The sequence below is a fragment of the Ixodes scapularis genome, unplaced genomic scaffold (assembly GCF_016920785.2).
Source record: "Ixodes scapularis isolate PalLabHiFi unplaced genomic scaffold, ASM1692078v2 PGA_scaffold8__174_contigs__length_109621045, whole genome shotgun sequence".
In the NCBI taxonomy this organism is placed as follows: domain Eukaryota; kingdom Metazoa; phylum Arthropoda; class Arachnida; order Ixodida; family Ixodidae; genus Ixodes; species Ixodes scapularis.
In genome coordinates, this window is record NW_024609883.1 from 79,398,608 (window position 1) to 79,469,342 (window position 70,735).

At 46.5% G+C, this 70,735-nt stretch overlaps 4 protein-coding genes across 5 annotated transcripts; 3 read left to right on the forward strand and 1 right to left on the reverse strand.

The window, feature by feature from the left end:
- The first annotated feature begins 12,000 nt into the window (after nt 1–12,000).
- On the forward strand, nt 12,001–17,595 carry LOC115331819. Its single transcript, XM_042287036.1, has 4 exons — nt 12,001–12,028; nt 12,294–12,319; nt 12,672–12,789; nt 17,464–17,595. The coding sequence occupies exons 1-4, from the start codon at nt 12,001–12,003 to the stop codon at nt 17,544–17,546; spliced, it is 255 nt and encodes an 84-aa protein (XP_042142970.1). The 3' UTR covers nt 17,547–17,595.
- Nucleotides 17,596–19,382: 1,787 nt separating this feature from the next.
- On the forward strand, nt 19,383–23,384 carry LOC8032034 (galactose-3-O-sulfotransferase 4-like). The gene is made up of 3 exons (XM_042287037.1): nt 19,383–19,468; nt 20,285–20,576; nt 22,268–23,384. The coding sequence occupies exons 1-3, from the start codon at nt 19,383–19,385 to the stop codon at nt 23,021–23,023; spliced, it is 1,134 nt and encodes a 377-aa protein (XP_042142971.1). The 3' UTR covers nt 23,024–23,384.
- A 6,520-nt stretch (nt 23,385–29,904) lies between these two features.
- On the reverse strand, nt 29,905–51,285 carry LOC8032037 (CYFIP-related Rac1 interactor B). Of its 2 annotated transcripts, none has more exons than XM_029973127.4 (10): nt 51,162–51,285; nt 47,227–47,303; nt 43,687–43,808; nt 42,677–42,782; nt 42,004–42,140; nt 40,900–40,974; nt 39,600–39,802; nt 36,422–36,533; nt 35,739–35,809; nt 29,905–32,385 (listed from the first exon to the last, which is right to left on the reverse strand). In XM_029973127.4, exons 2-10 carry the CDS (start codon nt 47,294–47,296, stop codon nt 32,322–32,324), a joined length of 960 nt encoding a protein of 319 aa, XP_029828987.1. In that variant the 5' UTR covers nt 47,297–47,303; nt 51,162–51,285; the 3' UTR covers nt 29,905–32,321. The 2 variants fall into 2 exon arrangements, with proteins under 2 accessions (XP_029828987.1, XP_029828986.1); XM_029973126.4 differs by having other exon boundaries at nt 36,422–36,548.
- Nucleotides 51,286–53,179: 1,894 nt separating this feature from the next.
- On the forward strand, nt 53,180–56,503 carry LOC120838713. The gene is made up of 2 exons (XM_040208750.3): nt 53,180–56,034; nt 56,104–56,503. The coding sequence occupies exons 1-2, from the start codon at nt 53,208–53,210 to the stop codon at nt 56,193–56,195; spliced, it is 2,919 nt and encodes a 972-aa protein (XP_040064684.3). The 5' UTR covers nt 53,180–53,207; the 3' UTR covers nt 56,196–56,503.
- The last annotated feature ends 14,232 nt before the right edge of the window (nt 56,504–70,735 follow it).

Sequence of the window (70,735 nt, forward strand, 5' to 3'; positions counted from 1 at the left end):
GGACAGTGAGAAAAAAATGAACGAAAGAAGGAAACTGATCTGAAGTCACTTCTGTAGCCGCTACTCGAGTCAATCCAAGGCGTTGGCACATGGGTGGCGACCTCGCTAGTGGTGTTCGGGTGGTGAGGGTCACGTGGTGTGCCGCCGGCGCGTTTCTGGTTGCCGGTTCCGCCGGCTCGGTCTCGCCGGCGATTGACCACTCGAATTCGCCATTAGGTGATAGGTCCCGTGACGCCACTTTCCCCGCTAAATTTAGCGGGAAATGCACGGACCGATGGACGGACGGATACAATTTTGAGATTGGGGGGTGGCTTAAAAAAAACAACAACAACATTTCATGCCTTCAAAGCAGGTGAGAAGACTGGTGGAGGAACATCAACCTGAGGAACATCAACCTGAGGGGACATTAAACACACACCTGTCCCCAGGCTCGGGAATGAACACTGTTCAAGCCCACAGGATCCAAAGGGAATAGCCCGCATCCTCATCATCGCTGTACTACCGCGGAAAATACGAGTGGAAACGGTCCTTGAGCTCTGGTCCGAACAAGCAACGGAATGCGAAGTTAAGGTCCTATACTTCGGGACTATATGTGACAAATAGATCGGATATATAGAGCTTATAGACCTTTGCAGAAATCGCCTCCTGCGCGCGGCCATCTTTGTCTGCTGGGCTGTGGAACGCCTTCCAAGGATGCGCTGTTGATCTGCTGTGGGGTATATCGGACGCGCTGCGCATGCGTCCACAGCTCAGTGACTCAGCATTTTTTGCCCGCTCGCTTCGTTCGAGACTGCCACTGGAAAGGTCTATATGTGGACAGCAGACGCAGAAAAAGGCCTAGTTAAGTGTTTCAGCTCATATTGTCCGCGGGTGTGCGCCCTTGTTCTGCCCACGAGGGCGAACGAGTCTCGTAAGCAGTCTCGTCCGACGAGACTGCAAACGAGAGACCCTCGGCTGTCAGACTCGGGAAGGCAGCGAGCGGGCAGCAGGTTACAGCCTTGTCTTGTCTCGACTTACAAGTCGGCTTCCCGCGCAGCTTAAAGCCAGCCGTAGACGCAGGTTGGGGGTCTGTCCCATCTAAATGTGACGGCTCAAAGCGATCTCGTGGGCGGACGAGGATTTGTTTCTGGAGTTTGATGGAGGGGAGAAAGAAATGCAAGTTTATTATTATATATATATTTTTTTTTTTTTTTAAACCTACGATTGTTATATTCTGTTGGCTACCCGCACGGACTATCTCTTCTCGCATCCTTCGCGGAGGTGGGTTTTGTGTTTTGACGCGGCGCGCGATAGAAGTTGGCGACCGGCGCCAAGGTCGTCGGAATTTAAAAGTGAGCCGTGGAACGGCGGCAGAGGGCGGAATAGATTTGGATGACGGGGAAGAAAAGAAATGTAATCGTAAGAAATAAAGCCTTCTCTTTTTACTCCTTGGAAGGTCGCACTGATGGCGTTCTCGTTTTCTTTTTTTTTCTTTCTTTTTTGAGTTAACGTTATGCTACGTCGTTTGTACTTTTTTTTTTCTTCTTTTTAGTTTCGACTGTCGACCTGACGACCGCAGTGTGCGGTGCTTATGTGCATGTCGGTGAGAGTTACACCAGGTATGTATTGGGGCAACGACTGTGTGGAGCAGCCCTGCTGTAATCGCCACTGGTAGTGGGTAGCGCCAGGAGTGGAGAGAGCTTCGCGAGGTCGATCCAGTGAAACGCGAAACCGCGTAACGCTCGCCATATTATTTTGTTCGCGTGCGCGTGTGTGTGTTTGTGTGTTGTCTGAAGTCACATCAACGTCGCTTTTATGTGACACGGCGGGCGTATTGTTCTAAGTCGGCGGGTGATACTACGTTGGGCGTTCGTCGTTGTTTATGCATCCGTTTCGTTTTCGCTAGAGTGTGTATGTGGTCTACATAACGCTGAAAATAATTCTGTAGCTCAAAAACAAATTCGTCCTTAGTTGTTTATACAGCAGGAGTTTAGTCCGCCAGCGGGGTACGACCGCTAACCCTTTAACGTGCACAAAGAAGTGGTCATACACGACCGCAATGCTGATTTAGATCGAAACGGGCAGGAGTGGAGATTGAATTCTGTAGCTCACTATGCCTTTCTGCAGCCATACACGTAGTCCCCGACTGAGGGAGGACGGAAGAGAAGACCTTCAGCTGCCCTGTCTCCAGAGCGCGCACAGCCATAGCCATAGTCCCCTCTATAGTTACAAAGTCTGGCAGTTTGACGACGGAGCCATAGAGTGTCCGGTCGCAGATTTGGGGCCCGAGGGTCTGGTAGCACAGCAGCGCACAGCTTCTACAGCGGCAAGGACCCGAAACACACTTGTTCGCTCGGGAGAAGAGTGTTTCGGCGTCTCGCCGCAGCGGGGCGCCAGTCCCGTGGCTCTCCTCTCATCCGTTGCCTGCCGCTCCACCTTTTCCGTTTCAGCGGCCGCTTCTCGCGGCGATCTGCCACGTCTTGTCAAAGCACGACGGAAAAGAACGAGTGCGTTCGTGCCTATTTCTGCGGCAGCAGCCGGGCGTCCGTAAAGAGACACCGCGCTGCGTGCAACCATCTTGAATGTCGTCATTACTTCTGGTAAGCGGTGAAACATGGTTTTGATCTCTCCACGCTGCTGGAAGGTGTTTACGAAGAATGCGTTATTGTCGCACATTCTTGTTTTGCCTCACCTATATTTTCTCGCATATTCCGGGTTGAAATTTTCGATTATTTTTTCGTCCCGCATACCCGATACACAAAACCACGTAACTAAAAAAAAAAAGAAAAGAAAAAAGTTTTAGAAGCGCGCGCAACTTTAGCAAGAAAAAAAAATAATCCGAAGCATAATCTGAAACGGCCAAAAATGTTAAGACAGTACGCGACAAAGCAACACGATATCGCCTCTGAGTTTTCTGAAACTGTATCCAAGGCATCGGGAAGTTGCAATTTCGACTCGTAGCGATCGCCACTAGACCCCTCGTTCAAAACCCCGTCGAGCAACATTGACGCGGTCGCCATTTTTTGAGGCACGAAGCGTGTGATTGGGTCCCGAGTCCTCACCGAACGCTGACTCGGCCCTCGTGTCCAATACGAGTTGAGCCGAGTTAACGCCGAACGTTGTCGCAGCCCTCGTGTCCAATTGTGCACGCTTCAGATATGTGCGTGCCCAAAAGGGTCTTTTCAAAAGTGAGGGTTACTTTGCCCTTTTCCATTAAATCATAATTTATTCGAAGTTATAGTTAATGGTTGGAATTTGAAGTTTCGGCTAGGTGGCGCAAGCAGCCACCCGATTGAAAGGGAGTCAGCCATGTCTATCCATTCGTACATCCATCGGGTCTACAGCACCCAGTCTACCACAAATCACCAAAATGGCGGCGCCCACAAGAAAATCGGGGGATGCAGTGCCCGCACTCTAAGCGTAACTTAATTAGTGGCTCTATATAGTTCACACACTGCGCAAAATAGTTCTTATATAAATTAATGTTTAAAAACAAAACGACCGCTACGTTTTACACCATAGCCTTGGGCGCATCGAAGGGTAAGGGTGCATCGAAAGCTGAAGCTTGTACGGATACCGCTGAGGCTGTTTGAATTTCTATCGCACCTTATTATCTTCAGGCTCGGTGAAACTTGTCTCCTCATTGCTTACAATAAAACAAGAGGAAATACTCAAACTCTGGCTTCATAAAAAAACTCCACCTCCTTACAGAGATCAGTCATCTCGGCGCCAATAATGAATATTCACTGGCTGCCAAGTGTTTGCGAGAAAGCGCGAGCTGATAGTGAGCTTTTACCACATGATGCCATACCGCCACAGCTGTTCTTGACAAACAACACCGTTTACCTACGCCAGCGACCAGCTGTGAAGTTACGAATATGTTTTGTTGATAGTGCCACACGTGGTCAGTAGCGTAAGTATTTATGCAATCCGCGAACTAATTTGCTTTCCTGGGTTGCCTGGCCTCTAATGCATGTTCAGTAATGTGATTGGCATGAGTAATATTGGAGAACCTCCTGGAGAACCTAAAAGTCAGTTTTGAAGCAGCAAAGGACAATTTTGGAGTATTAGCCCCCTTAATATTTATTCGTACCATCGCAAATATTATATGTTAAGATTCGTGTTGGCCCTTGCCTGTCAGTCAAAAGACATTGTTTACTTTGCCTTCCCACTTCCGTGCAACCTTTTGTTAGCATCAATTAAACAGAGCTAATTATCTGTTCAGCTGTGTGTGGAAGCACCAGGGACGACTACAATATGCTGATAGATTAATTATATTCCACGGAAATAATGTCAGAACAGAACACTGTGAACATTGAGCAAATTGATGTTTCAGTGAGGTCATAGAGGTTGTAACAGTAATCATTAACCGAAATGAAAACAAAGATTTTGTCATTCCATTATTAACATCAATTAGATTTTATATGTAAAGCTTCATAACACAAATCGGCATGTGCACAGTAAATGAGCCCTAAAAACAATCCAGTCGAAATCGTCAAAATTTTTCCCAAGTTTCCACCCTCCCATTTAGCTAATTTAGTTTTAAGTCACTCCGTTCATTGTGCCATCGCACAGATGAAAGCTAGGTAAAAATGACAACTACACGAGATAGTTTACATAAAAATGTAAACCTACGGACCACCCATATAAATCTCCCGCAACACGTAAGTATCCTCGCTAAATCTCGAGTTTGACAAAAGAACAAAAAAAAAAAAAAAAGCGTGGGTTTATTGCAGTTCATTATAAATTCTAGCCGCAGTCTTATTCGGTACTTCTTACTTCGAGGTAGAGTTGTTACATCAGCATTTACCAAGTTTTTTACCTAATCTTTTTATTTTATTAAATCCAGCTTGTAAGCCCAACGTCCTGCTCTGGAGGAGTGCTTTCCCCTTAGCACGCGGCTGCGCTGCGGCGAAGCAAGATCAGCCAAAATCGCAATGCCCACTCCGCGGTTCTCGCTTCACTGCAGTGCACCAGTGCTTGGTGAGAAGCGCACTCAACGAAGCCACCTAACCCACACGAACAGGCCACGGACATGAGAAATATTGAGCGACTTTCGAGTACTGCGAGCGTTTGATACAGAGATCAAATCGAGTAAAAGAGCAAACGCTATCAAAATTGAGCCAGTACATTTTCAGTTAATAAAGTGAAACTACGTAGTGGCGCTGTGTTGGCACCAATTCATTTTTTTTAATTATTTTTGGCGAAATGTATGGCAGGACGTAGCAAGCACTTTGACACAGCAATCACATCACTACATGCCGCACAAAAACGAACACGAGCTGAATAACAATGCCACTATAAACGAAAACAATAATGGTATACAAACGTGTAGTTACGTAAAAAGAGAGTGCGCTGCACCTAAGCAGATGGCAAGCTTTGTTGCTTCGCTTCACCACAAGTGCAAGCGAAGCGGAACCTACAAACGCGAGCACGCTGCCCTGAACCCTTTTTCATTGAACAAGCGCACGTGCTCGGTTGAGCCGTTCAAAGCACAGAGCAACCTATACTCCGTTTCACACGTCGCGCTGCAGAACCCAGGGATCCTGGGTTCGAGCCCCACCCCTGCCCGTTTCGATCTCGATGAGCATCGTACCGGCGTGCGGTCGTGTATCACAACTGCGTGATGCACGTTAAAGACCCCAGGCTAGCGGCTGTACCGCACTGGCTAAATTTCTCATCTACAGCTGGGAGACTCGTCGCCCCTGTGAGGCAGACCAAGTTCTAGGCTGTATAAACACACACACAACCCAATTTTTTTCGTTTCACACGTAGCGTGCAACGCTGTCAAAGCTACTGGCGCGAGCGCGTGGCTTCATCTATGGTTTTGTTTGCGCGAGAACGCGTGCAAATGATCAAAGAGATCAAGCCCCCATGCTCGCGCCAAAAGCTTTGACAGCGTTGCACGCTAAGTATGAAACAGAGTATTGTGAGCTGAGGAGCGAGGTAGCTTAAAATAATACATAGCACGAGGCGAAAAAGGAGCATTGTTCTAAATCTGTGTTGAGTTCCAATTATTTAGGAATAATTGGGAACTCTGAAGGGACATTTAATAATAATTTCCTTGGATGACGAGCAAAATCACGACTGACAACGGACGCTTTGTAGCTTGCGACATCATGCTTAGCATGGATGAAGTTTCGACGGTTTCGAAAGGCTGTTTAAAGTCAGAGGCTTTTAAAGTGCCTCCACAACGGCCGTTTCATTATGGTGGTGGTGGTGGAAAACCTCTTTATTGGTCCTGCGACCGTTTCATTATGTCTCACGTTCAAAGTGATTTTGTGCATGAAAATGGTAGAGGCGCAACGCCGCACTCCCGTCCCGGCGTTCGTTATAGCGAAGGAGACGGGCCGGTGGCGCCATCTCCCGACATATGGAAAAAACAGAAACCCGGCCCAGCGACGAGCGGCACATTTGAAACTCGGGTGACTGGCTGGGCGACCGTATGCCACGGAAAAGCAACTGTGAGAACCCTCAGCTAGATTCAAGAGAATTGAATAGAACACTTAGAGAAGTATAAATGCCCAGGAGTACGGCCCAATGAGGGAAAACAATATTTAGAAGAACCGGAAGAAAAAGATAGATATGAAGTTGTTAGGGGAATATGGAAAGGAGTCACGGTGCCGGGGTTATCTCTTGGCAATGCGGTATCGTGCAAGAAATCTGAAGTCCAGTCGAGCTTAGATACCCGGCAGAAGGGCGTGGGTAGACTGGCACTGGGGGCACATGGGAATAGTACACCAAATGAAGGAGTGCAGGGAGACATGGGCTGGGCACCTTTCGATGCTAGAAAGGCGATCAGTCAGTTGAAATTTTAACAATGGGTAGACACACTTGAAGATACACGATGAGCGAGAAAGGTACATAAGCATTTATACATGGAAAGCCTGAACACTAAATGGACAAACCGAACCCGAAATTCAAATACCAACAATCAAGTGCTGGATGGTGCAGAGCAGACAACCTCTGTGAAAAATGAAGTAAAAGAAGCCGAGAGAAATATGTGGGAGGAAAGAATACAGGGAAAATCAGTTTTAACTATGTATAGGGGTAAAAAGACAGAAAACGAAGAATGAATATGGGTGTGATAATTCACGGGGGAGCTCGTTGTCATTCGAGGCTAGAGCAGGAGAATTGAGGACTAGCACATATATGGCAAAGTATGGGGAAATGGACACGCGCTGTGCCGTATGCAGAGGGGAGGAGGAGACAAAAGCAAGTTTCAGTAGACCGTGTTTTCACCTCCGCTAGCCCTCCGCTACGAAGAAACCGCCACTGCGCCTGCGCGCCGATGGCCTTGGCTGTAGAGTTTCGGGTAGCGAAGAGGCTGAGCGGAGGGGGAAACACGGTCTACTGATACTCGTTAATAGAACATGCGGTGTTGAGGCAGAGGTCGGCATTTTAGGTCGCCCTCACTCTCACAGCCACACTCACCTAAGCCCCTCACTCACCCTCGCAGCTACACTCACCTTGAGCCCCTCACTCACCCTCAGTCACACTCACCTTCAGCCCTTCACTCACCCTCACTGAACCTCACCGCCCTCACGCCCCCGCTCACTCATGGCCCTCACGGCCCTCACCGCCCTCACGCCACTCACCGGCGTCACCGCCCTCACGCCACTCACCGCCCATTAAGAATACCAATGCACCTTTCTGAAACAGTTTATTTCCAAAAAACGATCGATTTCAAACCAGAACCAAGTCTTTCGGTGTCATCATTACCGGCACGAGGTATCACGTGAAAATTTTGCGTCCCTGATTGGATGCAGCCGCTTCAAACGTATTCGAATTGCTCCGAGTTGCTTGCTTATTTCGAGCCGGACCCGATCTCAGCAATTCGTGTCGATCAAGGGAAAGCTAGAGAACAACCCGTCATTAACAACAAAATTGCTGAGACAGATGCTCGATCTGAAGGGGGCCTCACGCACTCATGGCCCTCACACCACCTCATGCACTCGCCGCCCTCACGGCCCTCACGCCTCTCATGCCACTCACTGCTTTCACGCACTCATGGCCCTCACACCCCTCACGCACTCACCACCCTCACGCGCTCATGGCCCTCACGCCACTCACCGCCCTCATGACCCTCATACCCCTCACCGCCCTCACGGCCCTCACTCACCCTCACACTCATGAATTTTCCTGGTTCAGAAACTCACTCACCCTCACCTCACCTGTGAGGATGAGGGTGAGTGAGGGCCCTCATGAGTGAGGTTTGCAGAGGTATGTGTTGAGGTGCACAGGGCTTGATCCCGCTCTGCCGGAGAGGGCGACGGAGTTAGCCGGAGCGCTGGGGTTTCGCAGACGAGAATTGAAAAATGAATGATAAGTGCATTTTAATAACAAAGGAAAGAATGGAAGACTGGTGGAAACTATCCAGGGAGAATCGAATGACGTACAACTGACACAACTGAGGACGGGCGGGAGAGAGGAAACTTGGGACTACTTCCCACGTGGCTCTGGCCCAACGCCTCCCCCCTTCTCCCAGTCGGGGTAACGCCGACTAGATTTGACCAGAGGAAAGTTGGCGACTCCCTCACCGTGAGAAAGAGGCGGGGGGCGATGTTCTTAGTTTTTTTTTTTTTTTTGCCCGATCTCCCAAACGTCATCCTGGTGATATCCCACCCCGCCTGGTAATAGTCACAAAATTGCAGACGGTAAGCTATTTGGCGAAAGAAAGAAATCATCATGGCCTCCGAGAGCGCGCTTCGTGATCTCGGAGGCCATGGACATCATACTTTTAGTCCTTAATTTCTAGGCTAGGTGGCGCAAGCTACCGCCCGTTATGAAGGGTACAGCCGTTAGCATCCATCCAGTCGCATGGCGCTCGATCCCTGGCAGCATTCAGGCTCTCCACGGCGCTACATGGCTTACCACTTGGGAGGCCCTAACTAGTAATAATTAGGGTGTTAATGCCATAGTCAACCATAAAATAAGAACGGTAGGGAGCACCTTTCGAACGCCCGACCTTCAGCACGTGCTCCACGCCTTCTGGGGTGCACTGGCTGCGCGCGCGCGCGCTCGGGGTGCACGAGACGGAACACAAGCTCCTCCATATCGTTCTGGTTTGAACATAGAAACAAAACCAACAGTGCTTCCCAGTACAAGTCTTTTATCTATATACCCAAGTAACAAATGTAACAATCGACAATGCACGCTATACATCAGAATATAATGTTCTCTGTCGTGCGTACTAGCCGTGGTTTTATTTTCCCAAGGCAGAGTTGTCACATCAGCACGAGCTGCGGAAGCACACCGGAGGAGCGCTCTTCCCCTAAGTGTGCAGCCTCGCTGCGGCGAAGCCACACGCGCAGGATAGCGATGGCTTCTCTGCGGGTGTCACTTCTCCGGAACGTACCGGTGCGCGGCGCACTCAACGCCAAACCGACCATCACACAATGAGCGATATTGTTGCGAGTGTAGCAGGCAGAGCTAAGCAATTATCACAGCGCAGGAACAGAGTTACCCAGTCGACGATTCAGCAGCATAACAAATGGAATCTGGTACGTTATGTGAAGTGACACTAAAAAAGTCAAGAACAGAAGAGCTGGTAATGAACCACTGTTAATGGAACAATAACACACACACGCGCGCGCGCGCACACGCACACCCACTTGAAATTGGGTAAAACGTTAAAAACGCAAGCCATACACAAGCAAATGCAAGTTTTGTGGCTTTTTTTTTTGTGTGTGTGTGTGTGTGTGGGCAAGTTACAGTTTAGCCATGCATCACCTCGGCCTCTCGGAGAGGAGGGTATCGACTATCGAGTGGCCGTGGCGTCAGATACCAAGTCTACGATGAAAGCATGAAATGTAAAATGTACGCTTAATATATATATATATATATATATAAGGAACGTGATTAGAATTATTAAATGACACCACCATCGGGCATATTGAACAATTCACTTCTCATGGGCACTGCCACGGAATTTACCGATGCGAGAACGATTGTAACCGTTATCTCTTTCAAAGCAGACAAATCAATGGCGGCACAACAAACAAAGCACAACCGTGTGGCAGTATCGGCAAGTCCGACGAAAGGAAGCCCATCTGCAGCATCCTCATCAAACGAGCCACTTCCCCCTCATCGCCAAATGAAGCGACAGCAAGGCCGGCCCTATTCCACTGACGCCCCGTCGAACACACGCAGGCATGATATAAAAAAACACAGCATACAGTCACAGGGATCAACAAAAAGAAGTTGTGACAGGAATGTACAAATGGCCGGTGACAACTGTTACGTTACATCGAAAAACTAAATGACATATCGTCCGAATGCTGAACAATTATTATTATTTGCCCCTTACGATAGCTGGGCCCTAGCCACGGCTGGGCGTACGCAACAAATCTGAATTCCGATGGAGAACACGAAGAGTTAGACACCAAATGCCTCCGACGCTAAACTAAAATGTGTTTAAAAATATCAATAAGCGAAAAAAAAAAAAAGTGTTTCGTTCTTTTTGTATTTAAATACATTTAAAGCGGAAACCGCAGTTTTCGAAAGCTGGGTCCGATAAATACAACAATACGAATACAACTCAAAACTTCGACCAATCAACAGGCACGGTTAAATTTATTTGCGCAAGAAGAGATCGCACTAAAATGGGATCAACTATTGGCATGTAACATTAAAATTCACCCATCGTTAGCCAATGTAAAGTGCTATAAAAAGGATGTCGCAACCGGCTCAACTTTGAAGCATCGTGACCCCCGTACATGCATCGCACCGCGGGGGTCAATGACCCCCGAAAAGGGGTCCCAAAACGAAATGCGGCTTGGGAATCCGATCAAAGTGACTGGGACGAACGTTTCTCTAAAAACAAGGCCACAAATTAAGACTTGGTTCTTAATCTTATCAACCCAGAATTAGAATGTTTTAGAAAGAGCATCGCACAATGATAATACTACTTGATCGGGCGGAATGCGAGCACGTCGCGTAGACACCAACAAGCCACTACCCGGTGGAGCAAAACCAGCAACGCTCTCACGCGAGGAACAACTTGGAGCATAAAGCGACCACGTCGGCGAGTCACTATGTTTCCATTGTCCTCAAAGGACGCGAAGATCGCTTTTGTCCCCATAAGCATCGACAGAGACACAGCAGCCACGAAGATATGGCAACACTCACCCAACGACTTAAAACAAAGAGATCATAGGTGATCATACTGGGGCTCTGCTACACCACAAACAAGTTTGTTTCGTCGAGATCTTCGAGCCCTTTCGAATTCTCAGATGCAAGAAAACAAAACGAAACGAAGCAAGCGTCCCGTCGCGAAATTGAATATTGCAAATACGCGCCATCTGATCCAAAACAAATCCGGAACGCGAAATGCTCCTAGAATCAAACACCAGTTGCTGAGTACACTACCGCGTAATTCAACTTCCCAAGGAGGAAACAAACGAAGCCAGCATACGGAATTTCTCGCTCACAAAAAAATAGAGGGAAGCGGGGTGCGCTGGAATGTGATTAACCCTAGCATTCCGACGTCGACATCAAAGAAAGCGCTCAGCGGAATCACGCGCGCGCTCGCTCAAATATTTCGGAGTCAGTCCGCCACCAAAGCCGAGCGATAAAACTATCTGTCCGAACAACTCACCCGTGTTTGTCGCGTCCTAAACGGACCGGCGGAGATCAATGGTAATCCGTAATCCCTGGGCGGGCACTCCTCGGGCACAAGCGCGCACAAAAAACTTCCGTCAACAAACCCCCTTCGCCCCGCCGCCAGCGCACAAACGGGACCCATTCAGCGCGGACAAAGGGCGCTTTCCACATGCCGCCATTTCCTTTGTTCCCGCCTCGGCACCCACACTTGCCCGACTCTCGTAATCCTCGAGTGACTCTCGGTGGCCGCGCAGCGCTGGGTCACTGCTTGGCTCGCGGTTTTTGTTGCTTGGATATTCGAACCAGTGCGGTGTTTGTGGCGGCAAAAAGTTTGAGTAATCGAACGCACCTGGCGTGGTCTATTTTTTGAGATGCGTTCGTTTCGTTAAGCATTTCAATAGCAAAAGAGTAACCTTGATGGGCGAAAATACTAATGTGACGTCAGGTTTGCAATACATTTTGCGTTAGTGAGAGTTGGTTATTATCACGTGATCTTAGTTGAGTAGGTAAAACATTAGTATTAGTTAAAATGAAAAAAAAAAGACACAATCAATCGAGAAGTATTCAAAACAAAATATTTTGTAATTTTTAAAGTTTTGATTGTAGTAAAAATAAAACGTAAATTATAGCATGGAGTTCGAGGATAACTTGCATGGTGGCCGGCGTGGTGACGTTACATCTCGCGTACACCGAAAGCTTGTTTTGACGAGAACTCTTCGCAGTCTCCGATCTCCAGGTTAGTAAACGGCTTAATAACTTCAACAGGTTTGCCATTACATAGTAACGGTACTTTCTACAAAAGTAACGTGCGACTCTCCTTGGAAGCAACCGGCTAAAATTTTGCTGGCTAGGCGGTACACGTAGACATCTCGGCATGCCCTTTAATTCTGGCCTAAAGAAGAGCTTTCCACATGTTGGGAGACCCAGAATGCTTTATCAACTATTGGAGCGCGATCATTCGGGCCCCCTTGTGCAACCATACCATGCATTTTGGCTACTAACCTCGGCCTACAACTCGTAATTTGGAGACGCCGGTCGTGCTGGAACCGGACCGCTCCGTATCACGAAACCGTATCTCTTTTTTGCAGCACGATGATCACCGACGTCCAGCTAGCGGTCTTTGCAAACGCCCTCGGAGTGTCGCTCTTCCTGCTCGTGGTCCTGTACCACTACCTGTCGGTCAACAATCCAAAGAAAGGGGACTAGGTAAGTTTGTCGCGGCCCAGGACGAAGGCTTGGACATTGTAGTCGGAACTACAATCGATCTGTACTCTCAGGCCCAAGTTCGTATTGGGCAGGAGATCGAACTATAGGTGTTTTATGTAATTCCTCTTATTTACATCAGCATAACTGGTCCCTGCTTCGATCGAGTCCAGACCCTGTTCTCGTGCGAGTCCAGCTCTCAGTCTCGTGCCCCGTGCAAGCGGGAGCACATCATCTTCACACGCACCTGGTTCGCTCTGGCCACACCCATGGCCAGTCGCTACCACACATCCCCCTCCCCTTGGGAATGATCAGTCATCTAAGTATCGAGAAGGACGTCTAATGCAGCGTCCCGTCCTTGTGTGAGGATGTGATGCGTCCTCGCACCCCTCCTGTGGTACTTCTTGCCCATCACTATCGGCAGGAGCCGCAAAATTCGTGAAGGTCTGAGTGGTCTCATTGGTGTATGGTACGAGATGTGTACGATTTCTTCGCACGACGCTTTGGCCGGTGTCAACGAGATATGAGCGTGGCTCTGATGTTGGGCACTGCACCGTTCCCTTCCTTTGGAGATCGACAACCCATACGTCTGTTCCATCGACTATGTCGGGCAGATGGCGGACACCATGGTGTTTGTCGTAAGCCGACCGTTGCTTGAGCCGGTAGCTTGTTTCAAACTTCGCGAGCTGCTCTAGGTTTGGAGCTGTTGGCCTCAGCAGTCTGCTCGGGATGGGAAGCTTTGACCGCAGTCGGCGTCCCATAAGTAGCTCGGCTGGGCTGTACCCGTTTTTCAGGGGTGTTGTTCGATAAGACAGCAGGGTCTCATACGGGTCTCTTGTCTTATTCATGGAGCTCTTTATTATTTTCACTGCAGCTTCCGCAAGTCCATTGCTTTGTGGATAGTGAGGGCTCGAGGTTATATGTTGGAAGCCGTATTCTCTAGCAAAAGTGGCGAATTCTGAGGTTGGCACTCGTGAAAATTCGTGAAAATCCCACTTCTGACACCATGTTTTATGTAATTCCTCTTATTTACATCAGCATAACTGGTCCCTGCTTCGATCGAGTCCAGACCCTGTTCTCGTGCGAGTCCAGCTCTCAGTCTCGTGCCCCGTGCAAGCGGGAGCACATCATCTTCACACGCACCTGGTTCGCTCTGGCCACACCCATGGCCAGTCGCTACCACACAATAGGGGGCACTCTAACCCGTTTGCTGTCCTCACCCTCCGTGTTTACTCAACACGAGGCCTGTGCACATGCCCACAGGCCTTATGGGCATGTCCATGTCATCTTCAATATAGCGCGGGGCACAGTGTAATGTAAAAAATACTAACAATGAACGAAGTGCCGTTAAGTGCTGGATCCCTCCCGAAAGGTACGCGCGCAGCAGCAAGGTCCTTCATGATGGCCGCTGCAGATGTGACGTCGGAGCAAGCCATGTATGCATGTTTGCATGTACGGCTTTAGGGCGCCGCCATCTACGATAATCTGATTACGAACCATCCGATTACGATGCGTAATTGTATTATGACGCTCCCTAGTGCATTCCAACTCACCAAGATGGCGGCGCCCTGAGGCCGTATTTGCAAACGTGTGTACACCGACCTATGTTACTAGATTCGCTCAGTCAAGTAACTGCCCGTAGCTAGCTGGCAACGGACAGGCGGCACCAGTAGAGTGAGAGCCCACGGTTATACTCTGTCTCGTAACTTGGCAAAGGATGAACGATAAGCCCCACATTGCGTGCCGACGGCTTCGAGGTGTGCTACGCATACGAGTGCAGCTCACACATAGCGAAGCATGATGCAGCGAAAAGCCTGATACTTCTTTGCAGTAAAAGCCTATTTTGATGATACATAGTCTCATTCCAATTGGCCTGCCAGGGCTGTAGCTTCTGCCGTACTGGCATGTTACGCGATCACGGCTTCCTGGGATACCCAGTATTTCTTGCTTCAGACACTAGGCTAAGTGGAGCCACCAGAATAATAGCTTGCGTTTTAACAACGCAGCCCGCACTGCCAGGCATACCCAATGTTTCTTGATTCAGAAGCTAGATGGCGCTAAACCAAACAGCATTGCAGGTTGCCTATAGACGCAGCTTTCACGAGCAGTGCCCCCCACGGCCCGCCTCTCGTCGTTTGACACACCACCGTTTTGGGGATGGCTGCTATGCTAACTGCAGTGTATTCCGTGGAATACATGCGTTTCGAAGCACAGCGTCTAGATGGCGTTTCACCATACTCTGGAACACACAGTTTTGAAACGAAAATCTAGACGGCATTTCAAACGACAAGACTAAGCTGTTGAAGTGTAAGCTGTTGAACTTTCAGCAGCTTACACTGAAGAGGGTGAGGGGGGGTACTTCCCTCTGCGGGAGTTCCACAACTGAGCTAATCTATTACCGACGCCAACACGCGGCTCAGACGTCACTCCGCTGCGTCACCTGGTTTCTGTGTGCATGCAGTGCCCACACCTGCTGCAAGCGAATACTGACCTGTTTGTAAATGGCGTGTGGGTCTATAAGATCCATTTCACAACCAGATGGTCAGTGGTCATTCGAGCGAACAGACTGCACTTGCCCGTCAGTAACAACTCTGTGTACTGATCTTGCTCTGCACTGCTACAAGTGATTTGATCGGTATCGGTATTTCCCGCAGGAAACTAGGCAGTGTGCAGTGAACACTTTGGGAAATTACAGAGCATTGCTGATTACACCCAGTAGGCTGCTATATCTGGCTTACTCAGACAAGAATACTATGGGGTATATTTAGAGCGAGGCAAAACTATGACTGATCACACAGCAACCTGGGGCCCTATGTTACACAGCGGGACCGGGACAACGCCGTCTGCGGCGATTGGTCAGCGCCGCGTCGGAGACCAATAGCAGCAGAGGACATTTTCCCTGTCCCGCTTGATTCCACCGTGTAGCATTGGCCCCCGGAACAACAACATTCACCGAGAATTATTCGTGGGATGTCGCATGTGATCTGGCAGCGAACTGGAACAGTAGTTCAAACTCATTCTAGCAATTCTTTTTTTTTTATATATATACATGCAGTGAAACAGATTTCACACTCACTTAGTTTGATGTAGATGATGGAAATATACAGGGCTTAAAGTCTGCCTCCAGTCTGGGGGGGTCTCTCCTAGCTCGAACAGAGGCCCTCGGAAAGAGCGCGGGGGGGGGGGGGGGGGGGAAGGGGGCTCAATTCGTGCGCTTTTTCGGTGAAGTTAAACCGACACTTATACAGCTTCTCTCTACAGCTATGTATCCTTTCAATTTATCCAGAACTTTTCATCTCTGTTCCCCAAGCACAGGACTAAGACAGAGGGAACATAGGTAAAACGGGGGGTCTCAGACCCCCCGCCAAAATTGGAGGGGGGTCCCGGACCGCCTGAGACCCCCCAGACTTTAAGCACTGTCACTTGCAGTCAGGTAGGCCAAAAGCGGAGTGCATCTGTATAGCAGAATTGATTTAATGCTGCTTTGTTGAGCATGCTTCCACGCACTCAATGCCTTAGAAACTATTATGACAGCTTGCCAGCTGACCTTCCTTCTGAATTCTGCAAATGCCCTACTGCTAGCAAAGAAGCACTAGTGACCTGCTTGCTTTGTAGAAACCGTCTCTCGCTGATTTCTCTCTGAGGAGGCAACACTTCCTAGCTCGGACAAATTTCATTCGCGCCGTGGTTGCACCGGCCAGGGACATAAAGAGGTGGCTGATGCTCGTTGCTAAATGTTTCCAAATACCGGCTGTGACTACGAGTCAATGCCCAGGCAATTGGATCATTCGCATCGAGAGTTATTCCGACAGTTATGGTGGGAAAAGTTGGGAGTAAGCAAGGATTTTTTTAGCGTGCTCTGGCATGCTTGACAAGCTTCATTATTGGTGGAGGTACTGTGCTATGTTTCTTAGGGATACTGACTCCAAAAACAACACTAATATGCGAGTGGCCTTGCACAGACTGTCGGGTAAAAAGCCGACGAGTTCACCACAGTGCCAGATGTGGAAACTGGGCTCATGGAATAATTATACAAGTATCTCGTTTTTCAATTAATTGCTCGTCATATGTGAACGAAACTTTACACACTCCTTTTTTCACATTGTGCATAATGATCCAGCCTGCACTTCACTCCCAATAAAAGTTACCCTCAAACTGCCGTTTTTGGCCGGTAGTGCAGATCTCGCCAATGCTTTTAAGGAACTGGAAGTCTGCTTTTGACACTAATCGTACCAAATCATGTTTCGCAGTCCCGCAGGAGAAAAAAAGGAACGCAAAGTCAAAATCACGTTTGTTTTGGTTGCAAATTCCGTTTTTGAGACGCAGCTGGGTATTTCAGTTGCTCCAGGTTTATTTTCTAACCTGTTCGACAGCGCAAGTCCATATTTATCTCACTGCTGTTGGAGTTTTTCAATAAATATTTCTACTAATTCTAGGCAGTGTGCTCTAAATAAAAAAGATCCAACAATAAAAATGGCAAACGAAATAGAAAAGCCTTGTTTCAAAAAAGCAAAAGCTATCAACTGTATTACAACAATTACAAGGTCTACGCTTTTTTGTGACAAACTTTTTTTAAAATTGAGTGGCTTAATATACATTTGGCGATATTTATGTCAGTATATATTGAACACCTAGTAAATATTTGCACTGACATTGAAGAAGAGTTTTCCTTTCCAGGCACTGAAGCATGGGGCTTCTTGGGCAAAAGGCACTTTGGACTTGGAACGGGCAGAAAATGCTTGAAATCATCTTGTATTTGAAACCCTCCAGCATGGACCGGTCTTGTTGTAAATAAACTCTACCGCCACATTGGTGACTGGCTTCATGCTGTCCACGCTACGCATTGGACTTGATGAATCTTGCTTGTATTCAATACGGCAGTTTTGATATGGCAGGCGGTACTGGTTTAGTGACAAACTAAATGTGCTGGTGTATGTGATGCCAGTGTTTGCGGAGCTGAGAGAACTGTGATTAGTTTAGCTCCAAACACAGCGAAAGCAATATACCTTTGTATTGGGCGAGGTAGTTCGAAGCTATAGTTCTGGGAGTTTGCCCCTGCCAGGTTTGATATGTGTGTGTTTTTATGTCATCACTACGCCTCGTAGCGGCGAAAAAATAATGTCATGCTTTGTTAATTTACTGTTTGCATTAAAGCGCAAAACATATGTACGACGAAACCGTCCGATCTGACGGGCAAACTGCCGGAATGGCCTTCGGGGGCGAGGGTTTTCATAGCACCGGAGTGCGTTGAAACCCTCACCTCCAACCGTCGGATTGGGATGTTTCGTCGTACGTGTGTTTCGCGCTTAACACCTTACAGAAAATATATTTTCGGTTGCAGATACAAAAAGGTTGTATGCTTTTGGTGGGAGCAGAACATGGGACTAATATGAATAGCACACAAGCAAAAAAACCACGCAGAACCCAGCAGGAAACGACAGGTGGAATAAGCAATTTTTGTTTTTATTATAGCAAAAACAGGAAAATTTGTGTACAATAGCTGGTGGGTGTTTTGAGTTTGGCTACCCAAGGTTGAAATAGAAAGGGGTACGGTACATACATAAAATGCCAGCACTTAACTCTGTACTTGGAACACCCTTGAACATCTTGCGACTCGTCGGTGTTGACGCCAAGGTGCATTATCGGCCCCTTTAAAAAATGGTGCCATCCCTAAAACATTGTTGCTCCACAGTGGCCGGGTTCCGAATTTTTGTCAAGTAAATCCAACTTGCTCCCAATATATGCAGATAGAGTGATGTGAGTGCGTGAGACACTCTGGAGCAAGAGTGAGCATATTATGGAACGCTGCCAATATTACAAGCCACCCATGCCCGTTTCGATCTGGATGAGCATCGTAATTGATGCGCAGTTGTGCTACTGCTTGGGGCAAATTAAAGACCCCATGCTAGCGGTTGTACTGCACTGGCTAACTTTCTCATCTACAGCCGAAACGCCATACGCCCATTGAGGCTAACTTCCGGCTGTATAAACATGCACATATCTTTTTATATGGCAGGAAAGCCAAGGCTGGGAAATCTACAAGTATGGGCCTATCAGTATCACCTCCACAGGATAATCATGCACCACCCCCTGTGCAGTATTTTCACATCTATTCATAGGACGACATAATTTTGAAAGGGCACTGTAAGGCCCCTTTAAAGCGTAGCGCTTTTCCTTGAAGCTCTAAAAGAACTGCAATACAGTGGAACAAGGAACACCAGAAAAAACACTTCTATAACCCCACCAAATGTCCCGAAAGGAAACGGTATATAAATTATGGACTTGTCCGCTCATTCGTGTCTTGTGCATACCACTGTGCAGTATTTTCCACTCGCCCAGATGTGCATACATTTTAAAAGCACTCTTGTATTGTGCATGCAATTGGTCAATTTTTTCTTTTTCTTGTAAGCGTGACAACTAGATAGGTTAAAGTTGTCTCTTGTTGCATTCAATAATTTGTACATTTGTTCAATTACCTATAGTTTTTCACACAAATATAGAAAAAATGTTTAATGTGTCGGAAACCAGAAGAGAATGTACATACATGCATTTTTGTTTTGAACGAGTATGCCCTGGTGTCATTCCTTGTCGCAAAGATGAAGAAGATGAAGCTGTGGCCACTGTTCTTCACAACCTCTTTTGCAAGCTTGCTGGCAATGGTATTTTTCCATCATCATTTAAAGTAAGTCCTCTTGAACAGCTAACAACCAAGACAGATCAATTTTCTTTGCAGACTCTGTCTACATGTGCACCTCATCATCATCTCTGAAAATCTCCAAATGGAGTCTCCAAAGTGAAATAACGCTAGTTGCTTTTAGATGGGGCAAATAATGGTAGTATGGCTAAAGGTTTCTAGAGTGCTTGCATCTGTGAGGACAATTGGGCAGTGACCATTTAAGAGGTGAAAATATTCAAAATGAACTCTACAATCAGTTATGGGATGATTGATACAGATGGTACCGAGTATGTGGTTCAAAAAGGCTGCAAAAAGAGTGCAGCCTGCATCTAATTTCGTAGTCAACATTTCACTCAATAAAGCAACTTGTGCAGTGACAAGTGCTTGCACAAGCGATTCTCAATGACAAGGATGCTGATGAACCATCAGATTGTATGGATGAGTTGTCTGTCGTCAAATTACCCGATAAAACATTGTAGAGACAAAGCTTCATTTGGCACCCCTGCTCCTGCGATGTGGTTGCAATGCTGCTGCATGACTGCTCTTGAGGTCAACAAACGCCATTGTTGCTACCCAAACCTAAAGGACCACAGAGACTCGAGCACAAAATACACGCGAACAGGTCGCCTCCTTTTTGAACCACACCATATTTTACCAGTAGTTTTGCACACTTTCCGCTGGCCGGATTTTTCTTTCTTTGAGGGAGTCAAGACTGACGCTCCCGAGAACCGAACCAGTAATAGTCTATTGGCATAAAGGTTTTTGTCCGCTGTGTCGGGGCAGAAAGGGGAGAAGAGCAGATGAAGCTCAAGTTGATTAATCCCGCTGCGTGCCCAGTGATCTCCACCTGACTGGCTATGAACGCTGCACCCCCAAGAAGAACATAGTGTTCCTCAAGCTGCACAAATGTGCCGGCTCTTCTGTCTTCAACCTACTGATGCGACAGGCGGAGGAGCGCAACCTCCTGTTGGCACTTCCCACCGCAAACAGCCACCTCCTGGGCTATCCTCGACTGTTCAACCCCAGGATTGACCTGCTCGATTACCGGCACTGCGGGGGCAAGCCCAACCTCCTGACCTACCACATGCGGTTCAACGAAACAGCCGTGCGGGAGGTACTCGTCAGCAAGCTGACCTTTGGTGTCAACCTTGTAGCACAGTAGTGGCAATCGGTTCGCCAAACGACACTTCATTGGCAGATCTTTTCCTCGACGTTTCGTCGAAAGCCCCTTGCATTTATTTCATTGACAGAGCCTGCAATATTCTGTCGAAGGTATCTTTTTACGCACGTCACGTCGGTTGCTGGCATTCGGACAATAGCCTAGCTTGCCAAACCCTTGGCGGCTCCGACAAGGCTTGGTGCAAGCTCGAGCCTAATCATGTGCTTCCAAAGAGACCGTGCTACGCACTCTTTGGAAGCCTAGGATTACGGCTCGCAAATTTGTCTCCGCTCTATCGAAGCCTCCTGGGTGGCCTAGCTATAGTTCTGGTATACTCTCAGTGAACAAAACAGAGCCAGTAATCCAATAAACTTCGTAAAAGAAAAAATTAATGTTTTCGACGAAACATCACAGGAGCAAGCATCTACAAAATGCGTTTCCACAAAATGTTGCAGTGTCAATGAAACGGGTATTCAAAATGTGTGTTGTTGAAAAGTTGTCCACAAAATGCAGGTTTCAATTTGACGAAACGATATGAACTCACAAGGCAGGGGTCCACATAATTATACTTTTTCTAAATCTCAAGGAAAGCCCATCTCCCCTGTATGGCAGCCGAAGATCCCCTCCCGAGGCGAGATTTTGGTCAAGATGAGCGCGTTCTTGGCCTCCAATTGGACGTATTGCCATAGCTTGTGCATAATCAACCAGCAAGATTTTTTTTACCAGTTTGAGAGTCCAAAATCAAGCAAAAGTTAGGCAAGACCGTTGCACCAACTCCCAAAGAGCAAAAAAGGTGTTGCCACCTCCGATTTACTTGTCCCTAATAATACTCCATCTACCGATCAATGTCGTCTTGTGTATGGCAGCAGACCTACCTGAGGTTTGCAAAACTGCAGGTTGTTAATGGCTTCCAACGTGAAATAGACAATCAAAATTTTTACCTGCGTCTAATCCCACATTGCTACAATGCTCGGTTTGTAGCGGACGATAAATCTTTTTTCAGTCTCTTAGTGGACAACGTACGCTGTTTTTTTTGTTTTATTTCCGTCTGCGAATGGCACTTCGTAGCAGATGAACTGCACTCTTTGCTGGCTTTGGCGGACAGACCGTCTACAAATACCATCTTCGCTCGCTCTGCAAGAGGCAAATTAGATCTCGCTCTTGCTGCGACCAAAATCCGACTCCTGTTCTCGGTATTGATGCAGAACACCATGATAGCCAGCACATACTAAGGAATGTTTTCCACACAATTCTGCATCAATGAATGGCTCGGGTCTTCTAGAACGAAGCTTAAACCCGGTGAACGCTTTGCTTAGGTGCAGGGCTGCCCAAAGAAATTTGGGAGCTCAAAGAACTCCAGTGGGTGATTTGGGAAAACTCTCGCATTCCTAGAAACCTAATTTGAGAACCCATGCTGTAAAGCATCCACCCATGGTATGGGGCACAAGTCAGAAAATATGGTTCCTTCAATTCTCTCCAGAACACACGTTAGGACACAAACTGCTCTGGCCAAATTGACCCCACCTCCTAAGGAGGAAGCACTCAATACCATTTCAAAGCAGACAGACTTCCTATGCCTACGCAACAAGCACGGTTCTTTCAACCTGTCGAGTCTAACCGTGTCTCCGTGCCTCTCACCCACACAGGTCATGCCCGAAGACAGCGTCTACGTGACCATCATGCGCGACCCCACCGACCTCTTTGCGTCCATGTTCTACTACTTCAAGCTCGACGCAGTCTACGACGTCAACCTTTCCCAGTTCCTCCGCGAGCCTTTCTTCCTCGAGATCATCCGCAAGTCCCGACTCCACAACTCGATGGGATTCAACCAGATGACCTTCGACCTGGGCTTTGAAGCAGACGATGAACGAACTGAGCTCGCAATTCCCACACTAATCCAAGCCGTCGAACGCCGCTTCCACCTCGTCATGATTGCTGAACGCTTTGTCGAGTCCCTCGTGCTCCTCGGCAGACTCCTGTGCTGGGATGTCGACGCGCTCGTGACGCTTCGTCACAACGTCAGGAGCGAAGGGCGTCGCCACGAACTCGACGACGACGCCGTCGCCACGCTGCGACGCAGCAACAGAGTCGACGAGGCGCTGTACCGCCACTTTTACCGCAAGTTTGACGAAATTGTGGAGGAGTTTGGGCGGGACAAGATGCAAAATGAGGCAGCCATCTTGGAGGGCCGCATCCACTCTTGGCACTGGAAGTGCGTCGACGGGTACCGGGTGCGACGGCCCTCCGACGTGTATGAGTACGTCGGGAGGACGCGCAACCTTTCGGCGCACGAGGGCGAGACGTGCCGAAGGTTACTGCTGCTCGAACAGGTGTTCGCCGCGGAGGCTAGAAAAAGGATGCTGAGGCTGTGTCCACAAGATGTCACCTTGATGGTGGGATGATATTGAATATTGGTGGTATAACTAGAATGCACGGCAATGCTGTATCTACAAACAGACTGCTGATTTCTCGAGTTATAACTGGTAGAGCCGAAAGCTATCCAGCATCTATCATTCTTGTCAGCAATAAAATGGACCAATACGGATTGAATAGTGCCAAAGGAACATGTCTACAAAGATTGGGCGTTTCTGGAAAAAAAAAAGTTTACCGGTTTTGGTCCGCATAAACAAACAGAAAGCTGGAACTTCGTCAGAATGTGACACTAGAGCTTGTGATGGAACGCAAAAGTTTGAGAACGTTGCCTGGATGAGAAGGTAATTGAGAAAGAATTTCTTTATCAGCTGACATCCACCTAAGCCTAATATCGCCACAAGAAATCACATTGAGGGTGCCTGTAGCGTCTATTTCATTGAAAAAAAAACAAAAAAACTTGTCAGTGCAAAAGAAAGCAGAGTCTTTGTTGCCGAGAAGTGTTTTTCGCCGATGTAAATGCCGCAAGCACCCACAATCTGAGTTCTTGTTTTGACAATATTATTAGGCTTAGGTGGACATCGGCCAATAGAGAAACTTAGTACTAATACCCATGCCACACGGGCAACTCGAATGCCATTTACAACAAATGACATTTGAGCGGACGGCCAATCGGCACGCGACACTCCGGGCGTGTTGCATTCCACGCGCGACAGATTGCGAGCCGATTTGCCGATCTCACAAATGTCATTCGTCGTAAATGGCAGTCAAGTTGCCCGTGTGGCACAAGTATTAGTCTTTCTCGATTATCTTTGATCCAAGTCATGTCAAAACTTGAGATTCTATCCCAACTGCTACTGTAACATTCTCACAAATTTTGAGCTTTCTGCGACGCAAGGCTTATTTACGAGTGCCAAAAAAACATGGTTTTCTTTTCTCGCAGGACATCTGATATATCTAGCTGTGCGATGTGAAATAAAGTCGACATCATATGCACTCTCGAAGCACATTTGGGCTAATTTTCAGCTTGTGCTGCACCCAGCAACCTAACAATGTGAACAAAGACTTGACATGGGGGAAACACTGAAGTAATGGTAGTATTCTATAATAACTAAGTTGCATATAATCGGCTTTTCATGAACTGATAGAACCGTGCCACCGAAAGGAAGTAACACTTCTGGCAAAACGTTTCTGTAAACAACAATATTCTTTATTAAAAACAATAAAAGTTAATACATCAGAATGCAATAGTACTCGATTCTTTCCGCTTTCCGATGGAAGAAATGTAAGATTTTAAAAGAAACTGTACAGATCACAAAAAAAAAAAAAAGCAATATTGGCTAGTTAAAATACGATGGATGAGCGTCGCAACCTTGTGTCAGGTTCACCGTTAATAGGCAATTTAATAAGCTGCTGCAATTAATACAGCAAGTTCAGGCAAAGCTAATGTGGCTTGCTGCATGTCAATCTCCGAAAATGAAAGATGCACAGTGGACAAAATGTTATGCATAAATGTCTTAAGCAAGTCCCGTCGACGAACGTCGTCATCTTGCAGAGAAGCAAGAAATCATATTGAGTTAGTGCAACTGTGACTGTCAAGAACAGTTTATGTGTGGCCTGAAGTTAGGTTGGTTATATGGAGTTGTGACGAAGACTATAATAAATGTTAAACAAAGAAAACGGACAAGGTTAGCAAAAAAGAACCTAGAAACCAATGTACTAAGCACACTTCGAAACCAAACACTTCATCCTCTTGCAAAAGCAACGAATTGAGCAACGCAATCTCTATCATATTTCTCTTGACCATCACAACGTGGTTAAGTATCCTTCCCAGAAAGAGAGAGAATGCGCAGAAGTTTCCACGAAAATACAAGTAACACATCAGAAATTGTCTCCATTTACAGGACAACAAGTCAGGGTGGCGCGCTGTCACCAAGTGCTAAAACAAGAAAAAAAAAAGTAAAACAATGACTAGCATCTTATAAATAATACAAGAAACAAAACTATGATACGGAAACCACAAAGTTTCAGTGTTCCCATACACCTGGTGCACCGAACGCTTTACATTTGTGACAAAGGCTACATTGATCCAAGATTCGTAAATGCATGACAGAACGTATGTGACCAAAAAAACCCACACTTCATACACATGGCAGCCGGACTGACACTTCATAAAAGTTGTGACGCAAGTTTGTGACAAAAGATCCCCACCCAACATGTCCCCCAACAAAAGTTGCTCGATAGATGTGACAAAAAGCGCCGACCGTCAAAAATGGGCATGAAAGTTCATTCCTCGAACAACGCATGCAGTCAAAGCTGTGACTCAAACTCATTCTTTGTGACCCTTGTGACAAGGGCTACCAACTTTCCAACCAAATTTCAGCTCTGTGCTTTTTCTCGGACACGTGTAATGACACTTAGTTCACAGTAGTATGCAGCAGATACTTTACGAGGATATCTTCGGAACAGTTTCGCATCTGCTGCAGAAACCGATTAGGGCAAGGGCTCTCCGACCACGTGCACATTCAAGCTTGTGCTTAACTAAGAAACATCACTATGCTCACGGGATGGGCCAATTGATCGCCAAGACTTGCTCTGCATAACAACAATCCAAAGTTGTATTCCTCAAAAATAGCACCTCTCATCTCTTTCTATGCCTAGCACACCCTGCATATTTCACCAACCGCTTGCCCGAAGACGTTTGGCAGAGCGGCCATTTTGGCAGCATTCTTTCTCTGAACAGAGAGAGCCATTTCACCTGCTACAAAGGGAAGACAAAGGTTCTTTCGCAAAGTAATGAAAAGAGAACAAAAAGTATGAACTTCTCACACGTGTTAAAAAAGGTGTGCCACTGTTTTAGTGGGCTCAACATGCCATCGACGGCGGGAAGCTCGCACATTGATGTTGCTAATGCCCTACGATGGGCCAAACTTCTTTCGTCGACAAATAAAACTGAGCGAGACCCAACATATTCGTTGATTTGATCCCTCGAGCATTTCTGTTGGACGTCAGCTTTGAGAAACGAGAAATAAAAAAATCAACCACAGAGGGAAAATAAAGCTGACTCTAAACAAAACCGCCTAAAAAGCACATCTATATGCGTGTACGACAAGATGAGCTTCCCTCAAAAGAGAATGGAAGAAACGGTCACAACAAAGAAAGTGCTAAAAGGAAGTACAGACTAAAGCCATCTTTGTTGCAGTACATTCGTCCTTATTTACAACACACCCTCCTAAACCTCAGTCTTCCAAGCAACATTACATTCCTTTGACATTCCCTCGGAGGCATTCTGGAGCACAAGCTTTCCCATCTTCCACCTATACATTGCTTCATACTAAGTTGGAGGACAACCGATGTTATGGGCCAATTGAGTGGCATCAAAAGAGCACGTCACGGCCCTTCTCTTTTTGTTCGTGCCCCATCATCCACAAAACCGATCAAGCACAGTGGAATGCTCAGTGACCTTGCGGTGTTGGTATGCGCATCCATGTTTGTACGTTGCTAGCCTCCAAGTGCACTCCAACTCGTGATGAAACAAAGTCTAGTTTACTCAGCCACCTTGAAAATCTACGAAAATTTGGCTACATTACAAAGTTCACGGACACAATGAAGACATCACACACACACACACCACGAGTTTGTTCCACGACTGCGAAGAGATGCTTGCGTCGGGACGCGCTTAGGGAGCCCTAAATTTCGCAGCTAATTGTACGGAAGAGCAGTAGGTGACTGACACTAAGCTTGCTGGCACAGGAAACTTGTAATAGGAAAGAGTTTCGTAGTTGGGAGTACAATGAAATGTCGGCAGCTACTAAAGTGCTCCAACCACATGACGGTCATCTGGGTTAAGGTTGCGTCATGGTGGGTAAAGAGCCATAGTGTGCGTATCAATTTGGATGCTTCTCAATTCCAAGCCTGCAGAAACTTACAATCCTACGTGTTTTATGATCAGGGTTTCTGGTCATCGACAGGAGCTGGCGTAATAGGCTGGTGTCTATAAGTACCTGGCCTGCATACGTGCAACTCAAGTGCATAAAATCTGACAAGAATTGTTCAAAGAAGCAACCGGTGGTGTAAAAAAGCAAACTAAAATACATTTGTTGACTGAAAACGAAAGGAGCATACACCACGTCTTTTGCTTTCTGGTTCTTTCTAATTTCTTATCCTAAAAAAAGCCACAACTATTGAGTTTACAATTTATACAAACTGCAGTACCTAATCGACATCTTGTAAGCCCTGAGATGGGGAACGATAAAAAAACGTTCGATGGTTGGAACTCTCTTCGGCTCGCAAGCTTTCGTTCCTCGTGGGCTGCCAAGAAAAGAGAGGTCTTGAAGAAACAAGATTCGACGAAGAAAAGGTCAGCTTTATCGGCTTCTGTATAACGTTTTTTCAATCCTGAAAGTGTTGTAGTGTCTCAGAGTTCCTAAAGCAAATTTAAATGAAGGTCCAAAGTTTTGCCTGGATGTGAAACCGTCACGGTTTGGTTTGTGCTCAAATGTGCATGCTATTAGTACCAAAATTCCTACCCCAGTGTATAGAACGACCTTTGTAAATCAATCCTTGAGCAAAGAAATTTCAGGAGAGTGTCGGCTTTGAAAAGGGAGTTGAAAGATAATTCTGTTTGCAGTGCTCTCTGATGGTATTTTTAATGAGAGAGCCTTGGTGGCTGTTTCTGAGTCATTTGTAAAGAGTGAGGAAAATGTTGCGGTTTGAGATTTTGTTGTGTTCGTCATTTTTTTTATCGTTCCCCATCTCAGGGTTTACAAGATGTCGATTAATTACCAGCTCGCCTGCACTCTCTCACTGCTTGCAGTACCTAAATGCAAAATGTCATAAAAAAAAAATCTGGTGTCAAAAAATATTTTAGTGACCATTTTGTTTTCTGCAAAAACCTGTCCGACAAACGTCTGAATTACAAATTTAGCGAGTTTTCCTTTTTTATTCTTGAGTTGCTAAAACCGAGAAGCTCTAGCTCAACATTGCAAATTGGTTTTAGATCTCGGGTATTTATTTCGGGAAAAAAAATCTGGGCACCTTTCACGACGACTCGCTTAGCGCCGACGTCAAGATGGGTTGTTACACCTACTTCCAAGTGTTTGTTGAATGCCGCAAGACCAGGCAAGGAGAAAACTAGCTTTTTCCGAGCTTTGAGACAATGAAATAAAAATAATGTTAGTCCTTGAGCTACTGGTCACGAAAATTCAGCCGAAGTGAAATACGGGGACAAAATCCGCCACCAGGTGCTCCACTATCGACAAGAGTGCGCTGTCACTTTACCACTCCACTCCTCTCCAAGCGAGCCACTCGCAAACTGAAAAGCACGAGCAGTTAAAAAAAAAATCTCATACACAGGCATTTTGTTACGCTACAAGTGTTTGCTGCATGCAATCGCCGGTCTTTTCTTGTCCATCTCTAACAGATGTTACAAATAAGCTTTCACCGTTTGTTTTCAAACAGAACAATGCTTTTCCTTTTCCGAGCGAGTGCACCGGTTCGCAAAGCCTCCACTATAGTCGGTTGCAAGCCAAGAAAAAACCGGAAATGCCTCTCAGAGGAAAATGTAATCCTACGCCGAGAAACGCCAGCCAATTGTTTTCATGACGTCACGATTCTGTGGACCAATCGCGATCCTTTTGAAAAAAAAAAAGCTCAACATGGCTGCTGGCCTTAGCAACGCGATGCTATAGTTTCTCGTGACAATTATTCTGCTTTTTTGCACCGTGTTTTACGTGCCCGAGGTTACGCCACGAAATCTTGATGGTATCGGCTTGCGTTTGCAGCAGTTTTTGCGCGACAACGTGAGAATCCAGCGACGCTATCGCCAACGAAAATTTCGAAGCGGGCGCGAGGCTTAGCACTGCTGAGAGGTATGTTAGACGGTATGTTAGACAGTATCTTGGACAGAAAATGAATTGGGAAGACGGTACATTGGACATGAATTTCTTTCTTTACTAAACAGCTATTTCGTTGACAAAAACATATTCTAACTTATTTAAATGTCCTGAATGAATTAAATAAATATTGTATTAGTTTAAGACACGTTTCCTGGAGGAAGAAAAAGCAACGTTGCTAGCGAACTACTTTCTCGACGGCGGAGGCACTTCAGATGGGCGCAATGCGCTTGTGGGTGGAGCTAAAAGATTGTTCTTAGGTTGCATCCGACTATAGAGGGCGCTGCTTGCGAAACTGAATTTCAACGGTCGTGAAAATCCATATTGAAGGAAAAAAAAGAATAAAAAATGTTATGGGGTTGTTGCAGATAAGAAAGTTTGAGCTGCTGATTGAGTGAAGCCAAAGACACCTAAATTAAAAAGAAACCCTGTCAGTGCAACAATGTGTCACCGCAATCTGTGGATGGCTCATTCAGAGAGAGCCATCCACAGATTGTAGTTCATTCATTCATTCAATATTATGACACACTTCGTGATTGCCAGAGCCCTAGTGGTGCTGGCCAGGTTGGCAACTCTGGGCTGCCTTGTCCACACCAGTGCTGCACGCGGTCGCGAACCATACTTTTGTTTTTAACGCTGGGGAGAAGTTTCATGGCCAGTGACGTACTGAAAGACTCTGGTAATGCTCACTGGTTTGAAAAAGAAGTAAAAATTTTGCAAATTTTTCGCAAGGAGTGTGGGAGTGCCGAGGGTGGGGGAGATCGATCATTTCCTCGGGCAATACGGCTAGATCCTACATGTCACTTTTGAGGCCATTGTGGCTAATCTTTTGCCCCCAAGTTCTTGTATCAAGAAGCTTCTTTCTTGACATTTTTATTGAAACCTTTTCTTTCCTATAAGGAATTCTCAAACTAAGTCCCAAGTATACCCACCCAGATATGATAGGTGCCAGTGGATGTAGCAGTTGAAAAACACTCTTCCCAAATTTTTTCGAAAATTTCCGATTATTGCAAATTTTCTGAAAATAATATTTGAAAAATATTGATGCATAAATGAATGTACTCCAAAATGTGGGAAGATGTCTTCCGTGAAGTTGAAATTTAAGATCATCTTAACATTTCCACTGCACCCAATGCCCAGAATATAGTCTACAGAAATAAAGGACTTCGCAGCATCTCAATCTTTCACAAGGTCACTTCGCTATTCGGGTTGGGGCTAGCCTCAAACACGGGTACCTAATTCGCCCAAAAACCAAAGTAGCACTTCAGATTCTTACTTGTTCTTGTCGGCATTCTACAAATTCAAAAGTTCACTGCCTTGACTGCCTTTTTACCACTACATCGGTAAGAGTAAATCTCAAGCTTCAAGGTCCACAAGCGTGCGCTTGTTCCCTGCACGGCCGCACAAGTGTTCATTGAAACACTGCAGATCGCTTCGCTGGTGCCAGTAAAACAAAGAGCTGAAAACTACAATGCTCTGATGTAGCCGATTGCATTGGTCACCAAATTTTTGGAGATCTCGTTTAATTGTTACATCTCCAAGTTTCCAGACCATTTTAATAATATTTAGACATATACTTGCATAGTAATATTTGGTTTGTGGACTTACCAAGTTACACTAAAAAAAAAAAACTGCACTGTCTTCTCAATAACAAAAGCCTAGCAAGTTGCCCTTCAAGTAAATTTGATTAATTAATCTAACTAGCAGAGTTCATCTGTCAATATTGACTACCACAGATCAACTTCAGGTCTGCAATGGTCCCGAGCTCAGATTCAAGCTAAAACTCGTGGAAAACATGACTCATTCCATCAAAAGGTTTGTATGGATTGCGAAATCCGGTTTGTCAGTCGTCCCTTCTGGTCTTGCATTACTGCCATTTTTTGCAGACATTTCAGAATGAAACAAATCTATCTGGCAGCGGCAGCAATGCTCCTCTAAAAACTGCTCAAAAGACTATCACTAAACTAGATTTGTTCGTCAGCCTACTGTACACATGCACACACATTGAACGAAAACCCTGGAAAATCATCCATTCTTCTTGCTATGGTGGGCCAAGTCTAAAGTTTGTTTGATCTGAACGGATGAAGTTTACATCCTTTGTTATATTAATTTTAAAATACCTAGTGGTGGAAGATGTAATAATACGTGAACAAAGCGATATGCTGTCGCTTTGACATCCTTTGCAAATGTTGCACAACACTTCATTTCGCCTCGACAAAAGTGCACAACAAAAGCTACAGAACAAGTCCATGGCCTCTAAACATGCTTCTGCTGAATAGCCATGCATTGGGAAAGTTGACTTTCCCAAAGCCACACAACAGGTAGCCTTTGCAGGCATGCCAAATTAAGGGGGTACAGCTGTCTTTAGACTTTAGACGGCAGCAGTAACGCGTTCTGCCAACGTCATATTTTTAAGATAACTTTAAATTCAAATTCATGAGGGCGTGTACCGGTCACTGGGGTAGCGGGAACGATTACAGTTTCCTAATATTAACTCCAGGTAGAAGAGCAATGTTTGGCAGAGACAATACCTCGAGAGATAGACCAAGCTCTTGCATGAACATTTTACACTGGTGACATGAATAACTGCACTGACAGTATGTGAGGGTGCATATTCAACAGGATATATACACGAGTGCCGTAAACATGCAATTTCATAAACATAAAAAACAAGGCAGGCTTGTAAACGTTTACACGGACAAGGAGAAATATGAAATACTGAGTGCCTGGTGCTAAACAGGACAAGGTCGGGGCTCCGGAACAGTGTTATCGCACGGACTGAAGACACCCAAGCGACAACACGCGTGAAAATACCGAGACTGTCGCGGTATCTGCAGAGATACATAGGCCCTCCGAAAGTGAAACCGGTCAAGAGTGTCGAGACTCAAAGCGTGTCAACAAAAGTAGTTCCTTAAAAATGCACGACGAAAGCGTCGCTGCAGTCGAATAGTCGATGTATTGATGGTGCGCAAAAGAGTCAATAAAACAATTCCGACAACACCACCTTCGTAAAACGAACAAAAAGAAAAGAAAAAGGGTGCAAGTTTGCCAACCACGCCTTTTCGTCGCCCAAGAGTATGAATGCGCGTCTTCGTGGCTGACACAAACTTGGATATGACTTCTAAAGGAAGAATGCTTCCCTCAACGCATGCTAGCGGGAGTGTTCGGCGCGGGGCGCTCGTTTGATCCCGATTCCCCAAACAGTGGTTGCCAGGATTCGGTCCTGGTCACTTCCCTTTGCAAGGACTGCAGGGGCGGGGGGAAGGGAACTGGGCATTGTCGGGAAGCAGACGACTCCTGCACTGCAGCAGGAGACGCTTGCGCAGGAGCAGAAGACGCCTTTGAAGAAACAAAGGGTGCCCAGGGGGGAGCAGACGACGCCAGCAAAGGCGGGATGGGGCGGGAGGAGGGGGCGCTGCCGCAGCACAGCGGTGGGTCAGGCCAGCAAACCCTTGATGCTCCTCGGTGTCGATTCGTCGTTGAGGTGCCGCGTTGTATACCTGCAAGGCGCCGGTCGTGGCGGATGACGGACTAAGAAAGAGGAACTGGACGTTGCATGAACTAAGTTTAGTGCAGTACAATGGCATAATAACATGAAAAGGTGACTAGTAGTGGAATTTTTAGTTTTGGAGAGCTATGCCGAAACAAATTATTGCCACTTTCAATTACAGCTTTGGGAAAATTATTGTATTTTCCGAGCTATAGTTCGCGAACTACACATGTTTAAAAGTTGAATAAATAAGAACTTCATCCCACATGCTCGGGATGCAGTTCTTATTTTATGATCTCAGAAAGAAAACAATCTCGGTGTGCACTGTGCGTGTCGGAAGCGTTGTGGAAGCTTTCCGTCAACCCGTGCTCAGCAGTAGCAAGCTCAGCTATCGCCGCCAGTGGACACCACCTAGATTTTCCGCTTTGTTTTGGCTATAGGCACTATTTGCCGTGAAACGAGTAACTATACTGTAAAGTTATTTATCATTTGTACAATTCACTTTTATTTTCAGGCACAAAAAATTAGAAATAGCATCATTTCATTTCGACCAAACAGTAAGAGCAAATCTAGATTAATATACAAAACGTTGTGTTTATACGACTTAACGTCCATTTGTTTACCTTAGTCGCATATATTTACCGGAATGGAAAACTTGACATGAAGTGAGGTGGTTGCCAAAAATATCCGCGATTGGTACGACTTTGAGTCGCAGTCTTAAAAGTTGAATCCTAGGTGGGCTCTTGAACTAAAATATTACCGTATACCGAAAAAAACGAAAAAAAAAAAAAACCTGCTGCTATTACACGCATATACACGGTAAGTACAGTGCATAAAATCATGGGATGCGCACATCACCACATATATCGTGAAATATAGTTTGTGAAATATAGTTCGCAAAATACGCTTCACAATGCCGACGCAACTGAGGTAAAAGAAATATTTAAAAAATGTCATGAAAGTTTTAGGACAAGCCATTTTAGTTTGCCTTTGATAAAAACAGTAAGCAGCAATCACAATGCCTGTTTTCCTAACCAACATTGTTTACACTCACACATGTATGCGACACATGTAGGCGAAGAATCGTGCAGAAAGGAGAGATAAAGAACTGTTCACTCTAATCTATTCGCACCTTCATACTCAGATTGAACCTGTCCAAGTCAATGTTTTCTTATACAGGATAAACTGGTGTAGCCTGGCTGTTGAGGTTTGTTCTTGACAAGATGCCGGTCAATTAAATTTCAAGTAAGCATCAACTTTGCTAATTTATGATTTTTGTTCAATAAAACAAGCAAGTATTTCATACTCTACTCGACATGGCAGCTACTTGGTCACTTTCTGACGGTCTGCGTGTGCAATCATCATAGTTCTGCCAGGCACCCACAGGCACATAAAATTGCTGTTCATCATATAAAAGAGGCAACAGACTTCAATATGTTTGATAAGTTATATATGTGTCAGGAACACATTTATTGAAATCAGCTTCAAAATCAAAAATTTCTTTAAGGCTCTCCCAAATCACTTATACACGTGTATCGAGGATAAAGATGTCGGAAAAGATTTGCAGAGCCTATTTCAGATAATTCGAGGGTGCATTTACTTATGATGTATATCTTTAAAGTAAATCTTTATATATTGAAGGTATATCTTTAAGGTAAATAAATATAAATATCTTTATTTATGTTGTCAAATCTTAAATCAGTAATCAAATATATTTTTATTATCATCAATAGTTTGAAAGTATGAAGATCACATAACTGATTGATACTGACACAAGAGTATGATACTCGAAAATACGGCAATTTTCTTAGCCGATCAATGGAAACATACTTTTTTGTTCGCTGATTGACAGTGTGAAACGTCGGGTTGCCGGGTACGCCAAAAAGAATATTGTGCTAGAACACTGCACAGGCCTTGGTCAACCTGAAAGCCCAAACCTGGCCCGGCCCGCGGGCTGGGCTCAGGCTTCAACATTTCAACACACATCAACCTAAAAGCCCAAACCCGGCTGTCCCTGGGCAGTTGTGTGCAGCAAATTTTAAATTGTTGATAACAAAAAGTGTTCTCATTGATCTTTTAGGTTCGATGAAAACAAACAAGCAAAGTGCAAAGTCACTACGGTGCCGTTCAAAAGTGAACACAAAAAAATGAGACGTTTAAAATTCTCTGTAATGCCCAATTAGAGAGCAGCTCTTGAGGAGGAGGGGAGGGTATGTCCCTGCTCCCCCCCTGCACCCTCCCCTCATCCTCTCCTGCTCCCTTCCCATTTGGCGAGAAATTTTCGCTAAATTAAGCAGAAATTTCCCTGTAAATTTAGCGAAGAACTATTTCCGCTAAATTTAGCTGGGAAATTTACCAAAATTTCCCCGTTAAATTTAGCCTAAACATTTCCTCGCTAAATTCAAAGGAAAAATTTTCCCGCTAAATTTAGCAGAAGAATTTTCCGCCAAATTTAGCCGGAAAATTTAACCCTCGTGACATCATTATGGGAAACATCCAATAATGCAATGCACGATTACGCCGACGGCGATGGCGCCGTCGCTCAACCCGGAAACAGATGCCAAAGAGCTGCGCTCTAAAAGACGTACTGCACGTGGAAAGCCTTAAAGTGTATAAATGAAAACGTATTGACTCCACCAGCATAGTGGAAGAGTGCACGCTTTATGCTTAGACAGCTTAAAATTTTTTCGGGCACATCTGTAAAGCTCAAGCAAGGCTCAGGCTCATATTTAAAAAACATTTGTCGGGCTCGGGGCAGGCCCGGGCAGCGTCTCTACCGGGCCGGGTCGGGCCAGGCCTACAAATTTTGGCCCGAGCAGTGCTCTACATTGTCTCTACATAAGCTTTGAAGGCAAATACACGAAAATGTGCAGAGGAATAATATTAATAAATGATATTGTTAAAAAAAATCCAATACACGATGCCTTTCTTTATTTTTTAAAATTTTAAATTCCAAATTTAAATTAAATTGACGTAACGTGACTATGTGACGTGATATTACTTTACAGCCTCTTGACTACACGAGGTCACGTGACGACGTGTCACATGATCAATCATAACGCCAATACAAAAGCGCTACGAAAACCCAAAATTTCTTACACTGAAATTTTGTACGTGACGATTTGAACAATACATATAAATACAGCTGCAAATATATATATTTTTTTTTTTTCAAATATTTATTTTGTGATACTAACAAAATAAAAGACTACCGTTTTAAACTAGTAATTATCGTTAAATTTTTTTTCGGTTCAGTTCCGGTTCAGCTAAAATTAATGGCTCTGTCCCGGTTTTCGGTTCTGTTCGGTACTCTGAACCCGAACACAGTTTTTAATTAAAAAAAAAGCTTGGCCCAGGGCTCACCTTAAAGCGTTCAACAATCCCTCCACGACGTTGGGAGGTTGCTCCTTGAGAACCCTGATGGACCGCTTCACCTGTTGCCACGGAAAAAGTACAGCAAGCAGTGTTGCTAGAAAAACTAGGAGTCCCAAAAAACTGGAAACCCGGCAAGAAATGAACCCTGAGCAATTGGATTTCTCCAACTGCAGACTGCATCCTAAACACAATGACGCAAATAAACCTGGAGATACCTTTATAGCGCTACGTGATTTAGTTGAGCTGATTGGTTCATGCTTGTTAATGTGGAAAGCTAAACGAATACTGACGAAGCATGAAGGTAAGGAATGGATGAAGACAGCCGGTGGTGTTTTTATTCATTCCTTACCTTTTTGTTCCAGTGAAATTTGTTCGGTTGTCCACATTAACAAACAGTTTCATAGCTCCCTATGTTAAGCGCTAGACGCCACTGACCTCCGTTGACACAAGGAACGCCGGCCAAGCGCACTCTGAAAGCTTTGTGTTTTGAACAATTGACGCTGACAGCACTGCAGCAGTCTATGGGAAGTCACAAGAGGAAACACCTGGGACTGTGGCATGCAACCTCCGCAAGCTGCGTGCGACTGTTTTCCGCAACTTTCAATAGTTACGCACAACTGTTGAAAGCTATTTGCAGCAGTCACGCGGAATCGTTGTGTAGAAAGACTCACGTCAATGTGCGATGTCTTGGTGAATGCTCCCTGCGGGTGCACGTGGTCGTAGAGGATGATGACTCCGACCATGACGCGCAGCACAAACAGAATTGTCTCCTCATTCTTGAACCTGGTGCAAATGTCCCTGCGGGAGAGGGGGGGATGGACGGACGTCGCAACAGGGGGCAGGGAAGGCTGTGTGAAGCAGGCGGAATGAAGCAAGCGGGTGCAACACTCTATTCCAAGCAGAAGCGTGCAAGCTTATTCGCTAAAGCCACACGGCTTCACGGCTTGCGAGCCCTGAAGCCATGTGGACAGGTACAGCACTCTCAGCATTCAATTCTAGGCAGACGTATGCACGCTTATCGCCTGAAGCCATGTGGGCATCAAACAGTGAACCTCCCCTCCCCTCCCCTCCCCCTCCCTCCCTCCCTCCCTCCCTCCCTCCCCTCTCCCCCTCCCCCCCCATTTCAAGCTGTCATCGAAATAGCTAGGCAAAATAAGCCCTTATAACAAACTCAATGGAATATTAAAGAACAGATGTGTACAAAAAAGTGCTACGACAGGTTAGTTGTATGCTGCATACGTTAGTATAAAAGGGCTCCAAGAAACGTACAGTATATTTGTTAACAGCTGCACTTATACATGCAAAAGAAAAATATATTTGTTAACAGCCGCACTCATACTTGCAGACTGCAGCACATACAACTGCTGCATTTTAATCTGTTCAATCATGTTGCAGCATCGTCCGAAAGCAGCCAATTTCTGATTCCTCTCCCGCTCTTGATGCCCAGCTTCACTTATCTCTGAGAGTGCGATAAAGTGTGAACGGTGCATGCTAGGTGCCTTCATGCGTTGTGTGTGCGTTCCTCAGTGCATCCTGCAGTCTACTGGAGTGCCAATAGCTTTAAAGCGCCTACTACCTACGTCATCAGGACAGATAGCAACCGGTCTATCTTTCCAGATATGTGCTTAAAACAAAGCCATTGCTGCCAGCGCACAGAAGCGATAAAGGTCTATTCACACGGTGCAATTTCTCAATGCACAATGCGAAACCGAGATTTCGAGCAGTCGGCTAATTCACATGTCAAGTCCGACTCTCGAGAACCTCGTTGTCTGTACCGGGAATATCGAGCGTTTTGCAGCAAATGATATGAAGTACGTACAGTGTGAAGAGACAGTCTGCTTTATTAATATCACTCGACAAACTTCATCAGCAAAGATTTGGCTCGTTCGGTTTGCTAGGCCTGCCAAGGGAAAGACCGCGAATGTCAAAGAACAGGCGAATGAACTCGAAGCATTTTGGAAGAATTTTAACCGTTAAAAAGTTAGTTGTTTCCACTCATCCCATTTAAATATAGTGCTTGCCCTTGTCGCAACTGCTAAGGAATCTGCACCGTGCCATTATTCCATACTGCCTGTATTATACAGCAACCTAGCTGTACACACCATTTCTCTGCTTGTCACTCGCCGCCATAATCGTTTCCTTTCCGGGGCTTTGGCTTGGATACGAGAATGGCCGGAAATCGGGTTCCTCCAAAAGCTTGTTTTGCCTCAAAGATCAGACGCTACAGCCAAGTCCAGCAGCCGTTGGCGGCGTCCGCGTTTCCGCTTCGGGAGATTGACAGGCCCCGGTAAAGTTTCGGCCAAACCTCGCTCTAAGAGCGCGGCGGGTAAAATCCTGGTTCGGATGCGTGCGTTTTTTCTAATCTCGTTCCCAAATGGCGCATACGTTTCCCGAAACCACGGTGCAAGATATACATGGGTGTGGACACCATGCGCGTAGCAGCCTGCCAGGTAAAGACCTCGCTTCGTTTGCAAACGGTGCCACCAGATGGCTCCTCAATGTGCGGCTAATGGCAGCCTGTCGCGGGCCCGGTTTCCTGTGCTTCTCTATGGGAGACGCGCTTGTTTTTAAAGTCGCTTTCTGGGTGCGTCTAGTCATGTAGAACTTGGCACTTGCACTACGCGTGTTGCTTAGACGTTGCTTCATCAGTTTAAAACGGCAGCGATGTCATGTAATATGGACGCCTCCGTACCCGAAGAAAATCGTCCACAATGCGAGTTGTCCATAATAACGATAAAGAATGCAAATATTTTCTGAGTTTGTTCCCTAAGATGGTGTCCACATTGCGTGGTGTCCATATAGCGGGGTATTCATATGCCACAGTAATAAAACAAACCAAACTGCCCTGGAAAAAGAAAAAAAAAAGAGAGGAAGGAACAGTGAAGAGGCAAAGAAAAAGCAGGCCACAGCACAAGCAAGCATTGAGCAGTGAAAGAAAAGTCCTTTTGGCTTTCTGCTGTCTGCCACTCGCCGCCTGACGAGAGAACTGCTGCGCAGTGCACGTTCGTTGCATCTGTTTATTTTGAGTTTCTGCTCAATCAAGCACAGGGTTCTCCCCTGGAATTTTTTAGGGGTGGACATAACCACCATGCGAGCGGCGGAGGTGGGGGGGGGGGGGTTGTAGTCGGCGGCACTTTGCGGCTCCGCTCTCCTCGTTTGAAAGAGTGGCGGCAGTCGGTGATGCAATAACACGCGATAATGTGGCAGTGTGCAGGCCTGTTGAGTACGGCGGTCTGCAGCCATGTGTGCAGGAAAAATCGCATCGTCATCCTGTGGCATAATTGAGCGGTGGGCAGTCAGTAGGAGCGGTAGGTGGCAAAGCCACTGCCGCCCACCTTAAAGGGATGCTGAACCGAAATCTGGACTCCCAAAAACACGCGGCAAAAGCGTGCAACGGGATGCTAGGAACACGAAAACATCACTCATACAGCGATATCTCGAACGGATGGCCGTATTTTTCAAAAAAGAGGCGCATTTGGCAGGAATGTTGACGTCATGTTTCTCCGATAAGGAGAGGGAACGAAGCGAAGAGAGGAGGAAACTCGATATCTTAACGTCACGCGCCTCGTCGGCCTGGTTCAATCTTGACTTCTTTTGCCAAAAATACGGCCGTCCATTTGAGATATCGCCTTACTAGTAGTGTTGTAGGGATTGTAACGTCCCGCCTACATCTCCAGCATTCTTTTTTTGAAATCCAAATTACGGTTCACCATCCCTTTAAGGAGAACCCTGCGGCGACTATACATTGCTTAAGCCGTCAGTGACTACCTACAATGCATTTGCTTCAACCTCAGCGCGGGGCTACCCTCTCCGGAACAACAAACCGGTCCGCAGTGGCACAGCACGCACCTGTTGTCGACCATCCGCTGGCAGACCTTGGCCATGGTGCCCAGCGTCTCGGTGGTGTTCTCAATAGGCAGGTCCTTGTTCTCGGCCACGAAGCGGGTCGTGGCGTCGCTCAGCACCTTCAGCATGGGCGTCGCATGCGCGTAGAACAGCGACATGTGGTTCGCCAGCTCGTTGGGCACCTCCAGCCCGTCCTCTATGTTCTCCTGCAAAGAGAGGCACGTCCTTGGATGAACTCGTCTCTAAAAGAATTACTTTGTGTTGAACGCCTGTGGGTCCGATGTGTTTCATTGCACCGTGTTTTTTTCAGACGGCACTCTGTCAGACGGCACTCTGTCAGACGGCACTCTGTCAGACGGCACTCTGTCAGACGGCACTCTGTCAGACGGCACTCTGTCAGACGGCACTCTGTCAGACGGCACTCTGTCAGACGGCACTCTGTCAGACGGCACTCTGTCAGACGGCACTCTGTCAGACGGCACTCTGTCAGACGGCACTCTGTCAGACGGCACTCTGTCAGACGGCACTCTGTCAGACGGCACTCTGTCAGACGGCACTCTGTCAGACGGCACTCTGTCAGACGGCACTCTGTCAGACGGCACTCTGTCAGACGGCACTCTGTCAGACGGCACTCTGTCAAACAATTCGTTAAACACAGCTTCATCAAAGGGCACTTTATAAAAAGATGTTTCGTCAAATGATGTTTCGTCAAATGGCACTCTATCAAAAAATGCTTCACCAAATGACATCGCAACTAATGTTTCACCAAAGCGCAACAAAGGACATTTCATCTGCAACAGTTTGAAACATACTTTGCTCAAAAACCATTTAATTAGTACTAATACCATGTTAGTAAATATGGGTCATTTAGCCGAATGACATATTTGCAAATAAAAGCCCTTTCACTGAACCATCTTTTAATCAAATTATGTCATAGCAAACGCACGAGATCTACTTTGCAGGCTAAGCTAGTGTCACTCATATCGCTTAATCACACAAGACACCTGCTCCCCTTGCAGACAATATCATGGACAAGCAGTGGGTAAGCATTATTTTGTTAAAGCTAATTCAAGAAAAGGCCAATCACCACTGCCTTTAAATTGCCTGCTACCAAAAAGGGGTTGATGAAATATATTGCTAAGAATAAATTCCAGTTGTGGCATACAAGCCGAGACTAAAGTTATGCAGAAACCGAAGCAGGGAATGCGCGGAATGAACAATCAACTAGACAAGAGCTGAACACCAGTGGAAGAGTTCTTGAACAGGCACAGGACAAAACAAATGCAAAAACGGCAACACTGACCTGGTTTGCTAGCCGTAACCGGCTAACCGTCCTGCGGTAGTAGCTGAAGTCGTTCTGGATCGCTGGATTCGTCATCTGCGCAACAAAGTCAGGAGAAGCTCGAATCAACACTCTTCCGCTTCCACTATACATAGTGTGTACGAGAGCATGTGCAAATCGACACAGTCAAATCCCCCTAGAGAAAACGGCGCTTCAACAAGATTTCCCCGGGAACAAAGCGCTAGTTTCGATTTCCCGTCAGTCATCCATAAAAGATCTGTCCTGTGCAGTGTGATGCCAGCCTTTGTAGTACCCAACGCCATGCGCTCATGGTGAAATTACGAAGAAATGACAGGTAACAAAATGATGCCGGTCAATGCCAAGAACTCATGCTGATAAACAAACTTTCACGTGCTCCAAAAAAAAAAAAAAAAAAGGAGTCACAAGCAAAATGGTAAAGATGACGTCACCCTAAGTGAAGTGCACATGAAGGCACCCTAGGTAGTCAAATCGACCGATCGACAGCACTAGAACCGCTTGTAACAGCTCACGACAAGGGAACACTAGAAAAAAAAAAAAAGACTGGCGCCATCTACCAGGTATCCCTAGCTGGGGGGGATCGGTGGCCGAGTGGACTAGCGCACACCAGCTCGGAGCACGTGGAGCGAAAGCTCACACTGCAGAGCCCAGGATCCTGGGTTCAATCCCCACCCCTACCCGTTTCAAGCCTGCATGATGCCCGTTAAAGAACCCAGGCTAGCGGTTGTACTGCACTGGCTAAATTTCTTATCTCCAGCTGGGAGACTTGTCATCCAGTGAGGCAGACCAAGTTCTAGGCTGTATAAACATACACACTACCCCATTATTTTTTTTGGTACCTCTGGAGCTTTTCTAACATGTTAATAGACTAGGTTTGCGGTGTTTGCAAGATCAAATCTATGCACTGTCTAAAAAAAAAAATTGGTCTCTTCTAATATTGTCAGAGTTATTTCGAGCCCGTGACGAATGAATGATGCGCAAGATGCAGCTCGGAAATGTTCCAGGGATACCGACAGATGGGGCCGGTATGTTAAGGCTGGTTCACACACTCGCATTCCAGTGCAACCGAGGCGCGTGTGTGGTCACCTTGAGGTCGTCAAACTTGAGCACGAAGTCTAGGATCTCGGCAAACTGCTTCACCAGGGCCTGCTGGGTCTCCAGGTGCTCCCGTGGCGTGCGCGGCCCCGAGCACAGCTCCCACAGGATTCGGGGGACCACCTCCTCTGCACGCCAAAACCGACGGGGGTTTTCACACGGAACATGCTATGGGGCTGGGTTTCACGAGAAAAGGGACACACTTGACCGACACGTAGGTCACGTGACACGGTGACTGTTGTGACAAAACCTATAAACTATCGCTCGGGAGAGACTGCAAAAGTAGCCGTCGGCTGCAGCAATATCACTTCTGTGCCACGCTATGTCGGGGCTACGTCTGGTTTACTGAAGACTGCTCAATTTCATTGCACAAAAAAAGTAAAATCCATTCTAGAAGCAGATTCAATTGTCAGTTTGGACTGTGGGGAAAAGGACCGCACGAAAATGATGGAACGCTACCCAGCATTGCTTCGGCAGTAGCTGACTTTCAGGCAGCTCATTAGAGAGCCGGCGATGCCCTTTTTAATACCAGCTTTAGTGAGGACCCACAACATTATTTTGAGATTGTGCTTAAGTTACGATCGCATGTCCTGCAGAAGTGACATTAGTAAACTGTTTCGCTCTAAACTCGGGGCAGAGTTGTTTTTTAAGAAGAAGCACTCACCCAGGCTCTGGGAGAAGATGTAGAACTGCTTCAACTTGGAGACCAGTGGCAGCACGGCTTCCCAGGCCCTCACCTGGCGAGCTTCGCTTCGAGGGTTTGCAATCGCCTGGGTGGAGGGGGAGAGAGAAAGAGGCACTGCTGACACAACCAGACATGTCTGACAAAGCTTCTGGCATTTTACCGCAGAAATGCCACTAGCTCTCTCTCAATCTGACAAAAAGTTCACTGGCACTACATATTGACAAAACTCCACTGGCCCTACATGCCAGTGGCACTCACATATTGGCATGCTGGGAGTTAAGTTGAATCATTCATGTCACTGCTCTATGAGAAAAACAGGAATGATCCGACATATTGTAATATCCCAAAAGATCGCCCAAACCCTGAGGGTGCCAAACATTAATGATAAAGGTGAGAGGGGGCTAACTTTTGATGTAAGTGACCCAAGAGGGTTCAGAAAACATGCCTGCCTTCATTCCTCACCCTATCCCTAGGCCCAACAATGAGCACCATATCTGAATGATGAAGAAAAAACAGTTGATTCTATCCTACTACCAGCTGTCAAGAAGGCACTCCCTATTGTTGACAAAATTAAATTTGCCTGTCCCACTGAGGAAATTCCAAGAGCCCAGGGAACATGGTTTTGGGAGGTGCCCATCTTCCTTTCTTTTTTTTTTAGTTTAAAAACACATGAATTGATTCATAGTGACAGATGGGCCAGTTGGTACATGATCTCTTTTGACAAAATGCGCCGCAAGACCCTTACTCTGTCCCTGTCTTGAGGCACATTTTGTCAAAAGAGAACATGAATTGAACAGGAAGCACGGTGGGCTATCTCTTGGGATATCACGGTCATTACTCACGAGAGTATGGACCACAAATAATTTGAGAACTCGTAATGTTTCCCCATACAAATGTGGTTCCGGTACCCAAGGGATGAAGAGGGATTTTAGACAGCCCAGCTATGCACTGCTTGACCAATCTGAAAACTATTCGGGCAAGAGGCTCACCTCTCTGATTTCGTTGCCAGCACCTTTGTAGGTTTGTAGCTCCAGCAAGATGTCCCTGGAGTGCTGCAGTACATCTTGAACATAGTAATAGGTCTCTTCTTCCGATTCAGAAGGCTCGGCATCTGAAACCAAATTGGCAAAAACAGTTGGGGCTCTTGATTTCCGAAGTTTACTTATTAAATAAAGTGTAATTCCAGTCAACATTAAAAAAGTTACTGAAAACCAAGGTTAAGACGACCCTGGGTCAGTGGACTCTCCAGGCTTAAATTTTCAAGTTTGTTTCATCACCCCTGTGCTAAACCAGCACGGCAAAAATGAATGAAAACAATATCTGCACAAAAGGAGTGCAAGGCTAACTTATTATCCATATTTAGCACTCTTCCACAATTCCATTTAAATCAAAGAAGTCAAAGGCTGACTTGCAAATGTTTATCAATTCTTATACTAAACAAGTATGGCAAAAATGAAAGAAGACACTATGTTTGAATAAAAGATATTGAAGTCAATTTGTAGCATTGTTTAGCAATTGATCTCTTGCTGAGCAAGCAACAGAAAAAAAAAAATACTAACATTCATTTAAAAAAAGTCGGAGCCCAAATTGGCAATCTTGTTTGGTAACTGTCATGGGGCAACATTCCCACAAAAGATATAAAATGCCAACTCCACTTCCATTGATTAAGAGCGTGCCATATATTCCACTATGGCAGTGTCATTAGCTCAAAGACACATTCATACGAGGAAAACAAACACTCGTTGAGGAATGCCTGTCAGAAAGGAAGACCGAATACGGCCTGGAAGTGGGGTCGACTCCAGCTACTATTTCCGTGGGTTTCTCCTAAACGCTTGCCCGGACATGTTCTATATTAAGCACATCAGGGTGGCGGGGCAGAGCTTAGATCTCAAAGCCCCTTCTAAATTTGGATGATTTCAATCTACCCACGAGACAGCTGTCACAAGCAACCTGCCACCGTTCCTGGAAAAACGTGGCAGGTCTCCGCTCTCTGCGCACAGTGGCCATTTCGGGAAGGCAGTTTTTGGGTTGCCTTTTGGGTTGAAACTGAACTGAATTTCAAAGTTAAATTTTGTGGCTGGACTAAGCAGTGAAGGTGTGCCAGAATTTCCTGATTAACTTTAAAACCAGACAGATAATTACCTGCACCAGAAATCTAACTCCCAAGACACCAAAGGTGCAGGCAAAACCAGACGCTGTAGTGAATGCATGTGACGTTCGTTATGGCCATTCCTGTCGCACCTCTCTCGCTCCGATTTAAATCGCCAGCATAAGTTTGGCTCATTTCCGCTAGTAGTTTTTATGTGGACCACTTCGCGAAAAAATACTGGTCCGCCTATCTTGAAAGAATTGGCAAGCATAAAACCTGCCCCTGGAATGTGCAGAGTATTGTCATTTCTACAAAAACACTACAACTGTCTGCAATGACTCCTTACAATAATTTGAAGGCATCTTTAGCAGAACAAGGCACACCAGCAGGTCTTTTTGATTTGCACGATGCCTGATGACAAAACCTGGCATTCATAGTCATATCTAGACAATTACATCTAGTAATTAAATATCTAAAGATGATGACAGATTTAATACCAAGTCGCAAACTAGCCAAAGCCACTCATCCAGTATATTTACTTTCTAAACCTTATCACTACCACACAATGCACAAAGTGGTGAAAGTGGAATTTGACCTTTTGTAGCAGACAAAAACCCGGTTGGAGCAGCGACTGATGCTTTTGAAGCAGATGCCAACATCTGGTATCATATCACCTAAAGATCAAAAAGTGACTGCATCGCTAAATGAGTTAATCTTTGACAATGATTTAGGGTCCCTCTTTGATGCTGGAGCATGTTACTTATTACCTTTTGTAATAAGAATAAATAGGGTGCAAAAAGAACATAGAGCTTTCGTTTTAGAAATGAGGATTTGGTGAGAGTAAGTTTCGTTTACAATGGGTACAAAAAAAAAAAGCAACGGATGAAAAATGAATTGCAGCACAACAGTTCAGTTGGGATAAAGCCTCTCTCCCCTCCCACTTTTACACCCGGTAGTATATTTAGCTCGTAAATATAATTTCTGTAAAATACCACAAAAAACAGTATATCCACTAACATGTCTGTCAATAAAAATTATTCACCCCCAAGTTCTTTGAACCTACCAAACCCAAGACTAATATGAGTATTATAAACTCCAGAAACAACCACCAACAGATATTACGAAAGCCTACACTCGTGCTTTAAAAGCGACTGCTCTTCAGCTGCGTTGGAACCAGAGGGAAGTCAAAGTTCACTGCTCTTTCGATCGGCAGCTGCACGGGAACTACCTCGATTGTATTTATTCAAACATAGACCCTCATTTCTTTTTCTTTCTCTGCACAGTTTTTCATAATTAGAGATCAACCTACAATCAAAACCAAAGAAGGTGGACCTGTAATAATACTGATCATAATGTCGGAGCCTATCGCGCTAACCCAGGTGCTCACCCATGTCAGCCGCCACTCGGAGGCAATGAGAGGCGTCACGGAGGCACGTGGCAGAGATGATAAACAAGTGACTTTACCAGGGGTCAGTGGCGTACCAGCTTGTTTTTGAGTGGGAGGGCAAGCCAGACACCCACCCCCACCCTCCAGGCTGGGGGCAGTGCCCTTGGTATCCCTTGGGCACTGCCGGCCAGTGTTTGCCCTGCCCAGTGGCGGCCGTTTCAGGGGGGTGCAAAACACACGCCTTGCCCCCCAGTCTGAGAACTGGGGAGGGATAGCGCCCCCCTTGCCCCACCGGTTGGTACGCCTGTGGGAGGGGTATAAGACCCTGGTTCTGTTGTATCACAGTAGCCACCACCCTCCTATTTGCGATTTATTCTCATGACTTTAAGCTCCTGACATCGCCTGAAAATTCAGACCATGTCACCGACCAACCCGCCAGCGCATCAATCGGCCAGCGCGGTTGAGCAGCAATTTCTATACTTATGTTTCGTCTTAATTTTAAGCGCAGCTGACACTACGAGCCAATCAAACCGACCAAACAGGGTAAAATTGTGACATCGTGGCATTTGTTCCTCTTCCTGTACGCATTCTTTCGTAGACTAAATCAATCAAGTGCAGCAAATATCTTGTGACTCGCGCTTTTACTATGTGTGTTTGTGGTTGTGTGTTGGAGCCTTCGACTGTGCTCCGACCCAAGTTGAAACTAACCACACGGTGAGGAAATACATATTTGTACCATTTTTCTTTCTTCCTACGTCTCTGAATAATAACGGGGTACTCCAGCAATTTTTTATGTTCACTGATTTGCCTCAAAATTGTATCAACCCACTGATAGACACGGCAGTACCAAACTCCCAAATATTGCGTGAAAAAAAGAAAAAAAATTGCAAAGTTATTGAATTTTTTAATTTCATACTCATTGCGTTTCTCAAACTGAGAACACCTCCTGGCAACACGGAAGTGTGATGACAGAAATGGTACAAAGTAAGCAGTAAACCTTGCTCGAAATATGGCTAAAGGAGAACAACCAAAACGTCCAAAACACCGACTCACTTTCGAAGTCCACGAACACGTCGTACTTCGGGGCATCGTCCCGGGACAGCAAGCGCAGAAGGTTGCCCATCTCGCATCTGAAAGAGAATTTCAAAAACGTCCATCAGTATGAATAAAAAAATGTGCAAGTACACCACACGTGTCACCCACAAGCACATTGCGGCCCAGCACACGGACGCAACCGGGGCCAGAGCAGTACGCCATATAAAAACAACATTCAGATCTTCCAGGTCCCTTTCCGCTCCGTGACCCCCAACACGGGCTCGCGGGACTGTGAAGCGTGACTCTTCTCAAAAGCCTTCATGCGCTGCTTCGCCCGCCGGAGCAAACGTGTTGTGCATCATTTGGCAGTGCAACGCGTGGCTTCTCGAGGCACCCGCCCCTTTCTGAAGGCTCGTGCGACGTCTTGGATGCAAATCCAAATCGGTTCCTCAGACTTCCAAATATAGTCGCCGCGGTTGTTTATTGTTCGATGCAATGTGTGGCAACAGGTACAAGTGGCAGCCTGCAATAACCGGTTAGGTTTTACATTTGCCTTGTAACGGCGGGGTGTTTTGCTTTACCTTGGAATTTAATCATCCTCTACTTTCGTCACATGTTCGTGTTCCTCGTGGAGAATTGCATCATCCAGAGTGAAGCACAACTCCATCCCTGTGAAGCTACCATTATGCATTATGCAGATCCCTTGCTCTTGTATTGATCCTATCTTGTCACGAGCGACAGACGGTAAAAGTTTTGGCTAAATTTATGATTATGATCCCCGGAAATCTAGCATACAGACTCCTGAAATATGTCAGCTTTCCGAATTTGCCCTCAGAGTTTCATCAACACATGAGGCCCTGTTGAACTGTGCCCCTCTAGCTCTCATTTTCCTCAAAGCTTTGTAACAATCATTACTGCCAATATCAGTAAACTAGAAGACTGTATGATTAATTTCCAAACAATATTTGTTTGTAAATTAACAATTATTTTGTTGAAGCTGCTTTAAGAGAACGACCAGGAAAGACCCACACTTAGGAGAAGCACCGATTATAGACCTAACCAATGTTTCTTTTGGTTAGGTAATTGTACCAAAATGCAAAAAGCAACAGAAGGTAAACTCAGTGACAATGAAGACGCTGCTTTATGTTAGACATTGCCAAAGATGTACTAACACTCTAAAACCCCTAATGTTCGCGAATTTCGTGACTTGGAAACTTTGCAAATAGGGGGCGCAAATATTTTTATTGTCTAGAGGGGTGACTTCCAGCCTTTAGGATTTGCGAAACTCAATGGTCGCAAATTACGACCCCACTGCCTAATTCGCGAAAATTTGGGGCCAGGAAGATAAAGGGTTTTACAGTAATATTTGTTCTCGAGGACCACTACAGTGAAAACCATGTTATGTCACTTCCCCCCTAGCTTTCAATACAGTTCGACAACATGGTATGGTCTTGCAGCAGGCACTGTACAAGGAAATGATAACAGAACAAAGATAACTTGTGAGTGATCCCTCTTTCAAAGGGTTGGAGATATCAGAATTTGTTATCTCTGGGATTTACGTGACTCTGAAGCAGATAACGGTTCCAAATCGCCAGATCCCCAAAGTTCTCTTGAAATGACGCCGCAATGCTTTCAAACATCAGTAGACATATTCGTTAGATTGTAGACACTTGGACGTAGTTGTGGGTGATCAGGAAGGGTTGACAGAATGGAGAAACAGCACCAGAATTTAGAATGCAACATTTGACACAACCAAACTGCAATGGTTTCAACATGTTAAAAAAACCAGAGACGACTGACGAAGAAGGGGTCAAACACAAAACGTCTCCTTCGTCCGTTGTCTCCGTTTTTTTTTCTTTAAATATGCGTAACATCAACCAACTCATTTGTTTACATAGTCTTTCTGCAATAGTTTAATCGCAAAATAAAATAGCGCCCAGGCAAGATTGGCAAGAAAAAGTTTGAGGCGGCTGGTCTACAGTGTGCTCTTGTAACATTTGGACTCAAATTCTGCACACGAACCACACTAAACTCTAAAGCATAGGCACTGTGAAGCTTTGTGCGATAGAGCTAACGATGTGCCTTTATCCCAAAGAAAAAGCAGACGACGAGAGCTGCCCATTCCCACAATTAGACTGTGACGCGCACGCTCAGTAACTTTGTAGACGCGGCTGCGCATGCCCAGAGTAGTCCGGTGCCATTACGGACAACGATAAGGACTCACAGAAAAGTTTCCGGTATGAACACGGGGGAAAGGAGAGAGAGAGAGGGAGAGAGAGAGAGAAAAGCACACACAAGAAGCGACACCTCCAGGATACAAAAGCTACTACTGGTAACACGTACAACAAAACGTTGACCGCGCGACGGTTCTTTCCTAGAGGCCGCGAGTGCGTGCTCCCCGTGCAAGAGTTTGCGCGCTCATTTAGAACGGAAAACACAGGAGTGTGCGAGGAGCGAGCGGCAGCGCATCGCCCAAAAATAGCCACTTACTACCCGCGCATGCCAGTAAAACGCGTCGCACCGTTTTGTCGCAACAACACGACGGAGGCGTCACAACAAAACAAAAACAAATAATAAAAAAAAAAAAGATTGTCGAGGCAGGTAAACGAACGCGGTTAATCGAAGTTCGATGCCCCAAAAGTTCGTCAATTCGTTGTAAATAAATAAATAAAAAAAAAAAAAAAAAACATGGTGTGCGAGTTTTATAATGATACTAGCTCTTGGAATTAGTTCGCTATAAAGCTGATCGTGTGTTGCTCCAAGGATATGCAATCTAGGTCTGGGTCCGTGGGGTAGCGTTTTTTCGAGGAGAGGCAGCTGAAAACAAGAAGGATAAAATCCAAAAAACAGGAACACAGACACACACAAAAAAAAGTCTAGTTAACGAGATGAGCTCTACAGCGCGACCGGAAACACCTGCCTCTTCGCGAAGGGACAGGAAACTTGGGCAAAATACAAAAGAAGGTAAGGATGCGAAAAAAAAAAAAAAAAAAAGACGATAAATAAGCGCGACCTCCAGTACCCTTCTTATCGCACTTAGCCGACGAGACTGCTGCAGCGTTGCAAAGACAACCAACAAACAGCAACAAGCGACGATAGACCTCGAAAAAGTTGCTTTGGAATGTGGCCCCGACGAACAAACGCTGAAGTGTGACTGATGCAAGCGTGGATAGTGCCTCTGTCAGCATTGTGACTAAGTAAAGGAATAGAGGCATTATAACTACACACAAGGGAACGGCATTATTAAAAAAAAAAAGCGTGCAAGAATTTTTTTTTTTTTTTTTCTTTTTTGCACCCTGCAATCGAACAATACTGCAGACATCCACCCACCAAATTTGTTACGGGTATTCATTACGCATTTCAGGCTCGTGGATGGATACTAGAGATTAGGAGAACAAACTATGAAGGGAACGAACACACAGTGTGCTCGGTGCATCCAGCTTGCCTGAGCGATTATTTTAGCGCTTCGACCAAAAGTGGCTTCGTGTAGACGCAGGATACCGCGTTGCAATGTTTGTCTTGGCCGACCCGTTTGTAAACCGTGAAAAACCGCAAACTTTCTTTAAAAATATTATTAAAAACAAAAAAGCTAGAGCTAGCCAAGCAAGGTCACTCGCCTCCGTCCGAGCGATGAGGAGCACACTTATTTATTTATTTATTTATTTTATTTAGCGCGCATTTTATTATCTGGATTCTTCAGATGTTTGCGGGGCCCCAGACGAACAGCGGACCGCTTCCCATACGGGCGCACTTTTGAATAATGCATCCTTCACAAGGAGTAATAGGACAAAACAAACGCGTGAACGGGTGAGGTGAGGTGGTTAAAGTATTTTAAAAGGAAATCGAGAAAAAAAAAAAATCTAAAACAGGATGGACGGGCAGACCCACCGCATGGGTTTTCGTTGCGATTTTAGTCGCTGTAGCGGGAACGAGGTGAAGGATTGAAGACTTACACTTCGAAGAGTGGGTCTTGGGCGACTCGTGCACACTTGAGCAACCGATTTGCGACTAGAAGAAAGACTCGCGAGCATTATCAGAGACGGAGCCACAACTGCCGCCCACAGCCGTGCAGCGCCATTCGGGAGGCGAAGCGCGGAGACAGGAAGTGTCGGATCCTGCTTCCGGTTTTGGCCAGCCAGCCGTAATTCTGACACGTGTAGTTGCGTATTAGTTGAGAACAACAGTAAAGTTTCACAGGTCATTAAAAAAAAAAAGCTCTTTAAAATACTGATACATTATTTAAGCCATGTTTTAAATAAAATATTGGTGTAATGTATTATATTAACAAAAACCTAAGAACAACCAAGTTTTGATTTGAGCAGACGACAGAGGTTTCCTGTCTTCCATTCGTGCGAGTGGTGGCACTTGCTCTTTTACCGACCACTACAAAGCGATTACTGCAGGTTTATTGTCAAGACGGAGCTTAAATATCAAGATAAGTATACTCCCAGGTGCGTACAACAAAATTTGTTCAGATATGTTTCCTATCTTTATGCAAGTGGGTATGGCGAAGCTCAGGAGTTGCCGTCAGCTTGCTACCTGTGAATATTTTCTCACACCGTTAAGTAACTGCAAATATATATATATATATATATATATATATATATATATATATATATATATATATATATATATATATATATATATATTTGCAGTTACTTAACGGTGTGAGAAAATATTCACAGGTAGCAATATATATATATATATATATATATATATATATATCTTTTTTTGGTCCTAAGTCACCAGGTTTGATCTAAAATAGACCGTAATAATCGACGCCTGCACGAATTTTTCGTCAAAGGTGTATTTAACAGGTCCGATTTTTGTTTTTTGTAAAATTTCAAAGCATAACTCCTTTTCTGTAAAAAAATAGGGCCAAAACACTTGGCAGGGTCAACGGCGGGCGGCGACGCAGACGACTGACTCGAGCGGCGGGGCACGTTTGGCGCGCGTATTGATAGATGGCGTCAGGAGCAGCGTCGGAATAACGCCCCTGAATACGAAAGGTAGCGCCATCTTCTCCCTCCTCCTCTGACGCGCACTCCTTTTATCTTTATGTTTTCCTTTTTTACACCCGCGCATCGACTGTAGTGCCGTCTGGATCGGGCCAAGATAGCAGACGGCCTTCCTATACTTGAGTCAGAGAGCAGTCAAAGGTGAAAGACACGCACAAATGCATACAGACAGGTTAAAAGCGCATTGTCACGGTCTACCAGCCTCGAAGGATGGGCTCAAAGAAAGACGATGAAAGCCGTGACGATGCGCAGTCGGCGTTATTTGATTGGCGGCATAAGCTCATAGCATGCACTGCACTCCGACAGCATAGGCATTCCTTCTCCCTCCTCCTCTGACGCACACACCTTTTATCTTCATGTTTTGCTCTTTTACGATCGGGCCAAAAGAGCGTAAGGCGTAGCCGACCAGCGAAAAAAAAAAGCAGACGACACACAGACGAAATCTGTTGACAGCAAAAGCGCCGTCGTTATGCAAACGAGTTTTCTACTTCTTTAAGTAACGCTTTTATTGTCTGCATTTATTTTTTAACCAAAGATTAACTCTACTTGGTTGTCTGGGTCGTCGCCCACCGTTGACCTTGGTAAGTTTCTTGGCCCTGTTTTTTACAGAAAGAGCTAGAACTACGCTTTGTAATTTTACAAGACAAAACCGACCTGGGAAATACACCTTTGACAAAAAGTTCAGATTGCTACATGCAGGCGTCGATTTTTACGGTCCATTTTAGATCGAGCCTGGTGATTTAAAACACCCTAATATATATGTGGTGTGTGTACGTGTGTGTGTGTGTGTGTGATTTGTATTGTAGCGTAATAATAAAACAAATAAAGATGTATCTTTTTCGTCAAAATACGCGTTGCTTTGAACTGAGCGTTGTAGAGTAGCAGCAAACTGAAAACGAGATTGTTGTGCATTATCCTACACTGAATAGCTTCTATCTTTCGCAGACGTTCAAGAGGTCGGCAAGAAGGCTGGACAACGAGATGGAAACCGCGGAAGAAGCGCAACATGCTCGCTTCGAAGCACCAAGAAACCGTGACAGATTTCCTCAAGGACAAGAACATGGTGGCTCTAAAAAACTTCTCGAGGCGATCTCTCTCGGACGTCCAATTGGAGTCGGCAATTACACTTCGTTGCCCTTCCCCTACGGCGAACCGTTAAATCGACCGCAATTGAAGCCGTCCAATTTCGCCGAAAAAGCAGTCGCGTCGACTGCGACACAGCTGCCTAAGCCTGCCGTTAGCGCGCTGAACCCAGAAGCCGCTGTCTCAACGAGCCGCTTACGATGTTCTAATTCGGGAGTTGTTTCGTCTCCTTCGTCTAACGTCCGCCCTGCCACCTCGTGGTTTCATCAGACTGGCGGGAAGAGCCTTGTTTTCAAAGATGGACCAGCCGTCCCGATCTTCGAGATGTTCGAGAGCAACCCTGTTCGTAGTTGGAAACATTTCCAAGCTAAAGGTTGCTCGACAGACGTAGGGGACAGACAAGCTGGAAGTTCCTTCCCTGTCGCGCGCCAACAAGACACCAGAAACGAGCTACAGTTGGTTCCAGTTGACGGAAGCTTACCCGAAGATGAGCCCAGACCTACCGAGGTTTCAGAAGGTCACGTGTCCACGGTGCCTGCCCTTACTGAAAGTCCGCTTCAAGTTTCTGAGTACACCCAGAGTACAAATAAGCTAGCGACTGCGGTTACTCCCTCAGAAGACGACATGGTACGATCCCACAGAGGACAGCAGCAAGACATCGACAACACTGCTAAGATTGTAAAAACAGAGTATGCTCAAGTGCATCAGACGTTGACACGCTTTACTCCCACGTCTGGAGACCAAGTTCTCTGGGAAAGAGTGTTGAGTTTCGGCCGTAGGACGGTCATGCAAAACCACGGTCTTCACATGACGAGGAGCACCATCGACGACTCGAGGTGCGGTGAACTTCAGACTTATGACGTTGGTGCGAGAAATCAGCTCGTAAACGAGACTGACGTTCTGACTGAGGAGGCTAAAGAGCCTTCTTTCTATGATGTCGGGAAACAGCTAATACCGGGAAAAGAGATGCGTGCGCTTGCTGCTGTGCCGCAACGTCTGCCTTTGTGCGAGGATCAAGTGATTCTATGCAGCGGACTTGAGTTGCACGACGTTGCCGAAGCAAGCATCTATCACGACAACAGCTTCGGACCTGATTTCGACTTAAAGCCTTGTACCACTGAAGACGTGGTGGCCTTCGATTGCGAGCTCCCGATGGTGAATCAGGAACGGACAGTTCATGCCGACTACGAAGTTCTTCAAATAGAGGATGAAGCAAAGGAAGACCTGATTTCCGTGGACGCTACGTTTGAGAAAGAACTGCCAGAAGCCACGGAAGCGTCTATATTGACTGACATGGGCGACAGAGCGACGTCTGTACTTGAAGTGACATCGCCTGGTTTTATGCCTCCGCAGTGCCAGTCCTCAAGCGATGATCAAGTGATACCAGACTGGGAAGAACAAAATTCCAGCAAAGCCATAATCTACGAACATGTCGCAGCCACGTCCGATGGCAGTCCGAAGTCGGCAGGTACGGGAGATTCAGAGGTTCCTTGCGGACAGAAAACACCACAACAAGCCATCTGTGATGACACACTCAGTGAAGGCGCCCGCAGTCAGCACGACAGCGTGCTACTAGGAACAGATATTGCTGACGGGAAATCAACAGAAGATGATGTCTCTGATGAACATGCCTACTCCGCGAGTCAAGCCAGCGTAGGCGTTCAGCAGTCAGCCACACCACTGTGGATGCTAGTGAAGCCCGACGAAGAGGATTACTTCGAGAGTACGGACGAGAACTCTGAGATCACATTAGGTTCGTCGGACACCGAAGATTTGGGCTCTTACACGTTGTCCTCTGGAAGCTGTACAGATTCTTGCGACGAGTGCGATTCTTACAACGAAACAATGTCGTTGGGATTTAGTTGCGTCACTGAGCTTACCTGCCCGGAAACAAACGTTCTTCAACCTCTTGAAGACTCCAAGACTGAACAGCCAGTTAACCTTAGTTTGTGTCCTGAAATTACACCTGGAACAATCTCAACAAATTCGAATACAGAGGTCGGGGTACCTTGTCAACCTTATCAAGATAAAGTTGGTCATCTTTACCGAGTGGAGCAGTCAGCAAATAATGAACCAGGGGATGAAGTACTCTTTGACACCGAAGATTCAGTCACAGACCAATCAACCGAGGAACGCGGCCTAGTCACAGTTTCTACGTCACCTGCGGCACCCACTTCACCAAGTTGCGAAAATGCAGTTGACGTACCGCTTGACCTTCGCACAACAACCACGAGTCTCGAAAAGTTCTCAACCACCGAAGAAACCGATTTACACGTAGATAACCAGTCGCAGAGACAGCACAAGCTTGTGGAGTATTCCCAGGACACCTCCGAAGATGAGCTAGCCGACCAATACGAAACTCTTAGTCAGACCGACTTGGACAACGACCACGCCGTCGAAACAACCGAAAAAACGCCGCTTCAAGATGTCAGAGATCAAGACCATGCCAGCGACGGAACGTCCACGAAGACCTACACAAAGGTCATGGAAGTCTTCTTTAACCAGGACAGTCGGCAGTTCTTGGTGGTACCCGCCACTTCTGACTGCGTCGTTCCAGATACCGGCCCCCGCTATCCGAACCAGAAACAAGCGACAGTCAAGGTTCCTGACTCAGCAGATTTGGGGAAGTTTGAGGCACTTAACGAGGCACGACATTCGGGCACTCACCAAGCTCACGTGGACACTTCTGACGCTTCGTTTTACAATGAAGAGAAGGAAGACTTGGGTACGTTAGGTTCTGTTTAGTTTTCAATTAGTTGGATCTTAAGACTATATTACTCTTGTTTTATTTAAGGTCCCAAGAGGAAGCTTCCGCGCCTTGGTTTGCCAAGATTTCACCGCGGTCAAAGGCTTCACCCAAGCTGGACTGGAGGACCTTCCAACTGATGTCAATGTACTCCAGAAACTTCGAGGAATTAAGAAATAATGTTGTTCGTTCGTCAAGTGTTAACGAACTTAGCTGCCGTGGACTTGTCCTCTCAATCAAATAATTAAGCGTTTGTATTACATTATTAACTTTTGAAAAAAAAAAAAGTCTATACTTTTTGAACATGCGCTGTCGCATGCCACGCGCATTCTCTTTTAGCCTCTGTCGCCACATACGCTTAGTTATGTAGTGGATAATATTCATTTTAACCACTCGGTAATACAACACCTTTTTTTTAATTTTAAAAGTCGGATTACAGAAAAAAAAATGATAAGAAAACATGACATGTACCCCCGGAAACGTTGTCTTTTTCACAAAAAATTTATATCTATAAAAAATAATTTAGGTGATGTCATTTGCGGTCAGTTTGTTGCAGGTCTTTAAAACAAGAAGGTCACTATGCAAAGGTGTTTCAAGATGGTTGCTGCGAGCATCGGCTGTTTTAACGAGTTCTTCATAAGTTCAGTAGAAGAGTATGCTACCCGATAACGACGTTCACGCGGTGGAACATAACACAAGTAGGTTCCAGCAACCAAGTTACACAGAAAAAAGGGCATAAGATAAAAAAAAAAGAAACGAATGGGCGATTGAGAAATATCAAACTTTAATTACAGCACGAGCTAAACGCGTTGCACATAAAAAAGCGTTTAATAAAACAAAATCACGGGCAAATAAATATTTTTTTTTGAGCACACTTAACAGGGGAATCGTAGTACTATAAGCGCCAAAATAGCTTACACACTCGCGCACTGCATTGACTACGATGCTCGAGGAAGGTATAAAATATAAAACATTGCACGTTTTCGTAGCTCGCCACCGCAAGCTGGCTTCGCCGCATTAGTTTGAAGTCATAGGCGCAGCCCACTTTCAGTTGTTCACTTGCGCACTTTCAGCGCAAGTCAGTACATAAGACCGGAACCCGTCGCTGACATACTTACAAGTTACAAGGCAATGCTTGATCTCAAGCGATTTTATTTGAACGGTATGTTAAGGACACTGATATAACAAAATGCTAGCAGTTGTTTGAAGGGCTTTAATATAATATTATTTGATATTTCTATGTTCAATCTCAGAAACATCTACACTAAGACATGGGTACGAACCCATGGCTTTGGAAAGTGTTTTCGACGCACGAGTTCTCGTACAATCAGAAGCATTCTGCTTAGGTAGGCTCACGGTCCTATTCTTTTGTCTTTACTGAATACGTTTATGAGATGGAGTGAAGATAGGCTGTGGCGTTATTTTGTTCACAACAGACACATTCAATCTGGAGTCAACAATATGGCGTTGTACATCATATCTTAAAAAAGAAAAAAAAAAGTAATTTGTTTTTTAGATGTGCAACTATTTTTTTTTTATTTTTAAGTATACAAGTATAGGACAACCGGTCAAGGCGACACCCAAATAAATTTTGTTGTCTGTATAAGTTTATAAATAGCTTTAAAATACAATCTTTCAACAATTTGTCCGCAAAAGGCATTTTGGTTCGTCAAAATATCCTCACCGACCGATCTATTCACACACATTGTCGGGTGACTTCTGAAGAGACGATCAAGCAATGAAAGGTTCTATTGGGATCGTTGCTTGAAAGTGTCTGAGAACACATATCCAGGAAAAATTCTCTGATTCAATGTTTCTTTTGTCAGAAAAAGAAACATTTGGTTGTTTTTTTCTTCGGGTAAGTTACAACCACGCTGGTTACAACTAACTAGAGTGCCATGTTACTTGCACGATGAAATTCTTCCAGACGAGCTATTCAAATAGTCCAGAAAAGATTCTAGAGGATCGTCGCTGGTTTGATGTTGATGATGATGATGATGCTGTGATCGATGGGGGTGATAGTGGTGGTACAACTGCGACTGGTGCTGACGGGGCGTGCTTTCGCCCGTCGGCTCGTTATGAAAACCAGAGCAGGAAGTGACGTCACGGTGGGCCTTTGACTGGACGACGTCATCTCCTGGACATGGGAGCCTCTGGTTGAATGAGAACGGCCATGTCTGAAATAAAAACAAACAAACAATCAATTAATCAATCAATCAATCAATCACCAGATCAATCAGTCAATAAATCCATCAATCAGTCGACTGATCAATCAATCAATGTTTAAATATATTATGAAGACCAATCAATCAATCAATCACCCGCTCAGTCAGTCAATAAACACAGCAATCAATCGACTGATCAATCAATCAATGTTTGAATATATATCACTGGAAGAACCTTGTAGGGAGGGGGGGAACTGTAGATTGTATACTTGGAATGAAGAGCGTGCTGGTAGGGGTAAAATATAAATAAGGGAAGAACATAAAAGACGAGGACGGATTTTCTTTATTTTAGGGTGAAGGAAAAGGGGAATGGGCGAAAAAGAGCGACGTAGTTGGCAACCCCGCCCATGGATGGCGCCAGCTGTTGCACTGATGTGACAGTTTCGAGAAACGGAGCGACCGAAAACGACTGCCTTATAGCGAGTTCGTTTCACGGCACTCGTGCCCACGCGTGCCCACTCGCAGCGTGGAACGGGTTCGTTTCGGCCGGCACTCCACGAGTGGTTGCACTTTCCGAGTTCGTTTCAGCGCTGACACCCCACGCGTGCATGCACTCGCTGCACCGAGAAAATCGGGAGTGCGCCAAAATGCAATCCCGTCATGCCTCGCTCCGGCGGGGCCGGCGAGGAGCGGGAGCAGACGACGAGGGTTCGTCTGCTACGATGTGTCACGGAACCGAACGGAAAAAGAAAGTAGATTTTCTGATAGAAATCGCGTCCCGCGGGCAACCAAATCAAACGCGAGCTTGAATTGTGAGCGTCTGCTATTTCCCGAAGGAAGCAATTGACAACCCGTGATTTATTTGCAGGTTTTAAATCGCTCTGTTGCCGTACAAACGCTGAAATATACCAGTGTGTAAAGGAATGCTCAGAACAAACGTAAGAGCGGCCCCCGAGATATCTATCACCATCCGTTTGCGGGTGAAAAATTTAACATTTGTCGACAAAACTCCCCCTGCAGAAACCTCTGACTGCCCAATAAGCATCAGAGAAAGCTAAACATAGTGACTTTACCCGAGGCTTGGGCAATATCATCATGTTTCACGTTTACCTACGTCAGCTAACTTGCCCCGTCGTATTTTGTTCGAGAAAGCTCTCGTTCTCGACGCCCTCACCAAGGCTAATATCTGATCCACCTATACCAAATCGAAAGTCCCAGTTTTGCCGGATATTCCAACAGGCTAGTTTTAAGCCGTACCCTTTCAGTGGTTCAATCATAATACCATGCTCAAACGGATCAAGCTTCTGCTCGGACAGCATCATCAGTTTTCTTCAGTGTAAACGGTTATAAGAATTGAAAGATCGCAACCAGCTGCTTTGTAGACAGCCGAGCTGCTTGCAGCGACCAACGTTTGTAGATAAACGTTGGTAGCGACTGCACTCTCGCATTCCCACGTATCACTCCGAACAGAAAGACACTAGTTTCGGTTTGAAGTCGGTACCTTTTCTACAACATAGATGGCGGCAGCATCAGTCTTCTGCACTCGGTGCATTGGGCGAGTTCGTTTGAGTCCAGTTTTCCGTGCAACACTTTGTGAGTGCGATGCATTCTGGGAGAGAACTCGAACGGTGCCAGTGCGTGTGAAACGAACTCGCTATGAACCAGGCCTTGCCAGAACACTAAAACGGTTTTTGTAGGCGCTTACGGCAGAGTCGGTGTTATCTTACTATTCGGTGTAGCCTCTTGTATATCTATCTACAGATAGAAAGAAGCCTATAGGTTCTCCATTCACTCAGAAGCATAAGTGTCCTTAACGAAGAAATAGTCAGAGTTCAGGCGAGCTGGTGTAAGTTGGACGTGATGGTAAACCTGAGACTGGTAGGAAAGGGAAATGCAAAGGAAGACAAAAAAAAAAAAGAAAAAAAAAAAGAACAGGCAACGCCTCAATACGCAAAGGAGATTAAAACTGCTTTAGATACGATTAACGAAAAAATAGTCAGTGCAGGCCAGGTGGTGTAGGTTGAACATGACGGTTAACCTGAGACTGGGGTAGGAAAAGGAAGGTCGAGGAAGACAGAAAAAGAACACGCAACGCTGCCTGTTCTTCTTCTGTCTTCCGTTGCGTTCTCTTTTCCTATACCAGTCACAGATTTACCATCATGAGTGTCCTGTTTGAACTGACACTAAATCTAGAACGTTAACTTGATAATGCAATTAAGCGCAAAGGTGCAAGCGAGCTGGACAAGAATGACACAAATAATCCCAGGAGAAGGGGAACAAAGGGGAAAAAGGTCAAACACAAATTTCCAAACACAGCTAGGTGACTGGTGCGCTTTACTGGCAATGGAGAGGTCCCTGGTTTGATACCAGGACCAGGCGGATTTTTTCGGTCGCGCACCAGTCACCTGGCTGTGTTTAGAGATTTGTGTTTGTCCTTTGTCCCTCTTGTTCCCTTTCTCCAGGGATTATTTCCGTCATTCTTGTCCAGCTCGCTTGCACCTTTGCATTAAATGCATTATCATAATAACCTTAAAACGCAGGCCGTTCAACATTGTTCGTGTTAGACTGGTGGTAGCTGATAAAATCCGCTTGTTCTACTGACGCCTAACTCCTGGTTAGCTGAGTTGGTAGAGCGCTCCACTAGAAATGGAGAGGTCCCTAGTTCGATACCAGGACCAGGTGGGTTTTTGTTCGGTCATTCACCAGTCACCTATACTCCGTCTCACTAAAACCGTGCAGTGCAGCCAAAACTACGGGAGAGAGAGGGTATCCCAGCCTGTTCAAGAGAGGGGAATCTCAGCCCTTCTCACCCATTGATCCTCTCCCTCCTCTTGAACAGGTTGGCATACGCTCTCTCCGCTGTAGCTTTGGCTGTACTGCACGGTTTTAGTAAGACAGTGTATAGCTATGGTTTGGATATCCGTGCTCGTCCTTTGTCCCCTTGTTCCCCCTTTTTGCAGGGATTATTTTCGTCAACGTTAATTGTCGTTGTTCCACAAATCCCATCACTCCAAACAAACAAGTTAATATAAAAGCTTTGTTACGTCTTAACATCTTTTTTTTTTTTCATACGAAGTTTTAATTAATATTAGTACAATTTGTGGACTTCTGAAGTAGTTTATGCACTGAACGGAAAACCGGGTGCGTTTCGCGGTTCGTGGCACGTGGCATATGTCACGTCACATGGAGTCTGGAGATAAAGCTCACGCTGCAAACTTGAGGTTTCGATGGGAATGAACACCGCATGGGCTCGATGGATAACATAATTGTCTGGCCTACCGAATGCCATTGTTCTTCGTACGCGAAAATAAAGTGTGCACTTTCGAGTATCTCCTCCGGATAAAACGCTAACAGTAAAAAAAAAAAAAAAAAAAGCTAATATTTAAATGTTTACCGGGATTTTATTGAATAGCTCTAAGCAATTTTGGAAAATATTAAATATACGAACATTGACCGACGAAGCTGGCGAACACACGTACATAAATGGCGCCTGAATGGCACAGTAAACGAGCCCCATTTTCTTGTTCAAAATATCCAAAAATAGCTTATAAAATTTGAATGAGGTAACGGCAAGTTCTGGAACTTTGGTATATGGTAAGTCCTAACTATATTCCGTTCACCCCTAAGGCTGAGACTGTAGTGCAAGTTACGTCCTCGTCGGACCAGTCATTAGCTTTTTTTTCGCCACGTCATCACGCTCCCGGCCATACCCACGCTCGGAGAGCCGGGTCAGGTTCAGGGCTGGAATAAGGAATTTTGGGGCCCGCAGGGGCTAAGGCTGTTCATGAGGCCCCTAATGATGATGATTATGCTGACTATGATGCCGATGGTAGAGGTAATAACGACAATGACGGACAATGTGTATATTTTACCATCTTATGAACTACAAATGTCGCTGATTTTATGATACATCTTGGAAGGCTTCTGTGTTGGTAGATTCGATGATTAGGAAACACAGGTTTTACTGGACGGAAATGAAGCAGATGGGGATTGTGGATTAGAGGCTGCTTCGAAAATAGTCAATCGCTCATGTGGTACAAAACGCAAAGCAAAGAACGATTGGGGAAAATGTCAAGAAGTGTTGCGCACATTAAGCAGCTCCATAGGGCCTCGTAAACTTCCGTTGAAATGTAGAAAATGTTGACTCCGTGTTCCTACGAACTTGTTTAACCAGATCTACAACCTTATTTCTGCAATGCGTGTCGCTGCCGGCATGCATATATTCATCATGATGTTGAGTTAGAGAGATGGCACAAACGACCCCCTTGATGTAAGATGGCATGATTACTTGGGCCCAAATTGCATTAGACAGTAGCCAAAAGGATACCCGCAAGTTGCCATCAGAAAAAAGAAATATTTCGTTGCCCCTAAAAACATGTCTTACGAGTCGCAACTCGAAAACTCTTCCGAGCATATAGTGTTTTTATTCCAGCAATTGCTCCGATTAATTGGAGCAATTGTCTCACTGGCCATTTTTCAATTAATTACTGACTTGATCAGTGAAGCAACAAAGACAACAAGGTAATCGGAGTGGTTAAAGTATTTAAGGCTCAAACCGCTTCGTCCACCCTCTTCCAATAACTGAACTCTCGTGTCCCAAGCTAACATACTTCTGCATTCAAATATTAAACGAAATAATTGAGAATGAATGCGATTGTAATATAACAACTGTTATTTGGCACATTCACAGGCATTTTTCGTGACCAAGGATATATATTTTAAACACTTCTCCTACACGCTGTCTATTTTAAGGAGAAAATGCTTCAATTCGTTTTAGAAATAGTCTTGTTTCTTCTGATTGCAGTTACTTAGAACTTCGAAGCCGTTTGGACACATTGCTCTAATCTAAGAATAATAGGTCATACCTCAGAGATTCGTGAAAAAATTGCAGCGATCATATCACTCGATGGCACGAAAAGTGTTGTCTCGCAATGCCAGATCAGACAGAGGCTCCTGAACACTTGCGTGCAGTCACTTCCTCCCGAAAACTTTTGGGAATCCACTCAAGAGCCGGCTCCTTGAAACGCCTGTTAGTCGTTAGAAAGAACGGCTTCGGGAGGTTCACCTATATTAATTTTTGCTTGTTTTAGACTTGTCGTTTCGGAGGAAACTTTCCATGTGAAACTACGCCAGAAGACAAAAAATTAACAAAAAATAATGTGTAGCACGTATGTTGCTCATTTAATGGTGCTTTCACAGGGCAATGGTGAGTTGGAAGGCAAACAAATTTTGCCGAAGGCTACCTTCGGCAAAATTTGCTTGCCTTCCAACCCACCATTGCTCGTGAAACGCGCCGAGAGAGCCCTATTACAAGATATAACTCCGTGACCATCCTTCAATCTGGCTTAAATTAGAAGAGACTTCAACGGGACAGCCAACGTCGACAGCTTCGCTCCCTCCGACAAGGAGGATGTGGGGCGTCGCTTGCATTTTGATGCGCTAGCAGAGTCTTTTACAACGAGTTCACAAACACAAGCTCATCTGGCTAGAGAACAAAAATTTATGGCATTTCACCGTTAAAAAAAAAAAAAGGAAAGGGGGGGGGGGGGGGGTCAGACCAGAAAGTCAGACCCCAAAGGCTCCCCTGAGTTTTGTTCCTGAGCTCAGCTGAGGTGAGGTCTGAGCTGTTTTAGACTAAAGCCGACTAAATTTTTCTTTAATTTTTTTTTTTCGTGGGTTAGCACGGGATCTTTGGGCAGCCTGGTGCAGTGTGCTGCCCGCAGCCCCCTTAGCCCGTACCTTAATCCTGCCCTTGTCAGGTGATAAGAGGGAGGCGGCTGATTGGTCCGGCGAACAGGTAGCTCCCACCGTAGTCTCATCTTAAGGGTGAACGGAGCATAGAGACACTAAATAAGCTACGCTTCAGAGTAACGACACTTACTCATCTTGGGGCTTACAATCATGGTTGCCAGCTATGTGAAGCTTTATCAGAAATCGCAGGAAACGCTTTTCCGTCCTCCACATATGTTCAAATAGCTCGTGACAGAGCAAAGCATATAACACGAGTTTTCAAACATCGAATCTAATGCCGAGGAAGTCCCACTCTTGAATCATGGCGATCGGCAGTTGCGTCTGCTCTGCATTTAAGCACCAAGATAGCAGCGCCCATTAGCAGATCGGGGACGGAGTGCCAATACTCTAAGCGTAGCTCTTATAGTGGCTCTAGTCCTAACCATTAGCGCTACATTCAGTTCCAGATTGAGCGTTCGGTGATAAGTAGAACACTATACCTCTGCTATTTCCTCCAAGCACCCCGCACATCAAGGAGACCCAGATTAGCAGTAAGTTTGCGTAGGCCAAATTTCCTCTGCACGACGGCGTAACTCGGCTTGCTAGAACTTCGGCGCCTCGAACCCATCTCTGACTGGTATGTTTAGCGTCCTATGCGAAGCGCAAGTTCGTCTGCTTCTTTTACAGGGGTTGTGGTGGCGTCAGAACGCCGGGCTCTGATTGGCTCTGATTGACGGAGCAAGCTGCCTTGGGGTTTAGCCACTATCTTTTGATCAGAGCCATTCAGAGCTCGGCGTTCCGACGTCGCCGCAACCCCTGCGAAAGAAGCAGACGAACTTGCGCTTCGCATTCCGCCGATGCACTCAAAGTGGTCCCAAAGTGACAACAAGTGACGTCACAAAAGCTTGAGTGTCATGCTGTCGGATATCGCGATCCAAGCGGTTAAGCGAAGAAGTTCTTGAAAAAGGATAGCGCGAGAAAACGCGAGTGTTGCAGTCGTCGCGGCGGCCTAATTCCTGGCTGCCTAAGCTTCCGTGGACTGTGAAGCTGGGGAGAGACCAGAAGCAGAACAGGCGTCTGTAACATCCACCACCGCTGCTGTTACACCTCTAGCATCACGGCCGGCGACACCATGGCACTTTTACGACGTCGTCAAACAAAAATCAATGAACTGCTTTTTTTTTTTTTTTTTGTGAGGCGGTAAACACACAAGCCGCAGAGACGCGTAACAGTCACCGTGTACTAGAACTAAAGTCGCATTTCATTATCTAGGTCACTTTAAACTTAAGATTCTCGTGATACGAGATGGCGGTGAAAGAAGAGGCCCCTCACAAGAGTCAAGGGATGAAGACACGTCGGCAAAGTCCCAGTCTGGCCATCTTCAGAGCCGCTTGAAGAAGAGGCGCCGTCGTCGTTCAGCACCTGCTTGAGGTGGGAGATGTAGCCGGCCGCGAGACGCAGGGTGTCCAGTTTGGACAGCTTGGTGTCTTCTGGCACCCAGGGCAAGGATGTCTTCAGCCTGGTGAAGGCCTTACTCAGCACCCTCATTCGGGCTCTTTCACGGGCGTTGGCCGCGTTCCGTTGCACGGGCTTCTGCTTGTCCCTGCAACGGACTTCGAGGTCTTCAGCTCGAAGTCGATGTCCAGCAGATGCTGAGGACCGTCGACGCCTGGCCATTATGGACACGGCCTTGTCGTGTTCACTGTTTGTCTCGTGGCGTAACTTTAAGAGTTTCCAATCTGAAAATGATATTTGATAAGATAAGTTGATTAACTTCGAACGCTTATGAGCTTTATAAGTTTCGCAATTTTTTATGCAAAAAATAAAGAAGAAAAGTAGGAAATAAATTTATGAATTTATTATAAATTTTTCTCATTTTAAAAGAGAATATCGCCGTCTGTGTATTTAAGTTAAATTTTCCAAATAATATATATGCATATGTATATAATGTTTTTTTTTTGGCGAACATTGGATGTTTTTTGAACCGTAAGAATTTAACTATTAAAACTTTTTTTTTATTCTAACAAAAGCTATAGTGTCTTCCGCCATTCATGTTTAAGTTTAAAAATACCAAGTGTGTTGACGATAAAAAAAAAAAAAAAAAAATGCAGGGGAGGGCCCTTTACAAACTCCTCGATCGCAACTTCGATCACTGTCAGGTCATTTTCGTACGAGCCTTCTAATCCACACTAATCGCAGGAGCGACTTTTTGGGGACAACTGAAGCAGAAAATCAGACTGTGTTCGCTGCAAACACGATAACATGAATCATGTGGGGACACGCCTCAAGCACGTTCGAATCACGTTTGCTTCATACATGCGTATGCTTGGAACATGTCTGCCGACTGTTTTTTGTACGATGTATTAAGAGCGTGACAGATATATATATATTGTCACGGTTGGTGACCAAAAGAAAACAGGAAATAAACAGGGAGAAATAAACGTTTAATGTGGCGAACTTGTGCCGAAAATAAAGAAGGAAACAGAAGAAAGCAGAGCGTCGCGGGCGTCGAAGTCGGCGTGTCAGCAGAATCGAGCGCTAGGGCGAGACTGCCTCGACAAGGTCGCGGGCGGCCTCTTATCTAGAGTGCGCCGCTATCTCGAAGATTCGGGGAAAGCGGTTCGAGCGTCGCGTGATCGGGGCGAGAATGAACACGCACTTTCTAGAAAACAAAAGCAGGGATAAATGATAGAAGTTACGTGCGGTACATGAATAAACTGGAACTTTCTGGAGGACCGTGACCGAGCGTTGCTTTCTCAGCCTTGCGCGCGGCATTACTCCCCCCTTTAAAAGTGCATCGCCCCGATGCAGTGTAAAACAAATCAAAATAAAAAAGAACGATAACTAAAGAGTCTTTTGGAGCACAAAAGGTCCACAGTCCTATCGAGCGTAGTACGGCTTCAGGCGCACGACGTGGACGACCTCAGGTCGTGGTGGGCGGCGTGACGATGTTCGTGTTCCGTCGGGCATCACCTCGTAGTTCAGCTCGCCGAGGCGACGAAGTACCTTGTATGGTCCAAAGTACCGTTTCAGCAGTTTCTCACTGAGGCCGCGGCGACGGATGGGCGTCCATACCCACACCCTATCTCCGGGCTGGAAGTGGACGTCCCTGCGACGAAGGTTGTAGCGGCCGGCGTCGACGCGTTGCTGGTCTTGAATCAGGAGTCGGGCGAGCTGGCGAACTTCTTCGGCGCGTTGAGCAACCGCCTGGGCGTCGTCGCTCTCATTGTCAGATGGCTCATGGGGCAGCATGGCGTCCAGCATGGTCGTTACCTTCCGACCATGTACCAGCTGGAAAGGGGTGAATCCAGTGGTCTCTTGAACCGCCGTATTGTAGGCGAACGTGACGTAGGGCAGCACCTCGTCCCACGTCTTGTGCTCTACGTCGACGTACATAGAGATCATATCGGCGATTGTCTTGTTGAGTCGCTCGGTCAGTCCGTTGGTCTGCGGGTGGTATGCAGTGGTTCGACGATGGCCGGTGCCACTGAGACGAAGGATCTCTTGCGTCAGCTGGGCCATGAACGAAGATCCGCGATCTGTAATCAGAACCTCGGGAGCGCCGTGCCGGAGGACGATGGACTCGATGAAAAACTTGGCGACTTCCACAGCAGTCCCTGAAGGAAGAGCTTTCGTTTCGGCGTACCGCGTGAGATAATCTGTGGCGACGATGATCCAGCGGTTCCCCGACGTCGAAGGCGGAAAAGGACCAAGTAGATCCATTCCGATCTGCTGGAAGGGTGTAGTTGGAGGAGAAATGGGCTGCAGAAGTCCGGCCGGCCTCGTCGGCGGTTTCTTGCGTCGCTGGCACTCGTGGCATGATCGTGCGTATAGGTGGACGGTCTTGGGGAGCTTCGGCCAGTAATACTTTTCACGAATACGGGCCAGTGTCCGGTTGTAACCAAGGTGTCCGGATGTCGGGTCGTCGTGGCAGGCTTGGAAGATCTCCTCTCGGAGGTCACTCGGGATTACCAGCAACCAAGGTGTGTTGTTGTTGCCGAAGTTCTCTTTGTAGAGTACACCTTGTCGGATGGCGAAGGTCGGCAGTACTCGTGAGAAGACACGTGGCACGGTACTCCTGCCCCCTTCCAGGTGCTCGATTAATGCGCGCAGCTCAGGATCGTTCCGTTGACGTCGTGCCATATCGTCGGTGTTCACTGCTCCTAGAAAGCACTCGTCGTCATTGTCGTCGCTGCAGCCGGAAGGGGTTTCGACGGGGGCTCTGGACAGGCAGTCGGCGTCGCTGTGCTTGCGGCCTGACTTATAGACCACTGTCATGTTGAACTCTTGTAGTCGAAGACTCCATCGAGCGAGGCGTCCTGACGGGTCCTTCAGGTTCGCAAGCCAGCAGAGCGAGTGGTGGTCCGTGACTACACGAAACGGGCTCCCGTACAAGTACGGACGAAACTTCGTTATTGCCCAGACGACCGCAAGGCATTCTTTCTCAGTCGTGGAGTAATTTTTCTCCGCCTTGGACAATGTCCGACTTGCGTAGGCGATGACTCGCTCGATGCCTTCTTGCACTTGGACTAGTACTGCGCCCAGTCCCGCGTTACTTGCGTCCGTGTGAATTTCTGTTTCCGGATCCTGGTCGAAATGTCCAAGCACAGGAGGAGTCTGGAGTCGTTGTTTCAGTTCGTCGAATGCCTGCTGTTGCTCCTCGGCCCATTCGAACTTCTCGGCGTCCTTCGTGAGATTCGTAAGTGGTGCGGAAATCCTTGCGAAATCCCGAACGAAGCGTCGATAATAGGCACAAAGTCCAAGGAATCTTCGCACGGCCTTCTTGTCTGTCGGCGCTGGAAATGCCGCGACGGCGCGAGTCTTCTCGGGGTCTGGGCGGACGCCTTCGTTACTAACCACGTGGCCAAGGAACTTCAGTTCGTCATAGGCGAACCGGCACTTTGACGGCTTGAGTGTGAGTCCGGCGGTCTGAATGGCTTGAAGAACAGCTCGGAGTCGTCTCAAGTGCTCGTCGAAGTCAGCTGAAAATACTACGACGTCGTCAAGGTAGACGAGACAACTCTGCCACTTCAGCCCTGCCAGTACGGTGTCCATGACACGCTGGAAAGTTGCTGGCGCTGTGCATAGTCCGAAGGGCATCACCTTGAACTCGTACAGTCCATCCGGCGTGACGAAGGCTGTCTTCTCTCGGTCCCGTTCGTCGACCTCGATTTGCCAGTAGCCGCTCTTCAGGTCCATCGATGAAAAGTATCGAGAGTGGCGCAGCCGGTCTAGAGTGTCGTCGATGCGGGGGAGTGGGTAGACGTCTTTCTTCGTAACCGTGTTGAGCTGCCGGTAGTCCACGCAGAACCGAAGAGTTCCGTCCTTCTTCTTAACCAGCACGACTGGAGAGGCCCATGGACTGCTTGAAGGTTGGATTATGTCGTCATTCAGCATCTCTTGAACTTGCTGATGGATCACCTCCCTTTCCTTAGCGGAGACTCTGTACGGCGATCGATGCACAGGGCGCGCGTCGTCCTCAGTAACGATGCGGTGCTTGGCAACCGCGGTCTGGCGCACCTTCGACGACGTCGCAAAGCAGTCGCGGTATTCGGCGAGGAGGTTAACCAGCTGACGCCGTTCAGGGTCCGGAAGCTTAGGGTCAATGTCGAGCTGCGCTGGCGACGTACTGTCTTGCTGGGGCGGCAAGGATTCGTCAGTGATCGCAGTGATTTCGGCGGGGTTTCGGAGTTTCTCGACGTGGCCCACGGCTGCACCTTTCGTGAGGTGTTGCGTTTCGTTTCGGAAGTTCGTCACGAGGGCCACAGTCCGCCCATCCTGAAGTTCAGCTACTCCCCTTGCGACGCCTATGCCTCTTCCCAGGAGCAATTGGAGGCTTCCCTCGAGAAGAACTTCGCCACAGGAAGCTTCATCGATCCCGACAAGTACGAAAACACTCGACCGCGGTGGTAGGTTTACGTGGTTTGCGAGGACTCGGACCGTGGGTGACGTCGCTTCGGGTTCCTCCGCTGGTGGAGCAGGTTTTCGTAGCGTCAGCCGGTTTGTTCCGAGGTCGATGACGGCGCCATACTCGCAGAGAAAGTCCATTCCGAGGATAACGTCTCTCGAACAGTCTTGCAGAACGACGAACTTGACAGGGCACGTTTCACCGTGGATCTCGACGCGAGCAGTGCATCTCCCGACTGGTGTGATGAGATGTCCTCCGGCGGTTCGTATTTGGGGTCCTTCCCACGGCGTCATGACTTTTCGAAGGCGGCGGGAGAGCTTCCCACTCAAGACTGAGTAGTCTGCTCCGGTGTCCACGAGTGCTGATGCGTCGTGACCGTCGATGACGACGTTTAGGTTGTTGGACACCGTTGCAGGGGCGTCGTAGCGATGCGTGGCGTCGGGAGAGTGGGAGCGCTCCGGCGTTCTTGGAGGCTCTTTACGTCGGTCGTCTTCGGCAACTCCACCTCCAGGGGTTGCCGCGCCTAGTTTCCCCGGCGAGGAGCGAGGGGCGACAGGCTTTCACGTCGGGGTCGGTGCATCGGCGAAGCTGGACGTCGGGGCGATGGCGACCGGAACTCTCGGCGGGACGCAGGCTCGGGGGACTGGGGTCGTCGCAGGTACTCGTCGATCTCCCGAGGGCGTTCACCATACCGGGGGCGCGGGTCGTTTGGGTGGAATCCGCGCAGCCCGAGTCGTCGGTATGGGCATCGGCGGTACACATGGTCGGCTTCCCCGCAGTGGTAGCAGAGCGGGCGTCGGTCGGCCGTTCGCCACACATCGGTCTTCCGGGGTACACGGGGCTCCTGGCTGGCGTACTGGGGCTGGTCGTCGCGGCG

Bases quoted from the DNA above. Each gene is read 5' to 3' on its own strand.
- LOC115331819 (XM_042287036.1), top strand. From the start codon at position 12,001: ATGGGCGAAAATACTAATGTGACGTCAG. The intron at 12,029-12,293 runs GTTTGCAATACA...TGTTTTGACGAG, and splicing joins AAATACTAATGTGACGTCAG to AACTCTTCGCAGTCTCCGAT. The intron at 12,320-12,671 runs GTTAGTAAACGG...TCTTTTTTGCAG, and splicing joins TCGCAGTCTCCGATCTCCAG to CACGATGATCACCGACGTCC.
- LOC8032034 (XM_042287037.1), top strand. From the start codon at position 19,383: ATGAAGAAGATGAAGCTGTGGCCACTGTTCTTCACAACCTCTTTTGCA. The intron at 19,469-20,284 runs GTAAGTCCTCTT...AGTTGATTAATC, and splicing joins TTTTTCCATCATCATTTAAA to CCGCTGCGTGCCCAGTGATC. The intron at 20,577-22,267 runs GTACTCGTCAGC...TCACCCACACAG, and splicing joins ACGAAACAGCCGTGCGGGAG to GTCATGCCCGAAGACAGCGT.
- LOC8032037 (XM_029973126.4), bottom strand. From the start codon at position 47,296: ATGGGCAACCTTCTGCGCTTGCTGTCCCGGGACGATGCCCCGAAGTAC. The intron at 40,975-42,003 runs GTGACCACACAC...TTTGTTGCGCAG, and splicing joins TCAAGTTTGACGACCTCAAG to ATGACGAATCCAGCGATCCA. The intron at 39,803-40,899 runs GTCAGTGTTGCC...CTCTCTTTGCAG, and splicing joins GGTTACGGCTAGCAAACCAG to GAGAACATAGAGGACGGGCT.
- LOC120838713 (XM_040208750.3), top strand. From the start codon at position 53,208: ATGGAAACCGCGGAAGAAGCGCAACATGCTCGCTTCGAAGCACCAAGA. The intron at 56,035-56,103 runs GTACGTTAGGTT...GTTTTATTTAAG, and splicing joins TGAAGAGAAGGAAGACTTGG to GTCCCAAGAGGAAGCTTCCG.